Below are 72089 nucleotides of genomic sequence, written 5' to 3'. Positions count from 1 at the left end.
GATATGTAAAGAAAAATGGGGGGTGAGGATTAAAAGCTAAATTTGTATAAGAACCTATGAATAGTATAATTAAGGCCCCTTGATCTCTCCTGTCCCTCCAATTCTCAGGATGTTTAGAGGTTATAGGAGATGGATAAGTCTCTCTCTCCAATATCATGGCTTCACAGTCACACGTGGCAGTGAGACATATTTTTCTTTTTTATTTTTTCTAAAACTTATTTTCTTTACTCTTTAAATTAATTAAATTAATTTTAAATAAATGTACATAAAAAATCATATAAACTATGATAAAAGACTTACCTTCAGCACCGAGAAATATCATATATGGGCCGCAAGATCCTTTCATATCTAAGCTTTATGGAAATCAATGAAGTTAATTTTTTTAAAATAATAAATAAGCTAAAGAATTTAAACTTACAATCTTACTTAATTTAAAAATATACATATATTGTAAGATTAACCATCTTGATGCATCAAATGGTATCAACTTGGTAAACAACCAACTTACTTTTTGTATTGTTAAATTGTAGTTAGCTAGGTTTCCAAGCTGAACTAAGTGCATCCTATTGTATTAGAATTTTCTAGCTCAAGTATGTATTATTGTATTAAAACTACATCGTTTTCACATTAGAAAACATGAATTTACTATGATATGTCCCCTTAGCAAAAGTTATTCGAAATTTTTTTATCTAGACTTAATATATAGACTACAATAAATAGGAGAGTCAGGAGTATTATAAATATTATTAATATTTTACGTTTTAATATTTTATTATTTAAAATTAATAAATAATAATCAATTATGATTTATAAATTTAATATTTGGAGATATATTAAATATTTACAAGAATTTTCATATTTTTAAAATAATCTCATAATTACTGGGCTAATAGCTGAGGTGTCATTTAAATTTAGATGTGGAAAACAATATATATATATATATATAGGCTATTCTTGTTGCCTTGCTTATCTTAAGCCAAATGTTTCATTTACACCAATAGTTTTGTGAAAATAAAGTGTAGGCACAGTGAAACTAGAAAATCCTCCAAATAACTAAAAGAAAAAAAAAAACAAAGAAAGTACAGGGCACAGATTTGACTAAGACACATGAACGTTTGTTCTGGTAGGAGAAGAAAAAGGCACTCTTTGGATCAATCGCTCTTTTCGCTCCCTTCACAGTAAAAAAGAAAAAAAAAAGAAAGAGAGAGAAAAACAATTTGATAATATTTTTTTGGGGTTTCTTAAACACATTTTAATTTGTTCATGAATGATCTCAGAAAAACTTTCCAAATCCAATTATAAACCAAAAAAATAAAATAAATTTAACCTATAGAAGCATGTGAATGAGAAAGAAACGGTGAAAGGAAAGATTAAGGGTGTGGCAGTGCACGAGACTTATTAGCGAGGAAGAAAAAGAAGATGAGCAAAGAACAAAGTGGAGTTATAAAGGCATGGGAAGCCACAATAAGGAAGACTCAGGCAGCCAAGAAACGCGCAAATAGCATCTTTGGCACGATCTCTGTAGCACATGCAGATGATGAAAATGAAGATGATCATGACAACAATGGAAGTGTTCAGCTGGAACCTTACCATGCAGAAAAAATCTTGCCAAATGGGGATTATTATACAGGCCAGTGGTACGATAATTTCCCTTGCGGACAAGGGAAATATCTATGGACAGACGGGTGCATGTATGTAGGAGAATGGAATAGAGGGAAAACTATGGGAAGGGGAAAATTTAGCTGGCCTTCTGGTGCCACTTATGAAGGAGAATTCAAAAGTGGATATATGGATGGGACTGGCGTGTATACAGGACCGAGCGGTGATACGTATAAAGGACATTGGGTTATGAACTTGAAGCACGGTCATGGAACCAAGAGCTTTGCTAATGGAGATCTGTATGATGGCGAATGGCGCCGCGGTTTGCAGGAAGGACACGGAAGATATCAATGGACAAATGGGAACCATTACATTGGTGAATGGAAGAATGGAATGATGTGCGGTAAAGGAACATTTGTGTGGGGCAGTGGAAATAGGTATGATGGAAATTGGGAAGATTGTGTACCCAAAGGGAATGGAACATTCAAATGGCCTGATGGGAGTTTTTATGTAGGGAATTGGAGCAGAGATCCCAGTGAACAAAATGGGACTTATTATCCTTCAGGATCATCTCTTGAAGGAAACTTTGAATGGGATCCTCAAGATGTGTATAAGGTTGATTTATGTGAATGTCATATTTGTCCTGGTGAGAAGGTCACAATCCTACCATCACAGAAGAGGCTTGCTGTTTGGAATTCATCGAAAGGCGCAGGCGCTGAGAAGCCTAGAAGGATGTCTGTTGATGGAAGGGTAAGTGTTGGGATTGAGAGGGCATTTGACAGGATGCACATATGGGATAGTGGAGATGATGATGGTGCTGATGGGAAACCTTTGGAAGCTGATTTGTTAGGTCTAAATGGTGAGGATGGGTTTCCAAGATGTCTTCCAATGAAAGTACCAAAAATTGTTAAGAGACAAGGAGATACAATATGCAGAGAGCATAAGAATTATGAACTCATGCTCAATCTGCAGCTAGGAATCAGGTATTTTATGCCTTCTATTTTTTGTTTTCCCTTCTGTTCTACTTTGGCTGTATCCTTCTTATTCTAATATTTTCTTGGATGAATTCTCCTTGATTCAATTATGGACATTTTGTTGGCATTTTTTAAGATATATTTTGGAATGCTTATTACTTAATTTTGAGAAAACACTATATAAATAATTTGCCAGTCTTGTGCCATATGAAATTTTACTAGGAAAAATAACTCTTTAACTGGAAAACTGCTAACTCCAAATGTTCTTTAACATTTTCTTTTTCTCTAATTAATTACTGGTATATGGCATAATTTATCAGGCATTCTGTTGGAAGACCAGCTCCAACTGCATCCCTTGATTTGAAGGCTTCAGCTTTTGATCCAAAGGAGAAAGTATGGACAAGATTTCCTCCAGAAGGCACTAAGTATACTCCTCCTCATCAATCTTCTGAATTTAAATGGAAGGATTACTGCCCATTGGTTTTCAGGTCAGACATTTGACTATACAACTATGCATGAATATTGCCATTGACTATTCTAATTCGTCATATGTACTTCTGGACTTTTTTGGTAAAAAAAGCTCTGACATCATGTTAACAAAGAAAATCATGCACCTAAATATTTAAGCTTTACGAGGAACCCAAGAATTATTTTAAGGAAAACTTTTAGCTAGTATACCGTGCAACTATATACTTAACCGATATATTGATATGTAGTTATTAATTTTAAATAATTTTATGTCTTTCGTCTAATTTTAAAATATAAAATGCTTATATATACGTGTCACTCTCATATTTGTATATTCAATGTAGGTAATAATTATCCTAGTTTTAATATCACTAAAAATATCATTGCAAGACTTGACTATCAGTTTTCGGTCTCAAGTCTTTTAATGTGTAAACGCAACTATGCACAAAAACTAAGGCGGAAGCACAAATCATAATCTTCAGGACTCTGAGGAAGCTATTCAAGGTGGATCCAGCTGATTACATGTTATCTATATGTGGGAATGATGCACTTCGCGAACTTTCCTCTCCTGGAAAAAGTGGTAGCTTTTTTTACTTGACAAATGATGATCGATATATGATCAAGACAATGAAGAAAGCAGAAGTAAAAGTAAGTTATATATTTCTCTGCTTGTAGACAAAAAAAAAATTCAATCCTGCCTATTTCCTGTCATGTTCATCCTGTAATTTTTTCATGGTTCAGGTGCTTATAAGGATGCTCGCTGCCTATTACAACCATGTTAGGGCCTTTGAGAACACTCTAGTTACCAAATTTTTCGGTCTGCATTGTGTGAAGTTAACTGGGCCTGCCCAGAAGAAGGTGTATTCATTAGCATTGCCATTTGAATGCTGTCCAATATATAGCTAAAACTTTCTTATTATATTGAGACATTTCTTAAATTTCCCAAGCAATATAGTCAGGATCATTTTGTTCAATCTAGATCTTCACGTCCAATTATCATTCATAAGCATATATTAAATTACAGGTACGATTCATCATTATGGGAAATCTTTTCTGTTCTGAATACACCATCCATAGGCGTTTCGACTTGAAAGGTTCTTCCCTTGGCCGCACAACAGAAAAACCAGAATCAGAGATCGAATCAACAACCATCCTTAAAGACTTGGATTTAAATTTCATATTCAGATTGCAAAAAGCATGGTTCCAAGAGTTCTGCAGGTGCATATAGTTTCACCTGATTCGTTGGAAACCAAGCATGGATTCAGTTATAATTTTCCCTTAGTTTCTTTCTTCATTATACCTGTTGGTTGTACTTAATTATTTCTTACAGGCAAGTAGATAGGGATTGCGAGTTTCTGGAGCAGGAAAGGATTATGGACTACAGTTTGCTGGTGGGTCTTCACTTTAGAGAAGTATCACCTAGTGGAGATCTGATTCCCTCTGCATCTCGAATTACTTCTGGAGGTTATTATCTTGCATTTATTTTTCTATCAGAGCTCTGTATTTTTCTCTACAAGCAAGAAACATTTATGTTTTCTCTCTGTAGGTGAACCTGAGAGTGATTCAGGTCCTCGCCTGTCTAGAGCAGATATGGATCAACTTCTTCTTGACCCTGCCAGGTAAAACTTACCCTGCCATTAAATGGAAAAAAAAAAAAAAGAAATCTCCAGCAAAGGAACAGTTTGAAAGCTCATACACTGAGGATAGATGTCTGGTTTTTTTGATATTAACTCTGCATATTGAGAAATGCAGGTGGGCTCGGATCAGATTGGGAGTAAACATGCCAGCAAGAGTAGAAAGAACTTTGAGAAGAAACCATTTCGAGTTTCAGCTTGTAGGGGAGCCAACAGGAGAGTATTATGATGTGATAATGTTTTTTGGTATCATAGACATTCTTCAAGACTATGATATAAGCAAGAAGTTGGAGCATGCTTACAAGTCCATTCAGTATGATCCAACTTCAATTTCAGCTGTTGATCCTAAGCAATATTCAAGGCGCTTTCGCGATTTCATATTCAAGATTTTTGCAGAAGAACCTTGAATTTCCATCTGATACCTCATCTCCAGATTGGTATAAATTTCTGCCAACCAGTGCCTTGCCTAATATGTTTGTTGAGGCTGTTAAATTGTCAGTGTATATGATCAGACACTCAAGACCAGGAGAGTTGGGATGTCCAGGTTCTTCTAGCAGATTTTGATTTCTTTCAATTCATTTTTCTTTTGATATCAATGATATAAAGATATATTAACATATCATGGTAAAGGGATAGCATAACCCAGGAGAAGTGCAACCAACTGTGTAATTACTACATATATGTAACTGTGTTAGAATGTATTCTTTTTCTCAATCAATATTCTTTTGAAGAACTTTCCTTGAGGTTTTGGTTTGTCTGAGTTCTATTGCATATAAGGAAATTCATGTAATTGATATTACAAGGATATAATGGGATGTCTTGGATATAGATTAATTAATATTCTTTTCCCTGCTTTCCTTTTTTTTAGTTTCAGTATAATTTACTAAAATTTAAGCATATTTATTTTTTTAGAGCAATATAATGAAATTTTATGATAATAATTTAAAATAATATTATTATAAATATAAGTATCTTTAAAATATTTAGATTTTGATCAAAATGACCCCATCTCTCTCTCTTTTCTCATTGAGCGACACATTCAATTTGAAGCTCTAGGCTCAATTATCACTTTATATTTCAATATGTAAATGCCTATGATAATTACAATCAACGTACGTTTATTATCTCATAAAAATTTACTCTTATAATATCAACTCAATAAATGTATTTTTCTATTTTATCCTATTTAAATATGTGTTCATTGTAAAGCATGTCAGTGACTTTTTAAGCAAAATTTAGTATGCACATCTCTTGACTTTTGACCGATTTGCACCAAAAGAAAATGAAATATAACTTTATTTTCATATAGTTGTCAACTAAATGACTAATTTCTTTTAGCCAACAAACATATAAATCTACTGTATGCATCTGTTCTTGTCTTTATATGTACTCATTGAACATGCCTAAGTTAAAATGAAATGTAAACCAAAATGACCTTGCAAAATTATAATTAATCATTTGGTTTGCTATTTCTTACTTTATTTATTGGCATAGTTAAAACATTCAATATTTATAAAACTGGGGATGAACATGTGCACTTGCTGACTTGCTCTATTGGTGTCAGATGTTAGTATGGGCCTATAGGAACCTCCAACTCTTCTCTACTCTCACACACTAACTTTATTTTAGATTGTGTGATGTAGTTTTGATATACTATATTTAGCTATTATTTTATTTTTGTATATATTTAGATTTAATACTGGTTGACTTTGAATGATTAAATTAGATGAAGCTATAATGCCAATACGTAACATACCATTTTATAATATCACATTGATGCACCATAACTATATTATAATTCATACAGCTTTGTGTTGCATACATACAGTCATTCCACTCAATATTTTGTACATTATATACTTTAATGATTTTATTAGCCCCAGGAAGGTAATAATCTAAGTTTTGATGATAATAAAACATTGTGTGTTTTCGTACTATTTATACAAACATCTAATAATGTAGGTATAAAAAGGATATTGATCAAATGATCAACAGAGTAGAATGGCCAAGCACACATCTACCTTACACAAAGCAATACACAAACATCAAGAATAGAAGTCTATGAGTCAGTAATCTCTATTTAGGAATACATATCTCTTAGATATCTTGTTAAATGGATTAATTGCCTTGCTAAAATCATTTTCATATACATCACAAGATTTCAAGCCTTCATATGACTTCAAGTCATACAAAGATACATCATTTATCTTCTTAAAATATTTTTAGTGTATAAAATCCTATTCCTTTAAAATCACGATTTTTGAGATATATGTCTTTGACCAGACATCTATTCGATACTTTTAAGGTATCTACTTATTATCTAGTCCGACATATCATTTTTCTACATATTTGCACATTTCACACATGTATCCAAATGGCTAGTTTATATTGGATGAAGTAAAAACAACCTCATACTATCGGCCTTAGCTGTCTGCCAAAGTGATAACTTTTTCCTGATAGCTTTCTGTAGACTTTCATGACATAAAGCTAAAAAGTATGTTAGATGTCTAAATCAACGACTGTAAAGATTTAAAGTGAATTTTGAAAAGATCTCTTTTATGCGTATCCAAAATATTTTAGAAAATGTCTTTAACAACTAACTAGTTTTTTTGTTGTCATATAAATATAAGCTTCACCTACCAAATTTAATAAGGAAGAATAACTTTTACTTTTCAAAACCTCAAGACCTAAAAGTGCATTAGTCACTCTTTGTCTTCTTCATCTTTCATCTTGAGTGTTTACATTTATAATATTCCAAAAATCAATTTTCCTTGAATTCAATTTGCTCTTGATCCATATATGAATTCTATCCCTAAGCACCATTATGAAAAGCTTGTTATCAGTTGGGTGACACAACCTCCTTTTGAAAAGTCCAAGAGAGGTCCATTTGCACCTAATGAAGCAAGTGAGAAGTTGACAGAAGCCAAATAACTTTTATGGGATAGTTAGAGAGAAGATATCTCAAACTGTATAAGGTGTCTTAGTATCATAAGCTTGTAAGGCTTGATCTTCAGCCATTAATAGAGTCAATTAGTGGAAAAAGCTTAAGGTATAATCCTTAAGAACTAGATGTAAGTCTTAATACCGAACCAGAATAAATCTTTGCATTAATATCTTTTAGCTCGTGCATTGATTAGACATCTGATACTGCTATCTACTTTGTTAGTTGTCCATTGCATATTATACATAAGAATTATCTAATTAGACATCTAATTGTTTTCAAATGTGCATAAGACATCTATCACCTTATATCCTCATACTTGTCCAATCTAAAAAAGTTTATAACAATAAGAAAGTTACAACAGTTGAGGTATCTATTGAAAAAGCTAGCTTACTGTTATAGGTATCTAACAGAGATCTTACTAAACTTTTTTACATACATGTGCAGTTTGCAACAGGTATCTAATAGAACTCTTACAAAATTGTTCCACAAGCATTTGACGAACAAGTAAGATATCTAGTGAGAAAGTTTTAAGAAGTCGAATTCACCCAACCCCCGCCCCCCTCTTGGATGTTTATTTCGCACTATCATTTGGTATCAAAGTGGATCTCTATAATATAAGGCTTAACATCCATGAGTAAAGATCTAAGATGGCTAGTAAATCTCAAACTAATGCACTATTATTACCCGAAAGGCAATCTATTATAAGTTCGCGATTCAATGGAACACACTACTACTGAAAAAATAGAATGACTAATTTCATTTAGGCTACTGACATAGTCGTTTGGACTAAAGATACGGATCAAAAGAGTTGATACCGAATGGGTTCCTAAAGAGAAATTTGAACATACTGAATTTGATTGGCAACATATAGCTTGTAATGAAAAACTATAAACATCTTATATTGTGCTCTAACTCCCACTGAATATAATCAGTTGTTTGGTTGTAAGATAACTAAAAAAATATAGGATAAGTTAAAAGTGATTTATGAAGGAACAAACCAAGTAAAGGAATTAAAAACCAACCTTCTAAGAAGAGATTATGAAATGTTTCAAATGACTGCTACAAAGAGCATTGCAGAAATGAACACAAGATTTATTGATATAGTAAATCAACTAAAGTGTTTTGAGAAAGATATCTTAAAGTCCGAGCAAGTGAAAAGGCTATTGAGATCTCTGCCTAATTCTTGGGATCCCAAAGTGATCATGTTAATAGAGTCTAAAAATTCAAACGTCTATACCTATGATAAGTTGATCGGATCCCTGATGACTCATGAGATGCTCATGAGCAAGTAGGATGGTGACATCCACATAAGACATAAAGAAGAAAGGAATAGCTCTTGCAACAAACTTGAAAGATGTTAGTTCTAATTTATCAGATGAGGGAATAACTGCTTTCACTAGAAAAATGAAGAGGTTCTTTAAGAAAGGTGCTCTAAGAAACATAAAAGCATTTTAGAAATCTAATCCTACTAAGCCAGAAGTAGGAAAGAAGGAGAAATATGACATCATTTGCTATAAATGCAATAAGCCTAGACATACAAAGCCTAATTGTCCTAAACTCAAGAAGAAATTCAAGAAGGACAATTCAGACTCGGACAATTTTGAAAATATGTTCAAGGAATTGTTTAGAGAATATAGAAACCTAAAAAAGAAGTACAACTCTTTATTAAAAAAATTCAATGAGTTACATGTTTAGAATTCCATTACTCTTAAATTAAATAACTCTTTACATATTTGTTGAACCTTGAGGGTTATTAATCTTATTTTGATGATTACAAATAATTAACAATGATTAATTTTATGTTTGAGCATTTATGTGCAAAGAAAGAAAATTGGTTCTTCTAAGACAGGAAAGATTCACGCCCGTGAACTTTTATTCACGGCCATGAAACTTAAGTTTTCTAAACATGAAGAATTTTTGCCTTAAATAGTAAAAAGAACATTGGCATTCAATATAATTCTTTATTAAAAAAATTCAATGAGTTACATGTTTAGAATTCCATTACTCTTAAATAAATAACTCTTTACATATTTGTTGAACCTTGAGGGTTATTAATCTTATTTTGATGATTAAAAATAATTAACAATGACTAATTTTATGTTTGAGCATTTATGTGCAAAGAAAGAAAATTGGTTCTTTTAAGACAGGAAAGATTCACGCCCGTGAACTTTTATTCACGGCCATGAAACTTAAGTTTTCTAAGCATGAAGAATTTTCACCTTAAATAGTAAAAAGAACATTGGCATTCACGACATATTTACTAGGCTTGAAAATGAGAATTCACGGCCGTGAAGAAATATTCACGCCCGTGAAAATGATCTCTTCCTAAAAAATAAAAGATACCACAGAAGGATTCACGGGGAGAGTTCTCAACCTATGAAGGAGATCTTCCCAGTAGTGAAGAATAATTCACGCCCGTGAAAAATGAGCTCCTCCTTAAAACCTGAAGAAACCACATAAGGGTTCACGAGGAAAGTTTCCAAGCCGTGAATACGGATTCCCAACAATGAACAAATCTTCCCATCCGTGAAGAAGTTGTTCATGCCCATGAAGAAAATGTTCATGCTCATGAATTATAAAGACTCTCCAAATTTTTAAAAAATTACAAAAGAGCTCACGGCTAAAGTTCCCGAGCCGTGAAATCAGAGTTTCTAACTGTGAAAGCAACTTTCACGGTCGTGAAGAATTATTCATGGCTATATTGGGTTCTAACTTTTCGAATCTATTTTTCATGCTGATGATTCACGACCGTGAAGAATTGTTCACGCTCGTGAAACTGCATTTATGACAGTTGCAAAAATTGATATTTTTACATTTAATGAGCGTGCACCGGCTCTATTTCACTTAGAGGTATTTAAACATCATTTCTAAGTGTTCTAGATAAAAAAAGCATTTATTTTGAGCCCCATTGTGCATTTATTCTCAACAATATCTTCATCTTTTTGTATTATATTAAAGGTTCAAGCTTGTGATTGAATCTTTGGGTGGTTGAGTATTTAATTCTTGTATTCAAAACTAAAAAGTGAGATTGAGTGTTTGGGTAAGGGATTAAAAACTCTTGTAACTAAGATTAAAAATCTTAGAATGGGTTAGAGTGTGAGCCTTTGGGTAAACACTTAGTTTTGTTCTTAGCCTTATAAAAGAACACAAATTGAGTTAGATTTGTAATTCTATTTGATAGTGGAAATCTCAAGAGGATTCTTGAGAAGTAGATGTAGGCAAGAGTTGGTCGAACCACTATAAATTCTTAATGTTGTGAGTTATGGTTGACTTTCCATTTCTTGGTTTTTGTTTTCAACCAATTCAACCCCTCCTCTTGGTTGCCTCTAGAATTACATTTGGTATCAGAGCTTTGGTCTTCTTTATCATAGATTTAATCATCTTGAAGTAAAAGTACTTTCTTTGTTTCCTCCAAATGTCTCAGACCTAAAAAAGTATCTTTAATTCGAACCTAAAAAATGTAAGTCAAAGCTTTTTCTGTTGTGAGATCCCACACATTTTGTAGTTAGTGTAGTTGCAACGATTTTGCAACATAGCTCCAAGGGAGATAGACATTGTGGTCCCATTTGGAGTGGTCCCAAGTGGAACCTTTTGCTGCAAAAATGGCAAACAAGTAAGTCTATTTATTAATCTTTAATAAGCTTATGGTCTCTCACATTGTTGCTTTTCAGGTGATGTATATAAAAATAGTGTTGTGACTTCTGTGTTTAGTTTCTTTATATAATTGTTGTCTATTTTAGAGTTTTAGTCAAACTTTTTAGTATAATAACATGAGTACAAGTGACTAAGAAAGCTAATTAGGATTTATTTGTCTGTTTTATGTAGTATTGAAACCTTCTCCATATATTTCTACCATGGTGGTAGATTAGTTAATACTAGTAGGGATGAGGTGTATATTGATGGTGAAATCATGCCCAAACATGGTCTTGATGTTGATAGGTTTGGGTAACTAGACTTAGAAGATGAAGTTCAAAATCTTGGTTACAACTGTTGGGATAGATTATCCTTTACTATACCAGGTGTTACAGAGTCTGATTGTTATACGATTATGCAAGATAATAAAGGAGTTGCAGAAATGCTTGATTTTGTTTCCAAAGTGCATGGTATGGTAAATATTTTTATAGAGGGAGGAAAGGTGATAGAGAAAAATGTGGTTAATAATGTGAATGATAGTGATAGGGTAGAGAAGGTGGTGTTTGAAAACATATTGAATAGCAATGAGAATGAACTAGACAGTAACTACACAAAAGAAATTGAGGGAGGGAAGGTTACAGATGTTGTAGGATATAAAAATGTTAATAATGAAGAAGATGAAGATTCTGAGACCTTAATTATAATCCAGTGGAAGAGAGTGATACTGATGATGGTCTTAGTGACCATGAGTTAGCTTCTGATGAGGAATATATTAAAACCAAGAAAAATAAGACCAAGTATAGAAGATATATTCCTATGGATGAAGTGGCAGAGCAATTTAACATAATTAATAGCTTCCAAACAAGAACTACATAAGTTAATAGAGAATCTAAGACTAATGTAGATTTTGACACAGAGATGCATTATAAATATGAAGACTCTAAAGGTGATATTAATTATGACTCCGTAAGTGATGAAAATGATGATTTGAAAGTGGATTGCAGTATAGACAAGTTGTCCAAAGGTAAGCAATATTTGGACATAATATCCAGGTCTGCAGAGGTAATAAAGACAAGTTTGAAGCGAAGTGCATACTAGGCTGCCTTTGGAGGCTATATGTTAGTGTGGTGAAGAAAGAAAAAACATGTGTAATCAAAACTTATTTTGGTGATCATAGATGCCATAGAAAAATAAGGAATAGACAAGCTACTTCTACATGGATTGTTAGAGAACATATGCATAGGTTTAGAAGAAATCCAAATTGGTTTGTTAAAGACTTAGCTGATGATGTACTAGAGAAATATGTTGCAGAATTGTCCCAATGGAAGCAGTACAAAGTTAAGTGGGAGGCATTAGAGATCTTAAGATGGTTTATTGATGACCATTATGCAAGCCTAAGATCATACAAGGCTGAATTGATGAGAGTTGACCCTCAAGAAAGGTTTGATTTTTTACTTAAAGAAGATAGTGTGTTTAGGGGAATTTTTATAGGGTTCAGTGCATTAAGAAAGGGTTATCTAAAGGGGTGCAGACCCATTATTGGGTTTAATGGAGGTTTTTCGAAGACTTTTCTTAATGGGACCATTCTATGTGCAACTGCCAAGGATTGGAATAACCGTATGCTTCCCATCGCTTAGGCAGTAGTGGAATCTAAGAATGAGTTTTTTTGAGAGTGGTTTTTGAGAATATTATTTGAAGAGTTGAATATCACTGATGGTTTGGGTTGGATATTTGTAAGTGACCAATAAAATGCTTGCCTTATTGTCTTTAATGTTTATTTATACTATTCATTTTGTGCATTTTTATTGTTGTTGTCTTTACCACCCTTTGTTGAGCACAGAAACTGTGCTAGACATGTGTACTGCAACTGGAAAAAAGAGTACAAAGGACAAGCATTAAAGAATATATTTTGGAGAGCTGCAAGGAGGACAAATGAGGCATATCTAAATGCTGCACTAGATGAGTTGAAAATGAAAATGAAGCTGCATATAAGAATTTCTTAGATAGAGATCCCTCCAAGTTTTGTAAGGCTTATATCTCTCTTTTACTTAAGTGTGACATGGTAGATAACAACGTTTCATAAACATTTAATGGCTATATTGTTAAAGCTAGATGTAGGCCTGTTATAGATATGCTTGAGGATATTAGAGTTGCACTTATAGAGAGGCATCATACTAAGTTGCTAGAAATGAGTGGTGTGATTGGCATTATATGTCCAAGAATAAGAGCTAAACTAGAATTGAATAGGTACAACAACAGACTTTGTATAAGTAAACCAGTAGTAGGTGAAAAATTTCAAGTGGCAATAGAAGATGATGGGTTTATGGTGGAGTTGAAAAAAATGCACTTATACATGTAGGTCATTGGATACTACTAGGATCCCATGCATACATGCAGGTTCAGTTATTCATTTCATGAAAAAAGATCCTGCAGACTTAGTTGATCAAAACATGGAAACATATCAGTATATGCCCTAGAGCCACTTAATAGGAAGAAGATGTAGCCTGAAGCAGCTGACAATCCTATCAAACCACTATCTTATCAAAAAATACATGGAAGGCCAAAGAAGAAGAGGAAGAGAGCACTTGAAGAAGAACCTAGAAATGCTAACAAGCTGAGGAGGACAAGAATTGAAATGACTTGTCAAAAATATTTACAAGTGGGGCATAATAAAAGAACTTGTGTCAATGAAGCAGTGGGGAGACTACCAAAGCTAAATGTATATTTCTATCTTTATTACTAGCTATTACTTAGATAAATTGGTGTACGCTAACACAATGAACTTATATGTACTAATAGGTTAGGAGATGGAGACCACCAAAAGTAAGAGTGAGTGCTATACTAAATGCAACTTCATCTAGTCAAGGACCAGCTATGAATGCCAAACAATCTAATGTTAGACATAGAATAAAAATAAAAAATAACATCCATAAACCAACTTCTGGTAGCCAAACATGAGGACAAACAACAGTGACTGATCCACATGGTAAAGCAGTCCAGCAAAGAGAGAGAGCAATGGTAATTGTACTATATAGTTGAAGTTTCCTATACTGGTATTTTTGTGTAAATGATGTTCATGCATTCACTGTGATGTGTTTTTTATAGGTAAGAAAAAGATATGGAGTAAGGGTATCTGAGGATACGGGGAATATATAAATAATGATTAGAATTAATAAACCCTTACCATTTTTGCTATCAAGCTAGATGTGTGGCACAAATTGAGGAGCTAAATTTCTTTATTTGTAGATACCAGACCAAAATAGGCTTAATGTTATAAGCTCAACTAGTTTGCCATAGAATAATGCCCCATCTTATACAAGCCATATGGTGTCTTCATGGGCATTAGCAGTAAGGATGGTAGAATTGGAAGAGGAGGTAGGATTGGAAGAGGTAGCAGGAGTAGCTCAACTTTGTCACAATCGCATTCAACTAGCTCAACTACAAATGAAAGAGATATAGGGACTCGAGAGAGCAATGCAAATTAAATTAGGCCATGTTTATTTATGCTTTTTAGTTTAACTCTTTTCTGGATGACTCTTTTGAACATGGTGCAATATAATTTTTTTTTTATCCACTAAACTGTACAAGTGGAGCATGCTTTACAGGCATTAAGTTAGATGCCTTTTTTTGTCCACTAAACTGTTGAATGGAGCATACTTTATATATTGAATTTCTTTTGGAATGAGATAGTTAGTTATATTATTTAATTTCCATTACTCAGTTACATAGTTATATTCTTAAGACTAATTTGATTGCAAATAAGTTCAAATTACAAACATCAACTACACGACGCCACTAACAGACCTATACTACATCAATTACAAAAAAAAATTCAAATATTAACTAGCTCAACATGATCTTCTAACCATCACCACTAGCAGATCTACTAAAGGAACATGACAATACAACTGCCATTACACGAATAACTAAATATAACATCATATTTGAATTGAACTTAATTGTTCTCAATTTGTCCTTCAAAATTTTATTCTTATCCCTTAACTACTTCTTATAACGAAGCTTTTCAATCTTTCTTTCCATTACAGCATTCTTCAAGCTCCGCTCATCATTCCTATTAACAGCTTTACAATGTACTTCATTCTTCTTTTTCAGCTCAACATCCTTCAATGTTAATTTCTCTCCCAATAAGTCCTCCATTACAGTTTTGCACCTCAGTTGTTCCTGTAATGCATCCCTTTGAGCTTTCAACCTTAAAAAATATCATTCTTGGAAAGGTGGAAGCTTAAGATCAAGCCATTAAAGAATTTACAGTCATCATACTGAACAAGCACTAAACCAAGGCCTTGAGTTACATAACACTGATCCACAAAATGAGAAAAAAAAACTAGCAATAAGAACAAACATAAGTAAGGTTTATACCTTTCCAATATAGCATCAAAAGAATCTTCCAGTTGCATTATCATCAGTCATCGAGGTTAATAGATCTGCATCGATATCATGGCCTGTACACAACATTATTGGGTCCAAGCTCGTGTATGCAGCATGTGTGCCTGACAATAGTGAGTTTGGTGTTTTTCACTTGTTGATGACATCATTGCAGTTTAATGAGGTGCTACTCTTCAGCTTGTCAATAACTATAGCAGTTAGGCTTTCTAATCGCTGAAAATGAGGGAGAAATACATGTTTGGGAATTTAGTTGTTAGGGATTCAAATTGTGAAATTAGAAATCTTAGTGAAAACGCAACATTTTGGAGTATTGTTATATGGCAATGACGCGACATATTATTTGAATACACGTAGCATGTTTGTCGGACACGTAAGCACTAATAAACCATAAAAAGCATCGATGATTCAGGTTGCAAAAAAAAAGAAATTCCTGTGTCTCATCTGCCAAATTTTAAAATTCGTACTAGAAACCAAAGAAACACTAAAGTTTAGGATTAAAATTGCAAGTAGGCCATAAATGAATGAATTATAACTATTGAATTAACATTGTTAGTGAATTCAGATGTAAATTGTTAACGTCTTAATTCTTAAAGTACTAAAATATCACAAAAGAACTACTTCAAATTAAATTAAAAATAATTGATTATATAATGTGTTTGTTATTATCTTATGTAAAAAAAATTCTACTACCAAACAAAGTAATGAAACATATAATATAATGGTGATTTCATTACAAGCTTCATTTACATCCTACCAAACATAACCTAAATGCATCTGTGAAGGTTGAAATAAGAGCAACTAATTGGAATATGACATAATTAATTAGTTTAAATAAAGTTATTAAGATAATGTGTCATATATTTTTAATATTTTCAAATTATATTATATTAATTTTCATCGAGTTTAGTCTTCTATATTGAAATCTCAAACCACTAACATTAATGTATAAAGTAATTTAAACTTAGTAAATAAATTCTATAATATATCTAATATATTATTTAGTGCATGAATAAATTTTTGATAAATAGACTTGGTTATAGAATAGAATTGAGTCATTTCATAAAATAAAACTTCAATAGACTTTTTATGCTTTAAGATAAAGTAGATAGTTAATTTGACTCTTTATATATAGAGAGTCAAACTTTACTTTTTATGTTATATTTAATAAGAGCATATATAATGCACTCTTTAAATATGTCAAACTTTTTATTTTAAAGAGTCATATCATAAAATAACACTCTAATGTACTATTTATTCTTTAAATATAAAATAGAGAGTTGAGTTGGCTTGCTACATATGGAAAGCCAAACTTCACTCTCTATTTTATATTTAATAAATGCATTATGAGTTTTTATCCACTTGATTAATTGATATTTGTAATTCTTATTTTTGTATTGGTAAAAAAATTAAATCCATTAAAGTTTATGAAGACAAAAGTAAAATATAAAATGTCTATTGAACTTTTTACTCTTTATTTTTAAATATTTCTTAAGATGCACTTTATTATAGAAATTATATTCTTTAAAATAAAGAGCAACATTGAAAATACTTTAAATGTACTACAAAATTTTATGTACTTAATTAATTGATATTTATAATTCTTATTTTCTTATTGATAAAAACCTAATATGTATATATATATATATATATGCTGAAACAAAGAGAATAAACTAACAATAGCTTGCACCTATTATTTTTTATTAAACCAATGAATGCTAATTGTCGCTTATTACCTGGTCTTATATTAATTATAATTAATAAATATTTATAACTTGTCACCCTATCTGATTTAAAGCATCTCAATTTCATTCTCTTATCTAAATTCAATCGTGCATCACTTAAGTTGAAAAAATTAAAAAATTAAAAATAAATCTTGATAAATTCATCAAAAGCACCACCATCACATGATCTTACGACAAAGCTATGATCCACTCTCAAGCTCCATCATGCTATCAAAATTCTCAAAACATATCAACACATCTCCTATCTTGTCCACCCCAAGAATCACCAAAAGCCTTATAAACACTTGCTATACTATAAATTTTTAAGAATACGAGTCAGGTAGCATTGAATTATTATTTAAATGTACCCTTTTAATAGCAATGCATTGATGTAGATTTAAGAGATTCATTGCCTAAATAATGAACTTTTCTAAATATAAAAAATAGATTTAATATAACTATTTGATATATTTTTTAAAATAAAATCTAATTGCATAAAGCATGGGGATAGATGCTAATTAATAGAAAAATAAAAGATAAATTAAAATCATTAATGCTTATCAAAATAAAAATAAAATAAAGAGTAAAATATAAAAATTCCATGGGACTTAAATAAATTTTATTTACTCTTTATATTGAAATATTCTTTAAGATGTTATTTAATATATAAGTTTTGCTCTTTAAAGTAAAGAGCACAATTAGAGATGCTATGAGGAGGCTATAACTTAATGGCGTTTTGAGTACTCATTTTTTTTTACTTTATACTTAATCCTGTTGGTGAAATGATATTTATAGAACTTTGTATTTCTAATATTATAATTGAAAATAGAGATAAGTACAAAAAATACTACCTTGTGGTATCACTCATTTGCAAAAACGGGTGTGTGATTTATTTTGATAAACTACTACCATATGGTTTATTCCGTTAACAAATTATTAGCAAACATACTGTAATACCCGGAATTTTTATATATTTAATGAGTTTCTATTTAAGTTAATTTTAGCTTTATTTTTATTTGGTTTAATTTGAAAAGATTTAATGGAAATTTTAATATTAGTCAATTGAATGAATTACTTTTTCTATACCCAATTAGTTGAAATTTTAAGAATTAATTAAGTAAATTATTTGAAGGGTAGAATATATTTTTGGTTATTCTAATTTTCCCCCAATGTATATGTATATGTATAAATAAAATTATATATTGGAAAAATTATGGTAGAAATTGTAAGGGATGTTTTTATAAAAGAATTTTAAAAAATTGGTATTTTAATTGATTAGTGGTATTAAATTTTAAATTGGAAATTTATTTTGGAATAAGGATTGAAAGTATAATTTTATTTTTATGGGGTTTTAATGGAAATTTGTGAGTTTGGTATTTTTGTAAATAAATATGTCGGTCAGGGGTATTTATGTAATTATGTATTTACAATAATTCGGATTTGGCCCAAATTAATTAGTTAAGGGTTTAATTGAAAGGCTAAGGAAAAGTTTAGGGGTTAAATTGGAATTCTGCTAGATGAAATTGTAAGTAATTAATAAAGTTGAGGGACCAAATTGTAATAAAGAAAAGTTCGGGGTCCTAATGTCGATATTGAAAAGAATGGGATCGGGCAGAGAGAAAGTAGATCGGGAGAGAGAGAGAGAGGGTGATGGCCGAAGAAGAAGAAGAGGAAGGCGGTGGCGTCGCGTGGCGCTTGGTGGCCGGAGATGGCGGGTGCGGCGGCGGTGGAGAACCAGCTTCAGCAGCAGGAATCACGTGGGAGGAGTCCGGTCCCCGCTTCCCGGTGTTGGCGGCCGAGTCGAGTGGCGACGGCCTCCTCCTGGCTCTTCGGCGGCGGTGGCGACGCCTGGGGTGGTCGGAGTTGCAAGATCCGTAAAGTGAAATTTAGAGTGGCGGTAGAGCGTTTTTCGACTTTTTCTGACGAGCTCCGACGGAGGATGGACGATCGGAGGACGTATCCCGACTCTCTCAGCTCAAGCTTCGCATTGGCACCGGTTTCGTGGCGATCGGGCTTCGTTTGCAAATCGACGGCCGAGATTGTCCGTAAATCTCTCCGGATGATCGGGTGTCAGATCGAAAAATTAAAAGCGGGGATCGCCGTCAGTACGTCGTTTCGAGTCCGATGGTGAGTTCGGATCGTCGATCGGACTCCGGCGGCTGGAGGTGAGTCGACCGAGCGACCGAGCGTCTCGGTAATTTTCTCTGGCCCGTTAATTTTGTAATTTTTGGTTTAATTGTGTGTCTATTGGATTATATTGAGTATTTGATGATATTTGTGAGTCAAAAATAATTGTCTGTTAGTTTGCCTGCCTCGTGTTTTGTATTGTGTGACGGAGTCGGGAAAAATAGTGAAGTTGGGGACCCGATTCCCGTTGTTTAAATTGTTGGTTATTTGAAGTATTTTTCTGACAGGTCATGGACCCATTTTTACGGGGGGTAAATGTCCATGTTGTAGGGGAGGTTCTGCCGGATTTTCGGTAGAATTCTCCCGAGTCGAGATTCTTAGACAGTCAGTTCTAAGAGTCTAGACCTAGGATTAATGATCGATTGTTTCAGTATAATTGATAAATTATTTTTCCGTGATTAGATGATCTGTCTGTTCGGCTCGCTCCAACCGAGGCATCGGAGCAGAGCTAGAAGGTTGCCCAAAACCTGTGAGTTAAAGTCACTTAATCGTTGCACTATTGTTAAGTCTGAATTTAATATGTTATTTTGAAAGTTTATGCTTAATATGGTTATTAGTATCGCAACGTAAATAATTTCACTGGATCATTAATTATTGAAGATAATATAAGTATTATTATAGTAATGTTATGATAATACCAAATATTATCAGTTTTTCACATGAGTTGCATGATGTCTTACTCTAATTTGTTAATCGTTATTTTGATATGGTTGAATGACTTCTTTAGACAATAATATTTATTAAATGTGGCGATTGCGATTTGGAAAATGTGGCTTGTAGAATATAATGATCATGGACGGGTAATAAGATTTTATGGGTTCGCCCTCGGTCGAGCATGGCTCTACCGATTTGAGTAAATTCGCGAGTAATAAGATTATTATGAGTTTTGCCTTGGTCGAGCATGGCTCTCTGGGCTGATTTGAGTAAATTGCGGTAATAAGATTATTATGAGTTTTGCCCTGGTCGAGCATGGCTCTCTAGGCCGATTTGAGTGAGATGTCGGAGTAAAGGACCACAGTCGGTTCGCCTCCTCAGGCCGGCTTATTTGAATATTAAGTGACCGGACTGGAGTTAAGGACCTGGTTAAGCATTGCTCTCCGGGCGCCCGATCCTATTGGAATGAGATCTGGAGTAAGGTCCCAGTCGAGCATTGCTTCCGGGCGTAGGCTTATTTGGATACTTAAGTGACCAGACTGGAGGTAAGGTCCCCGGTCGAGCATTGCTCTCTGGGTTAGGGTTCTACTGAGCCACTCGTCCTGTAAAAATAAAAATATATTTTATTTATTTATTTATTTGGTATGATTATAATATGAGTTGTATTTACGTGCATGGTTTCATATCGATTCGAACGATTAATATTTTCCCGTGAAGACCGCAATAGTCTCTAGATTATTTGATTTTAACTCACTCGAGAGGTCCCATTTCTTGATTCTTAGTCTTCCGCGACTCTTACTCAGTAACCCTACTTCTTCTTCATCGGGTGGTGTTTGATTTGGTATGTCAAATTGTAAAAATCTTAGATTCTCCGCAGTTGCAATAGTAGAGGTATCAGTTGTAAATTTTATGAGTTTCGGGTCTCGCCTAATTTTTCTGGCAGACCGAATTAATTATGTAAAATGTAATTATTAAGATAATTTGTGGCTTTAATAATATAAATTTGAGATGAGATTTGTTTAAGTCAGTGAGTGTTAGGCTTACTACGAGTTTCGGTGGCCTTACGCCTACCCATTCCCTAGTGCCGGTCACGGGCCCTCGGGTGGGGTCGTGACACATGCTAACACTGTTTATTGGCTCTGGTTTCATGTTTTTGTAATTACATACCTTATGGTTTTTCTTTATAACACTTTTATACTTTGTGTGTTATCTTTTTATACTTTAGTACTAAATCAAATTAATATGATATATATTTTATAAGGTATTTCTTAAATTTAATTTGATTTTAATACAATAGTTATTTTCAAGTAATTTGATAGCTAAGTGATTGTTTGGGGCTTGAATTAAATGATAATAATATATATTTTTATAATTTCTAATTAAATTAAAAGATAATATTTTGAATATATTTTAAGTATATTTATAAATTTTTTAGACATATAATTATGTAGTATTATTATAAAATAATTTATTATTAATGGTTCATATTATATTAGTATCAAATCATAAATATTAATTCTATAAGTTGATTGGGATATGTAAGAGGCAAACGAAATAAAGTATAGGATATAAGAATATTACAAAGAAAAAATATAGGGTATGAAATTGTAAAAATACACTAGAGCTAATAAAGAGCGTTAGAATGTTTGACACTAATTTGTTAATGAAGTAAACTATAGGCTAGTCTTTTGTCACAAAATAAATCACATGCCGCATTTTGCCAAAGAGTGAAATCACATGATAGTTTTTTGTACTTATCCCTTAAATATAGTAGTAGACTTTTGTAATCAATGTTTATATCTTTTTTTATTGTTTGTGTAATTAACGCTAAATGAATATAAATGCTCATGAACTTTGATCATTTAATCAGTTTGATACTTTAGCTTTCGATTTAACTTAATAAACACTTAAATTTACTTTTTTAATAATCTTTTAATATTTTTTACATGTGTCTTCAATCAATACATCCACATGCATTACACAAAAATATTTAAGTACTTCAAAAAATAAAATTCAGGTGTATATTAAGTTAACTTGAAATTTAAAGTTGTTTCAATATTAAAAAGAATAAATTCAAGTGTCTGTTCGGTTAAATTAAAAGTTAAAGTGTTAAACTGATTAATCCATACAAGTTCAGAGGTATAAATACATATTTGCCCTATAATTAATTATATTAAATACATTGAAATAAAGAAATATGGGGCTGTAATCGAACCAAGCCGAATATCAATAAGTTCAGGTTTAGTTTATTTATTTTTAGTAGAGGCTCGAGCTCGATTCAAGCTTTTATAATGGAGCTCAAGCTCGACTCATTTGCAAATAATTAGGCTCACGAATAGCTTGAGCTCGATTTGTAACTAGCTCGGTTCGATGAACAGCTTGAACTTTGTCCGAATTTGATTCGTTAAGTAGTTGTATAATGAGAAAAGCTTGAGTTAGAGCTCGTTAAGCACAATTCAAGCTCGAGCTCAGGCTCGTTAAGCATTCTTCAATCATTAAATTAATCAATAGCAACATCTAAAAATATAGTAATGAATGATGAAAGTATCAAATTTAGTAAAAAATACAATAAAAATAACCAATATTAGCGTCTAAAGATATAGCAAAACATGCAAAAAAAGTATTACTAAAATAACATGAATGATGAAAGTAAAGACCAACAATGTATAAAAATTGCAAGAAGATATTAAACATATCACAAGTCTGTGTTAACTTAAAAGAACATATAAACTAGTTCCATAAATTTTTTTTTAGTGGCACTCACTTTTAATGAATAATATTTATAAAATTTAAATATAAAATAGCCGAAGTGTGATATAGTGAAATAGCTAAAAGTTTTTCATAATAATATATTAACTTATATAAATTATAGCCTTGATTTAATTTAACTTAGTTTACAATTTAATTACCATATATAAATATAAATAAGAATTCAATCCAAACTTTTAATTAAATTAAAATTTTCTCAAAGAAACTATATGATCCAACATTGATACTTTGCTCTATTGACTATAATATTCGAGTTGGACAAATATGAGAAATCTAAGAACTCAAGAGCATGAGACTGAAAAGAAAAGAATGTTTGCATTATATCTATATTGTGTGATTTACTTTATCCGGTATCAAACGAGAGCTACGAGTAAATATTTATAAAAAAATTATTTAATGCTCTATACTCTTATTTCTTTATTCTAAATTGAGAGTTATTTATTTTGATTATTTTTCTGCCCGTAATAGGTTTATGCGACACTTTTAATACTATCATATTTCTATTAATATGATTAATAAATTTTTAATATATGTGATTCAAGCCTATGGATAATATCATAGTTTTTTCTGTTAATTTATTGATTCATAAATTGTATTTCTAATTAAACACTCACTTTAATTTTAACAAATAATATATTAATTAATAAATAATTTAAAATAATTTTTATATTAATATACTAATAAAATTTTAAAGTTTTATAGAAATTAAAAGATTAAAAATAGATAAATTATTATTATATATTAAAATTTTATAAATTAATATTAAATACTAAAATTTTATAAATTAATATTAAATATTAAAATTTTATTAGATTATATCTATTATGCACGGATAACTATTAAAGTTTGAAAGTTTTCCCATACTCTTCATGCCTACTTAATTTGATATTATGTTTTTAAAGTAAACGAGAGTCCTTTCATGCTTGCATTTGCTCAACAACTTATGGGAATGGCAGGAAAAAAACACACATTAAATATAAATAAATAAATAAATAAATAAATGAAAAAAAGAACTAGAAAAGGGGCAAATGGCCTTTACAACACCCGAAAGCGAAAGTAGTAGTTGACTGTGACACGGTGGACCACACGCGCCCACAGCTCCGTCCAAGTTCCTCATAACAGCACACTATACTAACTAATAGACAGACTGAGAAACACACAACACAATTTTTAAACGACCAAATGAAATATAACACATTAAAATCATAGAAGAGAAGAAAAAAAGGGAATTAAAAAAAGATGAAATAAAGTCCAGAGAAGAGGCGGGTGGCTGCAGTACTTTCTCCTCTTTATCCACTCACCAATCCCCAAATCCTTTTTATTTCCTTTCTTCTCCACACGATCATTCCACACTACACTCTGACTCTCTCTCTTTAAAAAAAAAAAAGACGTTTCTTATTGTTCTGTTTCTCTGCACTCGCGCGTTCACTCAGTCATGGCTCTGCAAACGACGGCGTCTTCGTCGGCGTCGTCCTCTCAGCTTCTTCTAAACTCAGCTAGTAGTAGTTCCATTGCAAAGGCACCGTGTTCGGTTCTTGCTTATACTAATAAATTTAACAGTAACAATCACTTCTTTGTTGATTTCGTTGGATTATACTGTCAATCCAAACGAAGAAGTAGGAGAATTGGAGTCTCATCCTCGTCTTGTGATTCTAATTCATCGATTCAGCGGAACAGTTTCTCTCGATTTGTTAACTCCACTGTTCGTTCTCAGTCGCTTCCTCTACCTGATCTCAAACCAAAGGTATACTCATTGGAGTCGATTTGTTAACAGAACCAAACACGCCCTCAACACGTGTTTATCTGATTAGTTGCTTTCTCTTTTTTATTGTATGTATACTCATTTTTTTTTTTAATTTTTTTTTTCAAATCATTCCTTTTCATTTAGATAGATAAGCTAAAAACTTTGTTTGGCTTTGGCATCAACTTCTACATTCTTACTTTAGAAAATGTTGACTAATCAGTATCTTAGAACTTTAAATTAATCTACATATTTCTAATGATTTAGTTACTTTTGAGTTTCTGTTTGTCTTTGAATTTTAAGTTTTCTTAGAGTGATTTAGGATTGCTATTGTATTAATTTCTATCTCAAACATAATTAGATTCTTTCTTTAATACCTTATGGTATGTTCCTTATGTACTTTCTTGGGAGATAGAGTAGGTTATTTTAGTCAAATTCAGTTCATTTTGTTCTTTGGATGATCCGATTCCGATTATCTAATTTCCTTTGTGCACAGACGTTGTATAGCCTGTTTGTCATCATCCCAGATTAGGTGGTATTAGAACTAGGTTTCACTTGGCGCTTTTTTGTGGCATACTATAGAGGGGTTACTTGGCGAGTTTGGAGAAATACTTTTCCAATCTCAATTTTTATTTTAGTTTATTTTTTGAATTTTGAAAATTGCTTTTGCAAAAAGTAGGTAATTTAATGCATTTTTCAGAAACAGGTTTGAGAAAAACAATTTATAATTTTTTTTTAAAAATATACTAAATAAAAAAAACTCTAAATCTGCTTTTTTAACACCCAACAACAATCCCAAACACACTTAGAGTCTGAAGCAATCTCCTTGATGATGATAATTGTGATGGGACAAGTCTTACTAGAATTATTACTTTTGGATTGTGTGTATAATGGAAATAGCATTGGGGATTCCTTTTTGCAGCCAATTTATTCGTAGACAATATTCTAATTTGAGGGATTGTAAAGTCTTTGTTGGTAAGTTTACAAGAAGGATTTCATAAACTGGTCCTTTAGTTCAATTATTAGGTGGAAAGTAATAGGTTAACACGGCTACTTTAAATGTCAAATATGAGGCAGCTGATGGGTGGAATGTGCTTCAAAGGTGAAGAAACTGGATCATTTAAGTTGGAAATTGGATAGGTGCTACAAGAGATTGAAGAATTTTTATGCTGGCAGTTTAATTTTCAGTGTGCATTTAAAGCATGAAAATCTAGATTCTGTTTAACCATCAATAACTTGACATTGAAAGTTGCAATTAACAAAACCAAGAGGGTAAGATCCAAATGCAATTTCTTGAAGTTGAAGAAAATCAAATCGGTGAAGCTGAAAAGTAGCAAATTGATGATAATTCAAAGAAGATTTGGAGACTACCAAAGGAATTAAATTTTGGTGAAACTAAATCTAGATCTAGTAATCTTGCAAAAGAGGTTAATGAAGCTGGTGAAAACGAAAATGTAATAAAGATATTGAAGCATTGCTAGAAAAGATTGCGTTGAGATTCACGAAGTTGCTGAAGTAAATTTATTTGGAAAATTAAGTGTTAATGAAGAGAGCAAGGATGGATTTTTGGTAGCTCAAATTGTTGAATTTTAAGATGAGCTTATAACCCATAGGTCTTATGGTTCTATTTTCTGGCGAGCTGCAACTTTTCATTCTATTGGATTTAATGAATTGATATGCTTTATTGCTTCTTTATTGGTGAATATGTGAACCACTTGAAGATAAGAACGAATTGAGAGCTATTTAGTAATAATAGGAACTTTATTGTTTAAGGGTCATCATTGCTATATTTAGAATTCATTATTTTTAATTGTATTGTAGCTATTCAGGGCTTTTTTTTGTTATTGTTTAAGTTCTTTTGTTTTTTGTATAATTTCGTTTTTTAAAAATAGTACGAGTTTGCTTCAAAGTGTTTCAATTTTTTTCCATACTTTTCCTTAAATTAATAGAGAATGTATGATAAACCATAAACTTATTGGTTTCAGGAATCTTACTGTACAATCGTTAATACACACCTTTTCCTCTTTATCCTCTATCTTATCCTATAATTTTGCAAATCATGCTGAATGGATTTTAAATTTTGCATTCTTTTCCATTCCTTTAACATAATCTCATATACTCTTCCTACCAAAGCTTGCTATATAGTCATCATTGGAATTGTCCAAAATCAATTCCAATCGTAACTTAATAACTCTGTTAGAACTCCAAATTTATTAATATTTTTTGGTGGTGAATTTCTTTTAAAAAGAAACAGTACAACATTAATGTGGAAAAGATTAATAGATAAATATACTCTTACTTGAAATAGCATCATTAAATCTAGAAGGGACTATTGGTGAAAATAACGCCTCTCCCTCAACATATTGGTCTTTCACAAATACAGCTTTTCTTTGTTTTCTTTAAAGGGATTTTTGTATGTGATTTTCCTTTATTGGTGAATTTGAATTTTCCCCTTGACGTACAATAAGTTAATTCTTTTTTCTGATTAATGAGGGTATTGAGGAATAGAAAGTATAAACCCTTTTCACAAACACAAACATAGTAAATTATAGATAGTTTTTAGTTGTTTAACTTAGGGTTTTTCTCCTCGTAGTTTTAGTATTCATATGGTATTTTCTATCTGGTAATTTCTATTCCTTGTTTATTCAGTTTTTTATTAATTTTCTTCTACTTTATGAATATGTGTCACATGTATTTATTAGGGTATACAGCAGCTGACCTCTATGAAACTCAGTTCTGTTTCCCTTTTTGGTGGTCTCTACAGTAGATTCAAGGATGTTTAAGGTGTAGATGTAATGTAATCTAGCATTGAATCGTGTGTTAGTGTCAATGCTAGATCAATTTGGCACCAGCTTTATATGGTTTAGGAGCTAACTTAGTAGTGCCATATCTAATTAGATGTATTAATGCAAATTGAGGATGTCTGAATTTTGCTTGACAAGAAGGGAGAGTTAGATTGATAATGTGGATTGAAGTGGTAAATCATGATTTTAATCCAAAAGATGACAGAGAACAGAATAGAAAAAAATGATAGGGGTTTTATATGGTGGAGAATGGATTTGGGATGTGAATAGTTGCTAAGTTCTGCATTTGGTTTCAGAAATACTGTGGGAAGAAATAGTAAAAGAATGGTAAGATTTAGATAAATCTAGACAGTTATGACTAGGAACAAATCATACCCTTTAGAAAGAACATAATGCTGCTTAAATACTCTCCAATAATTTTAATTAAGGTTTAAAATTATGCAGCCTGCTCATTCATGTCTCCTTGATTATCCATCCTAATGTGGATAGGAATATCGCTTCTGAATAGGAAGCACAACCCTAACAACTTTCGATTCTTAATTTATATATGAAGACCACAAATGAAACTAATAAAGGAACCAAACTACAAATAAGAGACTTGCAATCCTGTTTTTATATTACCCCTTCTCTTAAATGTAGCGGCTCCTTTGAAACCTATTCTTATAAGTGTATTTTATGTAGTATTATTATATTTTAGTTTGTTCTAGAATTAAGTTTGAATATTTTGTAATCAAATGCATATGTTTGGAGTAAATTTTGATGTGAGTAAATGTTGTTGACTTATATTACTTGGAATAAATTAATAGTGAACTGATTGGATCTAGTTCTTATAGTACCCATAAGGGAATAGCAAAACTTGAAAGTGTTCTTTAGATTTTAACAGTGGACCTCCATCTTTTTCATTGTAATTGGATGCGAATTCCAGAAAAATGCCCTTCTACTATATTTATAATTTTCTTAACTGACCTATATGCATTGGTTGGAAAAGTTCTTTATATAAAAATAGGATTAAGACTGAACTCAGGCCATACTTTGAAATGCCTTTGCTCTGTACTTCTATTTTCAAACTTTTTCTCGCTTGCCTTACAAAGAGCTTAACTTTTGAGTAGTTTAATATGTTTTGTTACTGATTAGCGACTTAATATTTAAGGGTCGGAATTCACTGGAGTTTTAATATGCTATATTGAATTATTTTTACTCATGTGGATCATGGGAAAGGAAGTCTAAAACGTCATCCCTTTGGCTAATTTATGGACTATGGGAAGGTAGGAAGTTTAGTATTAAAAATTGAATTAATTTGATTAAGATAAGAGTTCAATGAATGAGTGAATGTAGAGCCCAACTAATATAATTAGACTCGAGTCCAACCAATACCAAAATGACTAGAACTACCCACTTGGTTGGTTGGATCTTAACCCTTATAAATTGTTTATATTTCTTATTCCTTAGTGATGTGGGATCTCTAACACTCTTGCCAAGTGCAACTTGGATTTGACTTTGATGCCCAGTTGTCACTTGAAACTGGACTGGATATTTAGACGGGAAGTCGGGAAATTAAGAAATCGGTCTAGACCTGCTCTAATACCATATTAGAAATTGAATTAATTTGATTAAGGCGAGAGTTAAATGAATGAGTGTGGAGCCCAACTAATAGAATTGAGCTTGGATCCAACCAATACCAAAATGACTAGAACTAGCCACTTGGTTGGTCGGACCTTAACCCCTATAGATTGTTTATATTTCTTGTTCTTTAGTGATATGGGATCTCTAACAGTATCCTTGTTGGACATAAAGAAATTACTTGTTATCTTGCAATGTTCAAATTGTATTCTTTTTATTTTTTGGAATATTCCCTTTTACGGATAAGTAAATTTTTTTTGCTCGTTTATTTTCCAGTGCTTCATTAGAAACTAAAAGCATGCATGCTTTGGAAACTAAGATGATATTCCTCAATGATGTCATGAATTGTTTTTGCTAGTTGACTGTATTGATGTTTATATTTATGAAATGAATGATCCATCTACTTCTGTTCACTCGATTTCCACATTCTTCAGGTTGCTAACTTGGATGACATAATATCAGAAAGAGGTGCTTGTGGAGTTGGATTTATTGCTAATTTGGAAAACAAAGCATCACACGAGGTTGTGAAGGATGCCCTTACAGCTCTTGGCTGCATGGAACATCGTGGTGGTTGTGGAGCAGACAATGATTCTGGTGATGGATCAGGACTGATGACTTCAATTCCATGGGATCTATTTAATAATTGGGCTGACAAGCAAGGGATTGCTTCCTTTGATAAGTTGCATACCGGTGTTGGGATGGTTTTCCTTCCGAAGGATGATAATCTTATGAAAGAAGCTAAGCAAGGTGATTACATAGAGGAGTTTAAGTCCAATCAATTCTATGCTTTAGTGGATTGTTATTGCTATTTTAACTTCTTACTTACAAGGGCACTGCATTTTACTTTTCTTATCATCCGCTTTAAGTCTGGATTTGATATAGATCTACATTGGTTTTCTTGTTTTATTTGATTTAAATGAATATTGTATATCTAATTTCTGTTGTTTGCATGTCATATTCACCTTTGGCTTTGTTGGGAAGATTTATTTCTTTTATTCTTCATGTCTGAGGCCTAATGCTTGGTGGAATTGAAACAATTTTGTCTTCTCCATATTACCATATCTCTAGAGTCAATAATTTTCTATGAGGACAAACCTTATCCCCGAGGAACCAATATTTTTGTTTTATGACAAGTGTCTCAGGCAACCAAAGTGTTGTAGACATTTGTTACTGGCCTATGTATGTAGTTTCAGAAAGTGTTTTGCATCTGCATTCCTCAAAATGCATGATATTGAAGTAAAGATTGTATTTCTCATTATGCCATGAGTTATGTTTTGCCAGTGCAAGTTAATGTGTTCAACTGATGCTATCCATATTATCTACTTTTTGATTATAAAATTTAATTCTTTATGTAGTTGTTGAAAATGTTTTTAAACAAGAGGGCCTTGAGGTGCTTGGATGGAGGCCTGTTCCTGTAAATAAATCGATAGTAGGTTTTTATGCAAAAGAGACAATGCCCAACATACAGCAGGTCTTTGTTAGAATTGTGAAGGACGAAAGTGTTGATGACATTGAACGGGAATTCTACATATGTCGGAAGCTGATTGAAAGGGCAGCAACTTCGGAAAGATGGGGCAATGAGCTTTACATATGTTCTTTGTCTAATCAAACAATTGTTTATAAGGGAATGCTTCGCTCAGAAGTTCTTGGTTTATTTTATTCTGACCTTCAGAGTGATCTTTATAAATCACCTTTTGCCATTTATCATCGAAGATATAGTACAAATACTAGTCCAAGGTGGCCTCTCGCTCAGCCAATGCGGCTTCTTGGTCATAATGGAGAAATCAATACCATACAGGTAATAAAGTTCTCTACAACAGTGATCTGTGAATTAGAAATTATGTGCAAATCTCCTTATTTTAATTCTAAAATGTGAATGCAGGGTAACTTGAACTGGATGCAATCTCGAGAAAGCTCATTAAAATCTCCTGTCTGGCGTGGCCGTGAAAATGAAATTCGTCCTTTTGGTAACCCAAAAGCATCAGATTCTGCAAATCTTGATAGTGCAGCAGAAGTACGAGCTACCACTGTTATACTGATGGTGTTATTTTCATATTTAGCTTGAATGAACTGTTACTTGTTTGTTACTAGAACTACTTAACTACTTTATTCTTTCAATGTTATTACAATCTGGAAAAGAACTAGAACAATTGGCAAGAATTAGGATAGAGAAGCTAGCCTGTCAGACTTAAGTTGTTTCAACTGTTTTCTGAAACTCCATGCTTGCTTTTAATAATCCAGGGAACTTAGTTTGATTGAACCTGTATTTGCATATTTACTTGTAGATACGCTAGATGAGTAGTTGTTCGATGAGAATCGTTTTTTCCATTTCCTATCAGAGTATGCATAATAGATGGAGTCAATAGGATTATTGACTAATAACATTACATGTGGTGGGTTGCTAGTCAGAACAAAGGGAGAAAGCTTGCTTGCTGTCTTCTTTAGTACAGTAGGATTGGTAAGTATGTGAATTTTATTTTTCATTAGTTTTTATGTGGCTCTTCTAACTTTGCCTTCTGTCTGCTTTTTGTTCATTATAGTTGTTAATAAGAAGTGGTCGCAATCCTGAGGAGGCTCTGATGATTCTTGTCCCAGAGGCATACAAGAATCATCCAACCCTAACAATAAAATATCCTGAGGTACTTATTTTTTAAAATTCATATTTCTATTTAACGTGCATCAGTGAGCGCGCTATTGTAATGAAGATTGTCTTTATAGGAACTCTTTGTGTTGCTTCTAATCAGATGAGTCATTTTGTATACTTTTCTTTCCTAAAGTTTTGAATTTAATAGTTTTTTTTTTCTGGATGCTACACCATCTAAATGAAGCCGACAGAGCTATGTATTTAGCTTCAATCATGGATCTTTTCTCATTCACCTCATCTCTATCAAATAGTAGATATTTGATCGTCATTCCTTTTCTTGTTTTTTAATCTATAGTCTGTTAACTCTTTATCTTTTTTTTTTTTCCTTAAGCTGAATCTGATTGCCACTTATTGAGTTTTTCTTTTCTTTTCCTTTTTTTTCTTCTATGCAGTAACTACAATTTTTTAGGTAAAAGATGGCTTTTAAAACATTTTACAGCAATTACACTTGACTAAAACATAATTGGTTTATTTTCTCCAGGTTGTTGACTTTTACGACTATTACAAAGGTCAAATGGAAACTTGGGATGGGCCTGCTTTACTCTTATTCAGGTAAGACTTTCAAGGACCCACTTGGACTTCGAAAGTGTTAGTTGATTATGAAATAATAATCATTTAAAGTAGTGGTCTGTTTTTGGTTTGTAAGTCAGCCCTAACAAGTTGTTCCTGTCACCAGCATTATTGAGTACAAGAATTTTGACCACAAACAATAATAAAACCAAATGATCGCAAAGAATAATAAATTCAAATGACCACAAAGAATAATAAATTCAAATGAGCCTATATTTTTATAATTAACTATTTCTGAGCCGCCTAAACACTATTTGGATCTATCCAATGTTGTTAAAAGTGACCGCATATTTAATTTTCAATATCCCCTAAAGTTCAGGTGCTAGGCATAGAGCGTACAATCCCACATAGGCTAAGTTCGATGCTTATCATTGAAATATAGTATATAAACTTTTATTTTGGAAATTGTCTCTCTACAAAATACCAGAATTGGGAGTCTGCCTAAGGTAGATAATTCTTCCCAGACCCTTGCAAAATGTGAAGCACCTTCAATGCTCCTTTTTGAGAAACGTGTATAACAACTAATAAGAAAAAAGACTATATAGACTCTGACGTTAATTTGTTTTTCTTATAAGTTACTTCTTAAAGGTTTAAACTGTGCAAGACTTGTTTTTGATACATGCGAAGAACTAAGTTAGACATCTATCAAATCATGTAAACTTAAAAGATAATATTGTATCCACAGGGTATTTCCAATCATGTAGGACTATCAGAACTTGAGCAGATCTTGCTTTTCTTGGTTGATGTTGTTGCTGTGGTTCGTTCTTTTAGACTTTTGAGCTTTACATCAATGCCAATTATAGAACTAAAAAGTTCAACAAATAGCAGAAATCTATTGGCTTATACAAAACCCTAGAGCAATGTTGTATGTGAGGCTTGCTTCAAGGCTAGGTGCTAGGTGCTAGGTGCTAGGTGCATGCCTAGAGTGCCCCAAGTGTGCTTAGGAGAATGAGATTTATGTAGTGGCTAAAAACTGCAACTACACCTGCTAACAACCTGGGAACATCATGCTAAATGTACTGCAGTCACTTAATTGATGTTAGGTTATATGTGTTTGTCCCATATGCATGTTCATGCTTGACTAGAGCTATTATGCATTCACTTTTGAGGTACAATGAAGCTTTTATACATTTTGTATTTGCAGGACAGTGAAAAATAGGAATACCATTATAAGTGTGCTGAAATCAGTGATAATATGCATTGATGCGTTGTCTTATTCTTGAAAGTCTCATTTTTTCTTAATTGTATACATACGCAGTTATATATACCAATTTGCATGCCTACATGCATATGTACAAGTGCTATATATGTGCACAGATTTATGGATATTGGCCTAGAAGATTAATCTATTTTGAAGAGTTATGTTTTTTAGTTATATATTTGTTTTCCCCAGGTGTCATTCTCCTTTCTGATTGTTGATATTCTATCTGAATGGCACAGTGATGGGAAGACAGTTGGCGCTTGTCTTGATCGTAATGGACTTCGTCCGGCTAGGTATTGGCGGACAGTAGACAATTTTGTCTATGTTGCATCTGAGGTGTGTTCTACATCTCATTTTAACTTGAAATTACTTTATAATTTGTGATTTGTAGGAAACTGGTTTCGTTGTGTAGTGGATGTTGGAGCTCAATTAGCTCCCCATGATGCTTATGATTCATGTTAACTTGTGTCTTGTTGTTCTGACTCCTGCAAGGTCTCACTTTGTTTTTTTTTCTAAAGTTGCTTAATAGTTGTTATCTATCATTTTTAAGATAGTTGCTTTTCTCTTGCCTATATTTATCTTATTGGTAATGTTTCAATAAAACTAATGTGTATGCCTGATCTGTTATCAAAATCGCATCTGTATATACATGTCATTATGAAACTGATTCATTCATTTGATCTTTTCTATAATTATCAAATGATTGATTAACACGCTGTCCTTCATATTCTGAGCAGACATCTGACTAGGCATTTGGCTCTGCTGCTGCATTTGGAAATTGCTATTTTGTATTGCACACTTGGTTAGCACTTCAGATGGTCTGGGTTAATGTAACTAAAGTATGATTCAACGAGTAAACATTTTGTGGAAATGGATGGACTCTGTTCCATTGCAATTCACGTTGAGCTGATTGGTTCTTTCTTACTCAAGTTCCTAAATCAGTGGTTTTCATTTAAAGTTATCCTAAAGAAAGTTACACGTGCATGAAATAATTCTGGAGTGGTCCATTTGGCTTTGTGGTCTTTCCATAATACTGTGGAAGAAATGTCTTATGTTGCACTGTTGTATACTTGATATGTATCTCACAAACTTTCTATCACCATGCTTTCTCCATTTTTTCTTAAAGATGCATCATTTATGTTGTGGTCCTTGTATTAAAGGTATTGTGTACCTTTTCTTATCTAGGTTGGTGTTTTACCAATGGATGAATCCAAAGTAACGATGAAAGGCCGCCTAGGCCCAGGAATGATGATAGCTGTGGATTTGCTTGGTGGTCAGGTTCGTATGACATTTTGTACTGGTGTTATTTGATACTTCATGAGGTAGATTACATTGCTGGTAGTCGCAGTAGTTTTTGTTGGTCTTTAAGATTAGTTGCCTGTTTATTATGCTTTCTTTAACATGACTTTACAAGCGTTTTTTGCTGCACTTGTCTTCTCCTATATCAAAATGAAATTAATTTAAGTTGACGTCATTAATTCAAAAGCACATGCTGTCCTGTCATTGCCTGCAGTTTTCCTATGTGTTGATATTTGTTACTTTTGATTCTGGAAGAGTGTAATCATGCTATTATAAATGATTCACTATTATCAAAATGCAGAAAATACGCTTTTGGGAAGATAACTATCAAAGAAAATCAAACTACATTTGATGTGTTGATTAGTCTATTTGTTAAGTTGCTCACCTGTGTACCTGTACCTGTTGACCCCTGCAATGTGGACAACACATGGGGTGTTTCTGGGAAGATTTGAATAGTATTGTGGAACAATAAATAGTTGGGCTCTAGAATCCCTTGATAAAAACGTGTTCCCAAATGGGTTCTCTCTAATTTATGCCTACAGATATGGGTGATATTTGAGATAGATTAAACTTCAACCATTTGTTTTGGGGCACATGTGAGTGGATTCTAAATAGTTTAATGTTAATCTTCGACATTGCAAATAAATATTCACAAGGTTTAAGTTATAGTTGGATATTTAACTTAAGGATATAAGGGGTTTCGATATTTATTTTAATTTTCTAAAGATTTCTACTTTCAGGTTTATGAGAATACTGAAGTTAAAAAGCGAGTAGCTTTATCAAATCCATACGGGAAATGGGTCAGTGAAAATCTACGATCCTTAAAGCCTGCAAACTTCCTCTCGACTACAGATTTGGACAATGAAGCAATTTTACGGCGCCAGCAGTAAGTGTGTTGGTTTCACTTGCGATTCTGAGATGTCTCAATTCATCCTATTTCATCTGATTTCAAGATGTGCTATGGTTCTGAAGGATGAATTGCGCCCAAACATTCCAATAAGATTTCCTCCTTGAATAAAAATTCCATTTTTCTTAATTTTTTTTTATCTATTCCATGATAGAAGAGAAAGAAGGGAAGGGGAGATGGGGGTTCAGAAGAGAGATCTATGAATTTGGAAAAAAATTGCATTTGTTGGAAATCATATTGATTTGAGATTTAAGAATAGGCCTAACTGAGAATTGTAAGTTATTTGGTTTCATGTCATTCTTATGGGTTAGAATATACTACCAGGAGGCAATTTGCAAATATTCGGCAGAAATTCTGTTCAAAAACTAAGTTCCAAACTTTTTTCTTTAATCTACAAAGTGCCATATATTATGTGTGTGTTTTTAATTGTAATGTTCAACATATTGGTTAATGCTCCTTATTATGTACTTCTGTAACAGGTCTTTTGGCTACTCCAGCGAGGATGTCCAAATGGTTATTGAATCTATGGCTGCACAAGGAAAGGAGCCTACATTTTGCATGGGAGATGACATTCCATTGGCAATATTGTCTCAAAGGCCGCATATGCTTTATGATTATTTTAAACAACGATTCGCACAGGTATCTTAGAAGTTTCTTTTCTTTTCTTTTTTCTTTTATTCCACAACGACATTTAAAAAAGTAATATTGTCCATGAATTCGAGATGTGGTTTAATAATTTTTTTAAACAACATTATGCATAGATACTGTAGAAGCTCCTTTTTTCCTTTTCTCCTCAATGACCTCGTCAAGTATGCTAGTTACAGAATTAATTCATTCATTTTGGAGTTTTTATATTATGTGTGTTAATTTCTTATTTCATTAATTTTTTAATGGTACCATATACAAATACTCACTTCTCTGTTCAAAACATTGCTAAGATGCTCTGTGTTTCTATCTAAATCTGTTTGTGCATATTACCAGCACCAACCAATTCCATGTATGTTGCGATTAGACATCCTTTTATGAGAGAATGTGAGAGTGAATGTCAGAAAGAAACATCAATGTAAGATCTGCAGATCTGGGTACTGGTTTGCGTCTAGGCAACATTGTCTGTTTCTAATTTGTAGCGTCATTATTATTGGTATAAAACAAGGCCTGTCTATCCTTTAGTTTGCAGTGAGATGGAGCAGAGTAAGGGACATGGCCTTCTCTTATATCTTCTAGTTCCTTCCTCCCCTCAATGCTCTTTTTGTAGCTGTCTGATCATGTGCTCATCTTTTGTGCAAGTCTTATGTCCAGGGGTTTTGTCACCCTTATATATATATATATATATATATATATATATATTTTTTTTCCTGTGCCATAAGACAATGGATGGTTGTGGTTGGTGTAGCATTATAGCATGGCCATTCATTGACTATTCTTGTTTATCATGACCCTAACAATCCGTTTGATTCATGGGATTGTTTAACTAAAGCCATATTTCTAATAAATATTACTATGTTAAGGTACATATAATAGAGGTTGACTTAATATTCCCAAGGGCTTAGCTAACCCATGAGAAACCCCTATGTAATGAAATTTTAATCCCTTAAATAGCCCTACTTTTTTACTTTATTTACTCAAAATAACTTTTGTAAAGTCCACTTTCTTTTTTTTTTTTTTGTTTTTTAGCTGAAAAGTTAAATTAAATTAATTATTTTCATTAAAATTTATATAGAATCTTTTACAACTAATATGACTATAGTGGCTTAATTTTGAAATTTATTTTCTTGCACTTATATTATAATCTTTCTTAAAATAGTTCGTAATAATTTTATTTTTTTGCACAATAAATTTGAATTATGATTATTTGTAAGCTAATAAAAAAATCACTAAAATTTATCCAATAAAACATGCAAGAATAATTAACATAAAAAGTATTACAAAAACTAATTAATACTATAGATGATTTAAAGACTTTTTGAAAAAATAAAAAGAAGAAATTAGGGAGATATAATTTCATATATGTAGCAAAGGGTATTTAGGTAATATAATCATTTTAGTAATTTATCTCATAGGTTAAACTATCCTACCAAATATGGGACTACAAAAATAGAATTAATAATACTATGGATTAGAATGTTTGTATCAAATAAAATTTAACATAAGTAATCCTATAGTTTAACTAAACCTAGAATTAAGCCTAATTATAAGGATTGAGAATTTGTGAACTATAAAAGATTTAGGTATAGAAACGCTCTTCAGAACATTTGACTTGGGGTATGTTTCGGATTGCTGTTGGTAATATATTAATTTATTTGACTTCTTATAAACTGTTTTTTCCAAACCTGCTTTTAGGAAAAGCATCCATTCAGTTGCGTTTAGCAAAACCAATTTTCAAAACTTAAAAAATCATTCAAAATAAAAAATGAAGTTGGAAAAGCACTTTTCCAACCTCAATGCTAAACTCACCCTTAACTGTGTGGATGGGAACTGCTCTTAATCATTCACTGAAAGATAACTGATATTCTCTGATTTTCTGAAAGAGTTTGGGACAATTAATCTCTGCCATTAGTTTCTTCTCTTCATATTAGGATTTTTCTTTTGTGAATATTTTATATAAGTCTCACGGAATTCTGCTCTTGAGGATCAAATGACTTTTTTTGATGGCTTTTTTGTATGTAATTAGCCATTTGATATGAGTCCAAGTTAATGTCAAAAAGATTCTTCCTTTTCATGCTTTCAACTGTATGTGCGCAGGTTACAAATCCAGCTATAGACCCTCTTAGGGAAGGATTAGTCATGTCTCTTGAAGTCAACATTGGGAAGCGAGGAAACATATTGGAAGTTGGACCTGAAAATGCTATGCAGGTGCACTTTTATTTCTACATAATCATGATTTTCATGGTGCATGTAATGCTTTTATTGAAATGAATTCCTTTTCTAGGTATTTATGCTGGGAATGAATTGACATTTTAATATGTTGGACCAGGTTAACTTATCTAGTCCTGTATTGAATGAAGGAGAGCTGGAGTCATTGCTTAAGGATCCTCATTTAAAACCTCAAGTTCTGCCAACCTTTTTTGATATACGTAAAGGGGTTGAGGGTACTTTAGAGAAAACACTACTCAGGCTTTGTGAAAAGGCTGATGAAGCTGTTCGAAATGGCTCCCAACTGCTTGTTCTTTCTGATCGGTCTGATGATCTGGTAAGTTCATTTTTTAGTTTTGACAATATTTTCTATGAAAAGAACTTGCAGTTATATGATTGTTGAAGGATTCTGTTTCTTGATGCATGTTTTTGCTTCATCAGTTGCTTTATGCTGAATATTTATTTTTTGTCAACTTAATTTGTAGGTGTAGACTACTGATAATTCATTGTTGTTTTGAAAAATGATCGAGAGAGAGAGAGGGGGGAGGTTTCGGTAGGGGTATTGGTGTTGGGGGGGAAGGGGGAGAAGAGGGGTGCGAGGGTCCAATTGTTATACAAATGGGGAGCGGGTTGCACATGTGTGCATATGCATGTTACTCTTTTAATTGCTCTACTAGGTTTACTACCACATACGAATAATGGCTTTGAAGTGATTTGTAGAGACCATTAATAATTTAGTTATCCTATAAATGACCAATTGCATCTCCCCTTTCTATTATATGCCTAACAGGTTTTTACGTTTGTGTGCATATAAACCTATGAGGTTATGGTGTTTTATTAAGTGGCTTGTAACTACTCTTATAGCAATCTCTTTGAGGATTTTTATGCGCTTTATATATGCTTATTTCTTTCATTTTCTCATGCTATCCTAGTCATACAAGTGAGTTTGCTTGAGTATTGGTACTGCTGATAATCCCCTTTTTTTCTTCTTCTCTCAGGAGCCCACTCGGCCTGCAATTCCAATACTTCTTGCGGTTGGTGCTGTTCATCAGCATCTTATTCAGAATGGCTTGAGAATGTCTACTTCAATCATAGCAGACACTGCTCAGTGCTTCAGCACTCATCACTTTGCCTGTTTAATTGGATATGGTGCAAGGTTAGATTTCCTTTTCAATGTAAAACACTTTTCAGAGATAGTTTTGCATTACTGTCATTCAATCTTTTTAATGCTAAAAGATGGTGATTACAGTTAGTATTTAAAGTATGTAGAATTTGTGGATTATGATACTTGTGCCACTTTCTTGCAATGCTCTCTTTCATTTAGGGTTAAGAAATTTCTTTGGTCTTTTAATGAGAAGAACTAATTATGTTGACCAAAACTGAACCGAAACTTAAAAAACAATATGACCAATTTGGTTCGCTTCGGTCTTAAAGAGAATTTCAGCTGAACCAAATCAACTGAGATTTCATTAGCTTTGAAATGTTTTTTAACTGACCTTTGAAAAACCTAACCTAAAAGTTAAAACACTCTCACCCTCACCCTAAAACACTAACAGTCGCCTCTTTCCTTCCATTCCTTATCTCACACTAACACTAGCTAGCTCTTATCTTTCTTTCTCTGATTCTCACTATTCTTATTCTCTTCTTCACGTTTTTCTCCTTTTTTCTTGATCTTCATTACCATTGCTTGTAGGGCTGAGTGGGATTGGTCCAATTAGGTTATTGGAAAATTACCAAAATTGTACTAAACTTCGGTCTCCTTAAATTGGAAGGGACTGGAACAGTATCAAACATAATGATACAGTAGCGGATTGAACCAATTTTTTCATTCCAGAACAACACGGTTGTAACATTGAAAGGAGATGTTAAATTACATATCATCATCTTTGAGTCTTGATCGCGACAATTTTCATATCCACATTTGAAGTTTTTTGTAATAAGCAATATTTATTATTTACTGTTAGTTTGAGGGGGAAAAGCCAACTTGTTCTAATTTTAACAAGTTGATGAAAAAACCCCTCCCTAGAACTAAGCAATGGATGGGCTTGAGCTTGAACAAAGAACTCAAGCTTCAATAGATGCTCTTTCGACATCATACACCGTAAAGAAAGGACTCATGAATGACCTTTTCCCTAGCCCTAGTACTCTGATTCAACCGCTTATGTTCTTCGCCAATGTTCCAAGGTGATCAGGCTTCACCTGATCACATATACTCAAAGTAGGAAAATATAACCAAAACTGAGTAAAAGAAATTACAGTAACTATTGTGTTCAAAAAACCAACAAAAAAAGCAACCATAGGGAATTATCAAAAGACACCAGAAAACATAAGTCCAAAAGCTTAACCAAAAAAGCAGCAGCCCGAAAGAACCAGGTTAGTAGCAGCAACCAAAGATATATACCATATATATTTTGATAAGCAAAGAGGGTTAGTTTATTTTTTTCTTCAATCTATTTAGGTAATCATTATATATGTATATTCTTTGATAGGTATTATACGCATATTATGTTATTAATAGAAATACACATAAAAATGGGTTTATGGTTAAGTCCTGGATCAGTACAAAACGATTATCACTAAAGAAAAAATACTGTACCATTATAGTAAAATATTTTTGGTTCAGATCATTTTGGTTCTAAACTTTTTTTTGTTATTTCAGTTATGCTATTTTTCAATACGATTTTTTAGTTCGGATGGGAGTCACCCGAGATCCATGATCAATGCTAATTGCTGATTGTGTTAGAGTTGGTTCCTGATTGTGTTTGACATCCTCAATTAACACAAATTTTGATTTTTTAAATTATTTTTTCAGTGCTGTATGTCCATACTTGGCATTGGAAACTTGTCGGCAGTGGCGTCTGAGCAATAAAACTGTGAATTTGATGCGGAATGGAAAGATGCCCACTGTAACAATTGAACAAGCTCAGAAGAACTTCTGTAAGGTTAGTGATTTGTAGAAACATGATTTTGTTTTCCTGAGATATAGATTTCTGTGCTTTTTGATGTTTTTTCTTATTTATGTATTAGGTGTGCTCTGTAGAGTGAATATTTATCTCCTGTATTAACCTTCATGATGGAGAAAAATGAGGATGTTTTCTCAGTATTAAATCTGTTACTTTGATTGAAAGTGACTAGCTATTGGCTTACATAGTAATTGTGATTGCCGTTAACTATTTAGTAAGTTCTTATGTATAATGGATGTTTGTTAAGATGGTGTATGATTAGAAAGCTTTTATTTGTCATTATGGAAAGAAGTAGTATTAAAGTTAATGGAAAAAGAAATTTGGAATACCTTGGAAACTGGTTAAACTTGAGAGAGAGTAATTTGCAGAAAATGACATTTTGATTGCAGCATACTGATTATTCTTTATCTTCTAGGCAGTTAAAGCCGGTCTCCTAAAAATCCTTTCAAAGATGGGCATCTCATTGCTTTCAAGGTATGAATTAAAACTGTTGTTTTTTAGAATCTCATTCACTTTTTCTTTAGATATATCCCATTTTCTATTGATTGATTTGTATGTATCCTGTATTTAGTTATTGTGGTGCCCAGATCTTTGAGATTTATGGATTGGGAAAGGAGGTTGTTGATCTAGCATTCTGTGGGAGCAAGTCAACTATTGGTGGAGCAACTCTTGATGAGGTACAAAAAGCAAGGACCCGTGCTCGAGTTTAACTATATTTGACTACGAAGAATATAAATATTTTCATTTTAATAAATGATGTGAAAAATTTGTTTTTACTCTTAAGTCATCAAGGAGGGCCTCCTTTAATATTGCACCTAATTTCTGCTTTTAATTTCTTTTTCTTTTATGGCTGTTTCCAGTTAGGTATCTGGTTGTAAACTGATGCTTTGAGTACTCAAAACTGTGCTGCATTTGCAGTAATGGTTGTGAAACATCTACACTATTTTGGTGGATAATATATTTTCATCATAGAGTAGTCAAATGGAAAAACAAAAAGGTTTTATTCAACTTCTAAGTGCAGTGGTTAGGCCATAAAATACCTTAAGTATTTATTATAATTTAGAGGTTAGATAAGTGAACTGTCATATCAGGCCTATGAGATTGGTTTCACTTGTCAGAAGTAACTTATTGCTGATACAATGATATCATATCGGTAGCACATATCTATTTTTCACGTAATGCTTTTCTTTAAGTTTCTTATATCATAGAGGTAATAATGTCATGTCTTGTAGTTTAATTTAGAGAAGAATTACTCAGCAGCAATACTATCTTTTCAGAATGGTAATGCAGCTTATAGGTGAGGGATATGTCGCTAAAATATACAAATCATGGGGTTTGAACTTGAATTTTGGGACCATGAGGTTGGTTATTTGTGCAAATTTGGTCATTCACACAGTTGATGTCTTCAGTTTTAAATCCTTTAATTAATATCTGATACCAAGGTGCTATCCCATTGATCCCACCCACAAATAATTGTAAATTATCTTATTCTTTTTCTTTTATTAATGTCTTTGGATTATTACTTTCTCATAGTTGGCAAGGGAGACTCTGTCTTTCTGGGTGAAAGCTTTCTCTGAGGATACAGCTAAAAGACTTGAAAATTTTGGGTTTATACAATTCCGACCTGGAGGTATGCATGTTGACATATGTGTTTTCCATTTTACAGGTTACTTTGGTTATAATCATAGTTTGAAATTAAGGTTTCCTTGAATTGGTTCGTCATTCAATTTTGGTTTTGAAATCTGGATGAAATTGTTGGTGAACTTTTATGGCAATTAGATTTGTCCTAGTGATAAGCAGCAGTAATCCTAAAATGATATTAGTAAAAACAGAATCTGAATTTCATGGTTGAAGTTGACATCAATAACATTGTACATTTCTTTAATAGTTACCCCACACTAAGTATCTGAAACTTACATTCCTTTTTTGTCACCTAATATGTATCAGGGGAGTATCATGGAAATAACCCAGAGATGTCAAAACTGCTTCACAAGGCTGTTCGGCAAAAGAATGAAAGTGCATTTTCTATTTATCAGCAACATTTAGCTAACCGGCCTGTGAATGTGAGCGCTAAAGTTGATCAGATTATTCTCGTGTTTGGCTTATCTGATATTTTTTTTTCTTTCTTTTACTGCATTTTGTAGTTTTAGAGAACATTGTTTTAATATCTTTAAGCGTGCCAACTGTAGGTTCTGCGTGATCTTGTTGAATTCAAGAGTGATCGTGCTCCAATTTCTGTGGGAAAGGTTGAACCTGCATCATCTATTGTTGAACGATTTTGTACTGGTGGAATGTCACTTGGGGCTATTTCAAGAGAAACTCATGAGGCAATTGCCATTGCAATGAACAGATTAGGTGGAAAATCTAATTCAGGAGAAGGTGGCGAGGTAGGCTTCTATATCTGTCTGTCTGCTGCTGGTGGGGGATTTGGCTGGAGGGGGCAGATGTATCCCCCCCAAGGTTACCTAATCTTTAATCTCTGCCACTGCTACCCATGCGTTACCCATGCAGGCATGGATAGCAATAATGGAGAATAAAGCTTGGGCAACCTTAATGTTGAACAACTAATCCAAATTGAAATAAAATGTTCTTCTTTTATGGTGTGTTGATCATGAAAATTTTTGTACATGTTTTGATGTTTACATTATTACCATCATGCAGGATCCAATTCGTTGGAGCCCACTTTCAGATGTCACTGATGGGTATTCTCCTACATTACCACATCTCAAAGGCCTTCAAAATGGTGATACTGCTACCAGTGCTATTAAGCAGGTATTGAACATGAATTTGTGCTTCTTAATGAGTTCTATAACTCCATAAGCAAGGCATAGGAACTTGATATTGGTCACCTGATATCAAGTGCATCACTAAAAAATTGATCAACATTTTGATAGGAAAAGTGGTCAGTCTTTTGATAGAAAAGTGTTCTTTTTGAGCTGGCTAACTAGTACCCTGGCTTTTTCACTTGGTAAGGTTTTATTAAATGTTACCTTTTGAAAGTGCTTGCATCTTCTTCAGGTTGCTTCAGGACGTTTTGGTGTCACCCCAACGTTCTTGGTCAATGCAGATCAGTTAGAAATTAAGATTGCGCAAGGTGCCAAGCCTGGCGAAGGTGGCCAATTGCCTGGGAAGAAAGTTAGTGCATATATTGCTAGGTTGAGAAACTCTAAACCTGGGGTTCCACTTATATCTCCACCCCCACACCATGACATTTACTCCATTGAAGATCTTGCACAACTAATATATGACCTTCATCAGGTGATATTTGCTATCCTGAATTTGCTTTCTCTTGATTGAGTGATATATGTTCTGAATTCTTAATAACTCCAGTCTCTTCTGAACAAATAGGTCAACCCTAAGGCTAAGGTATCTGTAAAGCTAGTGGCAGAAGCTGGTATTGGGACAGTTGCTTCTGGGGTTGCAAAGGGTAATGCTGATATCATACAGGTATCAACTCAAGATATGCTGTCTGTTTCTTTGAGTTCTAAGTTTTGATATCTCTCGCTTATTCTCCATGCGGTTTCAGTTATCCTGCAATCTATGGAAGTTTACTTGAAGCCTAAAATATTTTCTTTTTACTGAAGAAACTTGCGCTTCATTATTCTTAAGATATCCTTAAAAAGTTGATTAAACATTGTCTTTTGATGATCATTATATTTTTAGTGCAGATTAACCAACTGGAATATATTAAAAACTAGGTGAACTTAATTTTCTGTTTAGCACATTAAAGACTGTTAGCTGAGGCATCATTTTCTTCATAGTATGAAATCCAGGTTTTAGATTGTATGTTGGTTGTTTTATTCTGTTCTTACCCTCCTCTTCTTTCTTTTGTTCTAGAGGTGTTCCATATTGATACTTCCTGCATATTTGAAGCACACACCTCTATTATTAGTATTGCTACTACTATGTCTCTACCTCTTCTTTGTCTTTCTTGCTTTTCTTTCCCAAAACAATTTTCTTCTGTAGATACTAGTTGCTGAAACTTCTATCCACAACCCACCAACCCCCCTCCCCCCTCTCCTTTTTCTTGCCATTCTTCCCAAATTTTATTTTGTTCCTAGCATATATATCATTTTAAATGCTCATCTCTGCCTTTTGGCATATGCCTATGAATTTCAACTACAAACTAGTTGCTGAAATCTCTAGTCCCTCTTACTATCTTACTTGTATTCTTCCTGATTTGATTTTGCTCTACTACTGTTGCTAATTGCTGAAACATCAACAAAAATAACTTTGTATTTCCATGTGCACACAAAACAATACAGAAGCCTGTACTGACATCTGTTGGCCTTGCAGATATCAGGGCATGATGGTGGAACAGGTGCAAGCCCTATAAGCTCCATTAAGCATGCTGGTGGTCCTTGGGAACTTGGACTTACAGAATCTCATCAGGTTATTATATCGTTAGACCTTTTGGATCCACTTGCGTGCATTCAATTTGCTGATTTGATTGATAAAAATCTCTTACAGACTCTTATCGAAAATGGACTCAGAGAGAGGGTAATTCTTAGAGTTGATGGTGGCTTCAAAAGTGGGGTTGATGTCATGATGGCTGCAGCAATGGGTGCTGATGAATATGGGTTTGGTTCTGTTGCGATGATTGCTACTGGATGCGTTATGGCTCGCATTTGTCACACAAACAATTGTCCTGTTGGTGTTGCCAGTCAGGTATAATTTAAATCTTATTGGTTGTTTTTTGATGATATCTGTGCAATTTTACTGATTTCTGCTTCTGAATGTAATTCACTTCAGAGAGAAGAACTACGCGCACGGTTTCCTGGTGTGCCTGGAGATCTTGTGAATTACTTTCTGTATGTTGCCGAGGAGGTAATCTGTCTGCTTATATTTATAATGGTTAATGAAATGTTTTGCATTTATTGTTTGAACGGCAGTTTGGCTTTTATTGAAATTCTAGAATTTGCTTCTGATCTCATTGCATCTGCTCTCTTGCAATTATTATTTCTCCTTCTGTTGGCTAGGTAAGAGGCATGCTTGCACAATTGGGTTACCAGAAGTTGGATGATATTATTGGAAGAACAGATTTGTTGAGAGCACGAGATATTTCTCTAATGAAAACTCAGCACCTTGATCTCAGTTATATTCTTTCAGTATGTATTTGAACTATCATTTTCTTGACATGATGGGTCTTTTAGTGGTGGATTTGGGTATTTATCTTGCAATTATACTGCTTCTATGTCCAGAATGTTGGGTTACCAAAATGGAGCAGCACTGAGATCAGGAATCAAGATGTACATAGCAACGGTCCTGTTTTGGATGATGTTATACTAGCAGATCCACAGGTAACAGTTGTTTTTTTATGTTAGGCTTCAACTAGTTGTTTGTGGATACTAAACAAGATGTTTTAATTAGAGATTCATGAACATAGCTGTTAAGGTATCCAGAGGATGAATTTTGGTTATAGCTTCTGCTCTTTCTGGAATTTTTCATGCTATGGGATCATACTCATGTTAAAAAGAGAGTGAATATGTTACATAATTCTGTAGTACCATGATCATGGCTATGCGAGGTTGGAGTTCTGCGGTTTTGCTTCTGATCATTCAATTTGTGATGGTAGCAAGGAGAAGTTATTAAATTCATATTTTCATTCATTGATTCTCTATAAATTTTTTCAACATGTTAATTTTTTTCTAGTTTTATGCCATTTGTGGCTGTTTGCGTAGTAGGCCATTTCCCATGAATATATGAACTGAAATTTCATTTTTTTTTTGTCAGGTCATTTATTGTTTTCCTCCGGAAAAGTACAAAATATTTTATCAGTGGCTACAAAATATTTTATCAGTGGCATTCTAATTTTTTTCTTTTATTCATTTGTCTCCTGCAATAAAAAGAATCATGATTGATAGTAAAGAAATTCACTTTCCTAACCCAGTCGAGTGGTATTTCTTGTATAATATTTGCAATTATTGTTGTTTGTCATTTGAAGTTTCTTCTCAAAACTATAGGATGTATTAGAGAAGTGGTTAGCTTCCAGGCCCTTGAATTATTGGATGTTCCATCATTTATAATTAATGTCTGATGTTTTCATGTTCTGTATTTTCCTATTCTTTTGGTTGTTAAGAATTAATAGTGTCTTTCTACCACTGAGATGGCTTGAAATTAAGAGGATTATAGCTTCCACAGAACACCTTAGGATTGAATCAGGTTTTCAAATGGAGAAGGAACATTATAGCGAAAGGTCACTTGAGTATAGTTTTTCTTATTGCAACATCCTGTACCTGCAACTTATATTAATTTGTCATTAACTTAGATTTGTATCTAACAGATCTTGCCTAACAAGCAATGTGCACTATTAGAATATGGTAAAGGAAGGAATCAAAGCAGCATAATACCACGGCCTTTTGGGTTGCTTGTACATCTTAGTTATTGAATCAGCCACTTATCAGTTATACATATTTGAGTTTTGCTAGTTTTAGTGCAAATATCTATCCAGAGTTCTTTGGTTTCCTGTAGCTGAACCTTACTATGCATCTTTTATCTTCCAGATCTTGGATGCCATTGAGAATGAAAAAATTGTCAATAAAACTATAAAGATATACAATGTGGACCGTGCTGTTTGTGGGCGTATAGCAGGTGTGGTTGCTAAAAAATATGGGTACACTGGTTTTGCCGGACAGCTGAACATAACGTAAGTCCTGGGTTCTTGGTAGAAAGCCTTATTATTTAAAGAATGCAAACCAGGAATCCGGTTAATTTAAATGCAAACTGAATGAGTTCTTTTCACGTCAACAGATTTACTGGAAGTGCAGGGCAGTCTTTTGCATGCTTTTTGACACCTGGAATGAACATTCGGCTGGTCGGAGAGGCTAATGATTATGTGGGAAAGGTTTGTTGATCAATTTTAGTTATATGAACTGTATCCAAAGCTGGAATCTAAATTTAGAACTCAAATCAGTCATTTTGTTCAGTCAGTGAGGCCTTGGGAGTTCCTTAATGAAGTCAATTGCAAGCTAGATTATTTCATGGCAATATCATTGGATTAGTGGATGAATTGCCATTATAACTCTAGCTGGTCTTTACTATTACTGATGAACTTGATAATGAATAACAGATTATAAAACATATTTAATGGAGTTTGACATTATAAAGAATGATATTAATTCATGTTATAACATTTAAGTTGGCTTTATATTCTATCAGCGAACTATCGAGTTATTGCTTAAACATTGTTCTCAACTAGAAATGTAAATGATGCAAGGGTATGGCTGGAGGTGAGGTGGTTGTAATGCCGGTGGAGAACCCTGGGTTTTGCCCTGAGGATGCAACTATAGTTGGCAATACTTGCTTGTATGGTGCAACAGGTGGCCAAGTATTTGTTAGAGGGAAAGCTGGGGAGCGCTTTGCCGTCAGAAACTCACTTGCGGAAGCTGTAGTTGAAGGCACTGGGGACCATTGTTGTGAATATATGACTGGTGGTTGTGTGGTTGTGCTTGGAAAGTGAGTGTTCTCTTTACGTTGCTTTTTAGTTGTAATCAAGGAAAATGTGGGAACAGTTGCAAATGCTGAGCCTGTGTTAATTTTTTACAGAGTTGGTAGAAATGTTGCTGCTGGAATGACTGGAGGCTTGGCTTACATTCTTGATGAGGATGATACTCTGATGCCCAAGGTTTGTACTTTACTGAATGAAGCCCATTATTTAGCGTTCACTCTATTGGAGATTTAACGCTTATTAATGTTAGCTGTGAAATAGTTCTACATCCTCCACTCATCACTTAGGAATGCCATACACTTAATCATGTTTTAGCTTTTTCTGTTAGTGTGTGTTTGAAGTCTTTTAATGATCATTAGTTTGTGTTAATTATCTTATCTACCCCAAACGGGGAATCAAACTGCCATTTCTATTATTGAGAAACACACGAGGCTTTACTTGCTCTGGCCATGTAACAGGTAGGGTAGGTCATTGCATGATATCTTTCAATGCTTTAATTTAGATCTTTTCTTATATATTCTCTGAGGTGGGATAAATTTGCTGTCCGATTAGCAGCATGTTTCTCTTTTTGCAACAATCAGTTGGATGATATTTCAAATGGGAAATTCATCTGCCATGTTCCCTGTTGTTTTTGTCCCTTTGTTCTTTTAACATCTGGATAATTTTGAGTCTTTAGGTTTAGTAAAAGATCCTAAGTAGGTTTCTCCATTTGCAATTCCAACTATTTTCTTTATTCATTTTTCAATTTTGGTTATAATTCATAAATGTTGCTTCTTATGTGGTTTGAATCTTGCTTCTTATTGCCATTTCATATCCTTTTTTTCTAATTTTAAAACTTGTATTATTGCTTAAAGCATTCAGTAGGACATCAAGTTTTCTTTCTAAAATAGATAGGTTTCTAATAATTGGGAATTCTTATTCTGTTTTGCAAAATCAAGAGCTTAATATCAGTCAACAGAGAATCATGGGAACATATTGAGCAGGCAGGCTGACAGATGCAATATGCATATGTTTGGTTTTGTAGCCTGAAGCCGAATCTGAATATTATAAAGTAGCAATGGAAGTAACTTGGGAAGTTTAGCTAATCCAAGGTATACATAGGCATCTGGTTTATCAGATGACTTGTAGTCTAATATATGAAACATATGTATGAGCAGAACTTTTTTCAAAAAAGACAGTGACTGCTCCGATGTACCAAAAAAACTCTGCATCTACTATTCCCTAGGTGTCTGGAACTCTTAAACTGTTGATCTGCCTGCATCGGAAATATAGTCTGTGAGATGACATGGATGACCAAGGTTACTTGGGACTTGGATTAATTGGGAACTGGCTGTTAGTCTGGTTTGATTTTCCTTTTATGGCTATAAATGTCCTAGAATGGGTTAAACAGAGGGTTCTGATATTGAATCTAGTTCAACCAATTTTTTTAAATGGAGATTTGGAACTGACAAAGTGCGGAATAGACATAGCATGGTAAGGCATGCCATCTAGCCACTTAGCCAGTTTTCCTGTGGTTTACATTGGAGGAAAGGGAGAGCGCCCAAATTGACATTATGTTATTGTGGCTTCATTTAAAATGAAAAAAAAAGTTACATTTTATGATATTAATTAGTTTTCAGATATTCTTATAATTTAATTACTTTGAGGAGTATATTTAACTTGGATAATCGTAATCATGTTAGTCATATTATTATTTTAAAGACTCTTTACAGTCCCTTTAAATCTGGAAAGCTAAAAAGAAGGAATGAAGTTTGAAAAAGTAGGTGGAGATTGAAAAGCAAAAGGAAACTGAGCTGTTTCCAAATCCTTTATAGTGTATCCCTAAACAACGTATAGGGAAAGCCAAAATCCCATTATGGATAAGGCGATTCATTGCATCCATTATTTAAAACCATGATATTTATTTGTTTTGATTCTGGTTTGACTCAGTCAATCAAGACTTGGTTGAACCGCATTTCTCTAGCCCTCCTCTTGGTTAGGATTTGAAAGTATTTGAATATATCTAATCTAGATTCGATTCCTAGACTAGTCAAAAAACTGTTATATGTTTGCTTCTCATTTTCTTCATATTCAAGCAAGAGGTTTGAACTGTGGAGAATGTCTCGTACTCTTAGGAAATAAAATACTATTCAAAGGATTTGAAATGAAGGTATGACACCCTGGATTGTGTATTGGCAGTTTTACTACTCCTTCACAGTAAAAATACAGGTTACAAATTAAATGTAGACGCAATGCCAAACCTTGTACAATTTCGTGTCCGATTGTATTTTCTTTTGTTTAATCTTATCCATGCATATGATTATATCTAACAAAGAAATATTTGTTGGTCTTGGCACGTGAGTATACAACTGCAGTCAATTTTGATTTTTGTTTAATAAAGAATTATTACTGACTGTGAACTCATAGGTATATATGTGCATCATTATACCTTTTTGATGTTATTCCTGATTTTCATTTTCTTCCCTTTCTCAAGTCCGTGGAAGCCAACACCATTAAAATCTTAAATTGTTCAATGTGAATAGGTGAATAAAGAAATAGTGAGGGCCCAACGAGTAACTGCCCCTGTTGGTCAGATGCAGCTAAAGAGTCTCATTCAAGCTCATGTTGTAAGTCTACTAGACAAAACTGCATTAGTCGTTTATGAGGTTAAACTAATTTCAAAATCCTGAATCTCTCTTAGCTGCACAGTTTTGCTTTATTTCACTAGAAGTTAATTTTAACTGCCCCCCTGCTGAAGGAAAAAACTGGGAGCGGTAAAGGTGCTGCTATTCTGAAGGAGTGGGACAACTATCTGCCGCGCTTCTGGCAGTTGGTTCCACCTAGTGAAGAAGACACCCCAGAGGCTTGTGCAGATTATCAGGCCACGGTTGCTGGGGAAGTACTGCAGTCTGCTTAGCATAGCAATGCAAGGCTCCCCCACAGCCAGGTGCGATTGGCTACCACAACCTGTACATGTCAAATAGATGATGATGGATTCTTAAACGGGAATACATCGGTAGTTGATCGGAATCCAGAATGCTTTAATCTCCAGTTCAAGGGTCTCGAAATTAAAAGATCAGCATCCACCCCCCTCCAGAGTCGGACACCCAGATCCATCATTCCACAAGGATCCAACTTCCCAGGTGTTGCATGAATTTGTATAGTGATTTGTGGCGGAAAATGTGAAGTCAATTTCGTTCCAGATTTTTCCATCGTATGAAATTTTAAACATCGCTGTTTAATTAAAATAAAAAACCCCTTCTGTGGCTGGTTAAGTTTTTCTAATCTAATTTATTTTAATGGTAATCTCTTTAGGTTCATAACTAAAAGTGGTCCATGAAATTAACTTGTTCTCAATATATTTGTTTCTTCAAGATGACACTAGTTGTTCTTGAAGTTGCAATGAGCTATGACCATGAATATTTTGTTTTGTTTTGTTACCAGAAATAAGGTTAGTGTTAATAAGGATGAGAGATCTTCAGTCGATTTATTTGACTAAGGCAAAATATGAGAGTTGCTGTTGGGGGAGTAAAACGAAGGATGCTGGAAATGCAGGTCTTTGGTCAAAGCACGGGTAATTTGAAGATAAATGACTGGTGATTCTAAGTAACATGATTCACGAATAAGTTTAAGAAACTAAAATTGATTATAATTTGTAACAGGAATCTACTGATAATGTATTTGATAAGTTAAACTAACTAAAAAAGATTATAATTTATAACAAAAGAATCTGCTGATAATGTATTTTATAAAATGCCAATTTGAATATTTCGAAAATATTAAATTTCATGTTTAGTGATATCTGCTGAGTTTTTATTATATTTAAATTTCTATTAGTTAATGTTGGTTTATGTTTCGTTTCTATATGGTTTTTGTATTATTTTCTGTTTGGCTTTTGTTGATAAAAATTTATTTATATTTGATTTATTATTGATTTTTTGAGTTTCTATTTGGTTTCTCTTAAATTTATTTTTTAATTTATATTAGAATTTATATTCTAATTATATAAAAATTCTAACATATCATATATATATATATATATATATATATATATATATATATATATATATATATATATATAGTTTTGGAACATCATAATAGAGAAGGGGGATGAAACTTTAAATTATATCAACTATAAGTACTTGGGATAGTGCTTACAAAAGGCAACTTTTCAGCTCCATTTTATATTTTGTCTAAACATCTCAAAATAAAGCCAAGAAAGTTTGGAGAGCAAATTTAAAGTAAAAAATGATTAGCCAATGTTAAAAATTGAAGATGATGTTAGTATTCTATTTTATTTGGAGCTAAAGAATAATAAAAGATATATTTCACAAAGAATCTAATTTGTATATCCGTTCAAACAAAACAGAAATCTAGTTCAATCATTGTAACGGCCTTAGCAACAAATCAAAGAAAAGAAATAATGTAACCAAATAAACACATATCATTTGAACATTTGATAACAAGAACACATAATGAAGCTTTAGATATAATGCAATATGCAAATCAATTGAGCAAAGCTATGGTGGAAGAAATAGATAATGAAGAATAAGAAGAAGTGCACCATGAACATAATACACAAAATGATAACAAATACAAGGCAACCAAAAATCTAAGAACAACATGTATATAAAGACCAGGAAACTTTGGTAGTAGTTTTGAGCTTCTTGCAATAAAAAAACCATTTTTACAAGATAATTAAAATCATGCCTAAGGCAGTATGCATTGAAATGTTTAGATAAGAAAACATGAGTGGAATTTAAAAGCATCAAGGGAAGAAAAAAATAAGAATGTTCATCAAGCGTGGACTGGACAGAAATCATACCTACTCTTTAGAAATAAGAATGAGTGATGAAAGGAAAGCAACTATAAAAATCATTGGACTTTTCATGAATTCCAAATATTTGGACATCGAGATAGTACACATGCCAGCATATATAATGAGGGACATGCAAATAATTATGGCATCAACCTGAAATATTCAAAAGCATGAAAATATAAGGAGAAAGTATTGAAGCTCATAAGGGAGAAATTGGAAGAATCATATGTATGACTGCTTAGTTACTTGTACATGTCGAAAATAATATATCTAGGATCAGTTGTAGACCTAAAGATAAATAAAGACTTAACATTCCTTTATGTATTTATGGCACTTGATGCATCAATAAGAGGTTGGAATCATTATATACTAATTATAGTAGTTGTTGGAACTTCCCTAATAAGGAGGTATATTGTTCTCGGCAACCACACATGGTGCAACTAGTAAGTTTTTCCCTCTTGCATTTGTTGTTACTGATTCTAAAAATGATGCTTCTTCAATATGGTTTTTCTAAAAATATGAAGAAAGCATTTAACAGGAGGAAAAACATGTGGATAATATCAGATAGGCATGAAAGCATCCAAAAAAAAAATACAAGAGGTATATCAAGAGGAGGTTAAACATGGTGTACGCATATTTCATTTGTTGAAAAATTTGAAAACAAACTTTAAAAAGAACAAAAGAAGATTGAAGAGTCATTTTTAGCAGCTGTTAAAGCCTACATAGATGAAGACTTTAATTATCACATATTGGAGTTGTCAACAAAGTTATAATCTTATTTCCTTATTTGGCATTTTTGTATAGTTGAATATTTAGGGTTGTGTGTTGAATATCCCTTGATTACCTCTTTAAGATATTCATTATTGTTGTATATATTATGATTGTATTTTTTATATTAGGCCTAGGTTTAAGGAATCAGAATATTCTTGCTATGTTAGGCCCTAGGTTTAAGGATCTGATTCTATATATTGTAAATCTTTTAGTGAAATGATACTGAAGGAATTTAAAAATTCTCTCTGACTTTGTCATGGTATTAGAGCCATAAACTCTAAAATCATTCATGTTGTCTTTGGTTACTATCTTTAATCTTTGCAGAACGATCAATAGAACAAACAATAGAGTTTTATTTCTCAACTCTATTGCCTTGCTTTGAGATCTTAATGATATGTCCTTAGTTATTCATGTTATTCTATTCTATTTTTCTTGATCTAATCTCTTAGTTCTTGTTTATGGTTGAATCGTGTTCTTAGAATAACCTGAACATTTTCTTGCTTGGACATTTCAATTTTAAATCTTTATAAAGGGAAAGAAATCGTAGGGTCATTTTGGTGGGACGAGTACTTCACCTGACATTGAGAAGGAGAAGAGGAAATATATGAAATGGCAAGTGAATGATGTTTAGATTATATCTTGGATTCTTGGCAGTGCAAAGCCCACCATACTTGTAAAGAGTAAAGGAGTTTAACCTAATAGTCTTTTTCTCTTTATTATTGAAATGAAGAACCAATATATAAAATACATGAGGTACGTGACTCCTTTATTATAGGAGCAGTTTTATAAGAAAATAACAACTTATAGATAGTGGAACGGAAGCTAATGACTAAATCAAAACAGTAACTGAATAAGCTAAAAAGACTAAGTTAAAACAGTAATTGAGCAAGCTAAATATCTGCTATTATGCCCCCCTCAAGTTAGACGTATTGGAACGACTAACTTGCTAAGATGCCTATCAAAAGCTGACTTTGGTAATGCTTTAGTAAGTATGCCAGCAAGTTGATCAGCAGCATGGATGTGATCAACAGTAAGAAGTTTGCGTTGAACCTGATTTCTGACATAATGAAAATCAACAACAAGGTATTTCATTCTACTATGAAAGACTGTATTTTCACATAGATACGTGACTCCAATGTTATCACAGTAAATGAGTGGTGAACAATTCAATGGAATGCAAAGCTCGGAAAGTAGATTTTTATCCCAAGTTGTTTATGCTACAGCACTTGCTACGGCTCGATACTCTGCTTTAATGGAGGATCGGGCTATCGTAGTTTGCTTTTTCGAGGACCAGCTGATCGGATTGTTCGCAAGAAATTGAAGATAACCAGTAGTAGAGATACTATCATTGACATCACCTGCCCAATCTGCATCAGAATACATAACCAAATTGAAGTTGTCACTCTGCCTTAAACGAAGACCATAATTTAGAGCACCTTTGAGATATCGAAGTACTCGTTTAACAGCTTTCCAGTGTTGCTCAGATGGGGCATGCATAAATTGAGATAGTTTATTGACAGCATATGATATATCTAGTCTTGTGAAGCTGAGATATTGAAGTTTACTAAGAACTTGTCTGTACTTGGTAGTATTAGTAGGTGAAGAGTCATCAGAGATTCGAAAAATTTCAGTTGAACTCATAGGCATCTAGGCTGGAGTACAATTGTGTATATTTTCGACTTTAAGTAAATCAGAAATGTAGCGAGTTTGAGACAAGAAGAGATAGCTCAACTGATGAAAGACTTCAACTCCAAGAAAATAATGAATGTCACCCAAGTCCTTGATTGAAAACTGATTGGCAAGAGATGAAATCACTTGTTAAACCATCGTGTTATTGCTGCCTGTAACAATAATGTCGTCTACATAAACTAAAATATAGACAACTATATCAGGAGCTTGCTTGATGAACAAAGAACTATCATATTCGGACTTGAAAGATCCCATAGTAAGAAAATGAGCTTTGAGTTCATTGTACCAAGCACGCGGAGTTTGTTTGAGGCCGTAAATAGCCTTCTTAAATAGACAAAGATGTGTAGGATACAGAGGATTTTCAAAGCCCGGAGGTTGATGCATGTAGACTTCTTCTTCAAGACGGGCATGAAGAAATGCGTTGTTGACATCAAGTTGTTTGATGGGCCAATTGTGTTGAACAACAAGAGTTAGAACCACCCTAATTATTGTTAGTTTAACAACAGGGCTGAATGTAGAATGGTAGTCTACTCCATGCCTTTGAGTGAATCCCTTAGCAACAAGGCGAGCTTTGTAGCGGTCAATGGTGCCGTCTGACTTCCTTTTAATCATGTACAACCATTTACAAGCAACAACATTGTTAGATGATTTAGGTGGTACTAATACTCACATTTGGTTCTTTAATAAGGCATCATATTTTGTTTTCATAGCGTCCCTCCACTGTGGCTGTTTGTTGGCTTGATGAAAAGTTTGAGGGGTTAGATCAATGTGAATTTGGGCCATATAATAAAAAATGACCTTGGGTTTGTGAATATTGTTTTGAGAACGAATAACTATGCATTGAGTTGATGGGTTGGAGGTGGTGTGGGTCGAGTTATTTGTGTCAGAGACAAGTTCTAGAATTGACGTAGCCGCTGGTGGTGCACAAGTGTAAGGAGTGGCTGAGCTAGTGTGTGAAGGTGATGATAAATAAGAGGGTGAAGAAGTGGAATATCGCAGTACAGTGGTAGATACGCGAATGGAAGAGAGTAAATCAAGTTGTGGTGTATTCATGTATGTTGATTGGTGATCGGTGGGTTGATGGGGCTATTGTAGGTTGTCATTAGACAAGTCATCCCATGTTAGATTTTTGCAATTTGAAATATTTGAAAACATGGTTTTAAATGGAAATACATTTTCGACAAAAATAATATCACGAGAGAAATAAATTTTATTTTTGAAAGGGTCAAAACACTGATGACAATAATGAGTAATAGAGAAGCCCAAGTAGACACAAGGTGTTGATCTTGGTTGAAGTTTGTGTTGGGTATATGGCTTGAGCCATGGGTAGCAAAGACATCCAAAGATTTTCAGGAAATGGTAATCTAGTTTAGACTAGAACAATCTTTGAAAAGGGGATTGGTTATTCAAGGTGGGTGTTGGTAAGCGATTTATTAAGTAGATAGCATGGTGGCAAGAAAATGACCATAAAGCAGATGGAAAAGAGGCTTCATATAGTAATGTTCTTGCTGTATCAAGGATGTGTCGGTGGCGCCGTTCAGCAAGAGCAACTCTTTATGGTGTGTATGGAGGAGAAATTAAGTGTTCTACGCCATGGAGGCTAAGGTACGAACTAAGACTTTATTACTCACCACCCCCATCAGTGTAGAGTGACAATATTTTTGAATTGAGATGCTTTTCCATTAAAGGATGAAATTATTGAAAAATGGATGTGAATTCACTCTTGCGTTGAATGGTGTAGATCCAAGTGTATTTAGTGTACTGATCAACAAAGATACAATATTGCAATTTTTTATCAATAAAAAGAATAGGGGAAGGTCCCCATAAATCATTAAAAATAATTTGAAGAGGTTTTGAACTTGACAACGTAAGACGGGCAAATGGTAGCCTGTGATATTTATTTGATAAATAGGAATTACAAAAAGGAAGTTTTTCTCTTACATTAAGAGGAATAGAGAAATTATTTAAAATAAACTTAAAAACTCTAGTATGAGAATGTCCGAGTTTACGGATGCCATTTTCAATGGTGGTGTTGTGAGAGGCCATGTGTACTTGAGGATGGGTTAGTGAAGCAACAGTAGGCCACTTGTACAACTCTTGTTTACTCCAGTCGTGCACCAGCGATTTCCCTGTGACTAGGTCCTTAACAAAGAAATCAGAAGGAAAAAATTCCACAGATGTTGAGTTATCTTTACAGAAATTGGAGACAGAAATTAAATTGTGTTTGATTTGTTGAGCGCATAAAGTACTGGGTAAATGAAAAATAGTGTTAGATAATTGAGTTGAACCAGTGTGAATAATTGGGATTTTGTTACCATCTCCCATCATTACTTCCTCAATGTCGTTGTACTAAGGCATGTTGTGCGGCTCTGTTGTAATGTGATGTGTTGCGCCAATGTCGAGAATCCATGGATTTGTTGATGTATGGTACCCATCAATAAACTTTACTTTGGTCTCAAGGTGATTATGAGACTTAGAGCGGCAAACTGAGGCGAGATGACCTGGTCTGTTGCATAGCTGACATTGAACTCCATTATTCATGCTATTTATATTTTTTTGTCGCTATTGTGGTTGTTGAGTGTATTTGTTGTTGGGACGCTAGCCAGGAGATGTGCTGGTGGTGTTGTTGTTAGGAGATCAATGTGAAGTTCGATTGTAGCGAGGAGTCATCATATGTTGGTGTTGCTTTTGGTTGCAAATGCAGCTGTGATTGAGGTAGTATTTTGTTGTCCTTGTTGTCGCAAGAAGATTTCATGATCGAGGAGCTTTTCATAAAGCTCAGGATATTCAATTGGAATACTTTGATTGGGAATTGCTGCGGATACTTCTCGAAATTCAGAACCTAGTCCATTGAGAATTTTGACAGTTAGTTCAGGTTCAATAACTGGAGAGCCTACAGCAGCGAGCTCGTCGGCAATGGTACAAATTTGATGTAAATATTCAGAAACACTCTTGTTATCTTTGTTGATTCTACTGAGTTGATCACGTAAGCTATAGATCCGTGTATGACTTTTGTTGGCATAAGTGGTGTGTAGAAGAGCCTGTGCTTTTTCGGCATTAGATGCACCAGCAACAATGGAAGCAATAGTGCTGTCAACAGAAGCCCATTATTACTTAGTGAATGAGGCGGTCTTGACGAACCGAAAGGAGATACGCTGGGTTAATTTCAGTTCTGTTAGCACGAGTGATTGTCTTCTTAGGGCAAGGTGTGGAACTATCAAGATGCCCAGCCAACTCATGACCTTCAAGAAGTAGTGTTAATTGAGTCTTCCACGTAGTGAAATTGGAGCTGCCTTGAAGTTTGATGGGCAATTATGAGGATGGGTTAAATTGTACAATATAATTGTTATTATTTAGATTATCAGCATTGATAAGAGTAGGCCAGCTTGTGGAAGCCATTGAAGGTGATGATGGCAGTTTGAATGTGAGAAGAAAGAGAAGGATCAGACTCGTTAGAGCTCATAAGCTCTAATACCATAAAGAGTAAATGAGTTTAACCTAATAGTCTTTTTCTCTTCGTTATTGAAATGAAGAACCAATAAATAAAATACATCAGGTACGTGACTCCTTTATTATATGAGCAATTTTATAAGAAAATAACAACTCACAAATAGTGGAACAGAAGCTGATGACTAAATTAAAACAGTAACTGAATGAGTTAAAAAGATGAAGTTAAAACAGTAATTGAGCAAACTTAATTCTGCTATTAACTTGACTTTATGAAATCTATTGAGAAATGTGGAGTTACCTTAAAAAAGTTTACAACCAAATTAACACAATACTCTCTCACTCTCTCCTATCCTGAGCTCCCTCCCTTTGCGGGCTAACTTCCCTTCCTCGTGCTGCCCTCGCCTATTGTTTGTAAGTGGTTATATTTTTATTATGATAATTTTATTGATTAACTTTTTCTATATTTCGATCTCACTGTCGTCGCCATCTATCACCTCGCCTGCCATCAAAGAATCGTCTGTGAGGTACTTATATTTTTTAACTTTTAATTTTTGTTTAAACTTTATATTTGTTATTTTTTTGCTATATTTTATTATTTTGTTGATTTTGTGTGTTTATTTTATATTTTATTAATTACTGTTATATGTGTTTTCTTATTATTCTTGTTATTTTCATTTTCTATTTCAGTAATTAGTGTATATTTGTTTATTTTTTCTTATTTTTTATTTTAATAATTACTGTATATCTTTTGTTACTTTTTGTTATTTTGTATTTTAGTAATTGTTTGTATATCTGTTTTTTTTTGTTAAATTTTTTAAATCTCTATTTTATGAATTTGTGATTTTTTTGTGTGTTTTTAACATTTTTATTATACTTTATTAAATTCTATTTTCTTATTGGTTGACAATAGTTTAAATGAAGTTAATTATATTGAATTTTATTTTATTTAAATTTATTTAATACTAAAATATTATGCATTTTTTGGTATTTTTATATTTTTACGGACTCGTGCCCCTTTCTATTGTCGAGGCCATCATCGTCGAGCTCACTTCCTTTCAATAAGTTATTTATTTTTAATATAATTTATTTTAATATTATTTAGTATAGAAATTAAAATAAATTTAAAATATTTACTGTGTTTCTTTTATAGATATTTGTATATTAAATTTACAAAATTTTACATAATTATATTAAATTTAAGAATGTGGAATAATAAATTTTAGTATGTTTTATACATTAAATTTTATATAATTATATATTTTTTATAATATAAACTAATAAAGTTTTATTATTGTATACAAATTGCTATGATTTTATATGTGTTTTGCGAGGATTTTCAAGATTTTCAAGAATGCTATAGACTACGAGGGCTATGTGTGAAAGTTTGTGTCTAAAGAGACAAAAGACACATACTTTAGTGAGATTAAGGTAATAATTACTATATAATTACAAATATGTAATAATATTTAAATAAAATAAATATGTTTTTGTTAATTTGTGTTGATATTGAGGTGCTTTAATACATATGAGTTGTGTAAACTATTATTCAGTAGGAAATGAGCCCATTTTACTAGGATATGCTTATATTTTAGGAGGAAACGCTGCTGAAATAAAATTATAGATTGATTATTATTGACAGTTTTTTAATTTTTTTGTGTAAAATTTTCAATTAAGACCCTACCTATGAGGTGGGTCGCCGTAGGGCTTGGGATAGGAAGGCAACCGAGAGATACAAGGATATGGTCTTGAGTTGGAAGAGGAGCAAGAAAAGACCTCGTTATATGATGGAGGATACCTGAGCCTATTGGACAGAGTACTAGAAGAGGTTTAAGGTGAAATCAGCCTTATAGACCCATTATAAGAACCGTCCCAATTGGTCACACTACTAGATCTAGATCAGCCATCAAGTACAAATGGACACTGTAATAATTGCACGCTTTTAATTATTTAATTATAAAATTTGTATTTCATTTATGAGTTAAAAATAATTTAATCTTTGATCCTTTTGACTGAGTTGGGTCAAGATCTTACCATTTTTCAGTTATTCAAGCGGTTGCACAACAACCCCGAAGTCCAGTTCATCGACTGCAAGTCCCAACAAATCGTCGTAAGTGAATCTTATACTTACAAAAATAATATTTACAATTTTTTAATATTCAAATGATTCCATATATTGTCACTTTCTTTCAAATTTTATGATCTCGTTGAGGCACGGGCAGCTAGCGCATCTCAGCTTAGTGAGGGTTCCTCCAACAATTGATATGTCACAGTTGTTCTTCGATTCGATATGGATCAGTCTCCAATCGATCCTGCCACTTTGTTGCACCTGAACCGGTCGTAGGACCGATTGACAACAAAAGCTTGACTCCTTTCTTCAATGCACAATCGACCTTGGTTCAATCCCAGCCTCAGAATTGGTTGGTGAACCAGTTGAGCAGAAAAGGTTCTTTCCTTGCCTATATCCAACTAGGCCGCTACTCTAATTCCTTTAGAACCGATCCAAGAGCTGGTTCACCTTCCAAAAAGCTTCAAAATCACTCAGTACTGCCACAACAATCCTAATATTAAACAAATAACAATTATAAGTAATTAAAATGCACTTAAACGTTTTACAATATAAGCATATTATTTAATAAACACATGATAAAATAATAATTAAACGCTTATAAGAAGTTTCCATACTTGAATTCTTACTTGCCTTCAAATAATATCAACGACCTACAAAACTAGAAACAACTTTATATATTACTTAGAAATTTTACCCAACCAATTCCCAACAATAACAATTATGTAATCATTAATCTTGACAAGAAACCGAAGACAATTATCTAATTCATAGCAATTTAGTTGAGCTCAAAGTTTCTATGAGACCTTAAAGCATATCCAACACAAATACTTGATTCAACTACTAATGAAATCATTCCATATAATTGCCTAGGTCCTCAATGTCATCATTTACTCATGCTTATAAATTTTTACCAAGAGATTTTTCGCTTTATACAATTTATCTTTTTTCCTTTCCTTTATCTTTTTTTTTTTCCATATTTTTGAATATTTCTTTCTTTCACTTTGGATGAACACACTTCTTTTTAATTAGTCGTTCATAGCTTTTTGACACGAATACTAACACTTGGAGTGAAGGACCTAGTTACTCAGCACATAACATATTAATAAAGCTTTGCTAACTCATAATGCTCAATCACTGTTTAACATGAAAATCAATATTTATAATGAAGACTCCCAATTACTAAACAACTAAACACTATCGAAGTATAAACTTAACCCAAAATCTCATCTAATCACTAGCAATTATTAAAAACATAAGCACAAAATAATAATCAATTTCTCAAAATAAATGATAAAATAATAAATTATAGTTTCCTCAACTTTCTATGTTAATCATACCAATGTTTTATGTGCAATAGTTATAAAACTTAAGTGCTACACAATAATGAAAAAACTATTTCAACACTCTAGATCAAAAGTGGCTATAATATATTCATCGTAGATTTTCAAGGGAATTTATCAAGAAAGAAGGCGAGTAAAAGACATGATACTTAAAAACAAAAGAAAATGTCTGCATGAGTTGTATATTAGCTGTAAATTGATCTTCTTCTGTAATTACTCCTAGAAATCAGCTAATTAATTGATTGACATTGTATCTAGTTATAAGAGCACTTAGTTTCCTTAAATAGGCTTTGTTTCCATGTATATATAGCCTCCATCTTTGAGGATGATATATAATAGAACATCTTTTATAAAATTCATTGTGTCATCATGGTATCAAAGCAAGTCTAATTCTAAAAAGAAGAAGACTTGTGATAACCAATTGAATTCTAAAATCCACCATATCACAAAAATTACCCTATAAATTTGTTGTGAGAAAGGCCATCACTACAGGTGAATCAACCGAATCAGTCCAAACACCAACAACAATTATTGGCCAATAAGGCAATTCTACTTTTCCTACAAATATCACTTTGGATGAGACTAACTACTCACTATGGCACAAACTCATGGAGATGCGGACTGACACTTGTAACAAAGCTAGATATCTCATAGGAGAAGCGAAAAAATCAACACCTGAAGATCCTCTTCTCGAAACATGGATTACCGAAAATCATAAAGTGAAAAGTTGGCTGATTGACTCTATGAGTCCATCTCTGATGCAATGGTTCATTCTTCTACAACAAAGGATATATGGGAGGCTGTATTGAGAACTTTCTATAATGGATTATATGAAACTTGTATCTTTAAATTAAATTAGAGATTTTTTTCGACCAAGCAAAATGGTCGACCATTATCAGCATATTATAATGAACTTGTTATTTTCTATAAGATTAATCACAATATTATTACAAAAAGAACAGTTAAAGGAGTAGTTCATTTGCACACTATAGTGGCTAGGCTCCGAGTTCATATATTTCTAAGTGGACTCAATCCTGAATTTGATCAAGTTTGTGGAGGAATCCTAAGAAAAGACCAAAAACTTGATTTGGAGAGTACATACATATATGTTAGAAGAAAGTACTAATAAAGACAAACAATGGGAGCCTCCCATCCAATTTCTAAAAGTTCAACTATGTTAGCTAACCAAACTCGATAAGGACAATCATATAGCTTATCTGGCTCTTCAAACAATCACAATAATAAATCAACTAGGAAGTCTCGTAATCTGGTATGCTCTCGTTATAGCAAAATAGGCCATTCAAAATAATAGTGTTATGAAATTATTGACTATCCTGAGTGGTGGGAGTTCATAAAGAAATATCGAAAGAAAATTACAAGTAAAGCTATGATAACCTCTAAGGAAAAAGACCAATCATAGCTTATAACGAATATTGCTAATAAGGAACAAATGGTAAGGTCTCTGTATTTTGTGCAACTTATAATTGATACAGGTGCATCTAACCACGTGATTAGGGACTCAACTTAATTACAGTTTATTTTTCCATGTTCACAATTCTTTATTTCACAACTGATGACAATACATGTCCAATAATAGGAGAAAGATCTATCATTATTTTAAAAAATCTTACATTAAAAACCATTCTTGTTGTTCCATCTCTTGAATATAGTCTTCTTTATGTCAGCCAAATAACTTATACTCTTGCTTACACTGTAACTTTTTTGGCTTTCGTTTTGTATTTTTCAAGACATTCTAACATAAAAGAATCTTAGTTATGGTGTTAGGTGGGACAAACTCTACTACTTAGAACTGATAGAAAGTAAAAAATTGAAACTTAGTCAAGCGAATCAAACTAGTAGTGAAGACAAACATCGATGGGATATATGGCTCTAGCAATAAAGATTAGGACATCTTTCTGTTGGTTATCTTAGGAAATTAAAACCACATCTTTTCTTGATCATAGATGAATTAGATTTTCATTTTGATATTTGTGAACTTGCTAAAAGTCATTGTGTTTCTTATTTGCCAAGTTTGAATAAAAGTCCAGAACCTTTTACAATCATTCACTCGGATGTTTGGGATCCTACAAAAAGTGCATTCTCTTTCTAATTCTCATTTCTTTATTACATTTATTGATGAATGTACCAGAATGACTTGGGTATCTCCGCTTAATAGAGAAAGTGATGTATTTGCAACTTTTCTTAAGGAATTTCATAAGATGGTGGAAACACAATACCAAAATGAAGATTCGTGTGTTACAATCTGACAATGCTACTAGATTTATGGATGCATCATTTGGTCGTTTTCTAAATTATGAGATTCGCCATCAGTCTTCTTGCACTTACACACTGTAACAAAATGGATTAGCCGAAAGAACGAACAAACAACTATTGGAGGTGGTACATGCCTCTTTGTTTGATATGAATATGCCTCATTTTTTTAGGGAGAACATATGAGTTGTATATTAGTTGTAGATTGATTTTCTTCTGTAATTACTCCTAGAAATCAACTAATTAGTTGATTGACAATGTATTTAGTTGTAAAAATATTTAGCTTCCTTAGGCTTTTTTTCGTTGTCTTATAGGATGTATTTTGTATATATAGCCTTCAACTTTGAGAATAATATATAATAGAATATCTTTTACAAATTCATTTTGTTGTCAGAAAACAATACAAAATTAAAATTTATCAAAAGTTTAGCTTTGTTTCCATGATTTTCTCAATGTGTCATAGGAAGCAATCTTAGTGGTTTTTCTTTTTGAGTTCCTTGAAGGCAAATTTCTTTTGGAATCTCGGATCAAAGGGAACTAGATTGCTATCAAAGCTTTTAAATCTTCACATGTACAAAGATAAGTACCTAAAATCAACAAAAGGCATTAGATTATTAGTAACTAATTTAGTATGGATATCAAAACAAACAATCTCCAACAATAATGCCAAAGACTTATTGGGGCACAACCATTAGTAATAAAGAGTGAGTTGAATATGAGATTATTGTTCCATAGAGGATGAGATTTAAGTTCTGAAATTGATTAGCTAACTGATATCTAACAATTGAAATAAGGTCTAAGAAATATTAATGCATAAGTGTTGAATTAGGAGAAATCAAACTAATGCTATAACAATTACAGTGAAAAGAAAGATTTTAAGTATGGATCTAACACTAGGGCAATGATTTCATTAAGTTCCTATCGAATTTGAAACGGTCAATTACACCACCCAAATTCTCTTCAATTTGCTCTTATCTCTAATGTTTGGTTGATAATCTTTGATTATAATAAGAATCACTTATACCCTCGCATATCCCTTTCATTAATACTCACATTCCTATTAATCCTAAGATTTCAAATAAAGTTATGTTGGATAATAAAGGTGATACTAAGGTATCATTACTTTTAAACTCCTAAAGTAAGCATTCTCAAATACCTTATGTGCAAGCCTCTTAATTAAACACACATGTGTAAGAAATATACATAATGCAAGGAAGCTCGAACATAATCATCAATGAATTTTCAATTAATTTAGATCCGAAGCAAAACTAATATTTATAAAACCATATTATAGCTTAGTAATTAGTTTAAATACTCACCATTAAAAAAGCAAAACAAGCAAGAGAAAAGAAAAAACTAAAAGTTATTACAAGCTTAAGAAATGGAAAAAGGAGAGATTAAAAAGGAAAATGAAAAACTAATTGATTGGTTAATGTTCTTCCACTTTCCAAATTGTCAATGGATTGAATCCTTCAAAATCTCAAAGGAACATCTTCTTTTATCTTTTAGAGCAATGATAAGGTTGACAAGAGTTATTTTTCTTGCATCAGAATTCATATTGCAAGATGGCTTTTTGAGATTGAAAATGACTAATTGTGTTTTACAAACATGAAAATAAATCTTTGATATACTCTATAGTATACAGCCTTTCATGTTATACTTCCATACTGCTTTTGTCTTTGATTTGGAACAATTTTAAAAATTCCATGTCAGAAACATTGTGTCTCCTAATTGAACTATTACTTGGTCTTGATCAAAGTAATTGCGATCCTTCTTCTGGTGTGTCAATGTTGCTGCATTAATCATATAGCATTATTAGCTAGGCTCTATTTACCATGATGGGAAATCTTCATTTCATATGCCAAAGCGCTATTTGTGGCAGACCATTTGTGCATAATGTACTTGGTTTATGCATTCAGTATGGACCAAAACCTAACTACTCTTGTGTTTATTCATTGATAATGCTATATATTTTTGTATGTAGTTCTTTACTATTATTTTGTCTTTACTTTCCTTTTCTCCATGTACAAAATATAGGGAAAAAAAGAAACCTTCTATAGCTTTAATTCAGTTTTCAATTGGTGGAACTGTTTCTTAAGTTAAATTGAACTGCAGAAAAAGCTAAGGGCCAAAAATTTTGATTATTAAGGATAAAGAAGATTGCATATATGGAGGTTATATTTCTCAGGCTTGGGATAGACATGGTGATTTCTATGGAGATATAAAGTCTTTTCTCTTTCAGGTATATCATAGGGCTTCAATTTTCAAGTATACTGGAGCAAACAACAATGTACAATGGGTACGCTCGTGTTTTTCCCTTCTTAAATAAGTTCAATAGTGAAATCTCATTATTAGATTAACTTTGGATGTGGCTTTTTATATAAGTTTACAAGTGCAGATAAGAAATTAAGGAAAAGAGAGAGAAAAAAAGAAAACCTTCTTGTTTAGGATGGAGAACTGATGGATGTTAATGGATTCTCCTCATCTTCATGGATTAGTGCTTAGTAACATTGCATTTACCCGGAAAGTTTTGGTAATGAAAACTTACTGATTACAGAAGGCTTTATGTAAAGAAGTTCAATACCTAAGGCTTTTTAATGCATATAAAAGGTACAACGATGTGATACTAGAACTTGTGCTTTTGCGTTCCTTGCTATAGTAGGATATTGGATATTGAACTTATTTAAGATATTGCGTTCATTTGCATTTGCAATCAAATACAATACTCACATGGACCAAAAGAAAGAAAGAAAGAAATATGATTGTGTTGGTACCATAATTATTTCTTAGGCTCAAGTTATTGGAAAGCAGAATTTTGAGTGTAATTTAATTAATTAATTAAGTGTTATAGTGGATCAATGATTTATAAACTGAATATAAAATTAGAGCACAAATTTATAGTTAGTACACGAAGATAGGAGTTACTTGGCACTCTCTAGAAAATAACTCCCCAAGTAGTTGAGATAATGGAGCTTCAATTGCTGAGAAACAAGACACGAGACTCCAATATTTATTTTCTCAAGATGCAGTTAACTTGGAACACTTTGTAAATAGAAGAAAAGAGCATCAACAAGGGAACTGGACAACAACAACAAATAAATCCATGACAAGTTCTTCAATTATTCAATGTTTTTTAATTACTCAAGCTTTGTTTATTTCAATTCTAATACTTTTCAAATATAAGTCTTGTTTCAATTTAAACTTCTCAATTTCAAGCTGTTATTTCAATTTTTAACAATATCAATATTATCATTAATGTAATTTAACTTTATTTCAATCAAAATCTTTAGTTTTTACTCTCAATTTAATTTCTTGCATTAAACACATTATTTTTAACGGTATTCAGTTATGCTCTAAGCAAATTGTAGTAAAGGAGCTTAGAAATTCACAGTTAGTCTGATTATAAAAGTCAAAATGCAATTTCAATGTTTCTTGTACCTCACACGTGGCACGCTCATCAAGTTTTCACCAAACAGATTGCTTCCTTGACATTCCTTGACATTTTGGCTGTGAGCTCTCATTTTTCTTCCTTCCCATTAAAAAATCATCTTAAAGATGTAAATGTTTATGCTAGCAGGTCAGCTTATCTGCCACATAATGAAATTATATGTTTAATTTTGATTCCTACTTTGGCTGAAAGGTTGTTAAGTCATGCTAAAGTTGAGAGTTGAAACCCTGATCTCCATCACATAACAATGCAGTGCAAGCATGACAATAACAAATGTGATGCTTTTGGAAATTTAACAATGCATTTGTCCATAGTTTGGCAGTGTGCAGTGAATCTTAGTTCAGAAAGCATCCCGAACGGGATTGGCTTTGGAGGGCGCGTAAATCACTTCGGCCTCTTCCTCTCAGCAAGCTTTGATCTAGGGCACACATTCACCTGCACAACATTTGGCAGCGCTTCCCTCTCTAAGACCAACACTATATTCCCGGAAGTCATGGAGTGCTGGGGAATTACTCATAGAGGAGCACAGCAAGAAAAGCAGGACGCCGTAAAAGGTACAGTTTTGGAAAGATCCAAGGAAGACCGTCACATGCTCAACATGGTTGGGCTTGCAAATTTTGACTGCCACAGGAGGCACTTTTGACTAACAATTTTATGTCATTTGATTTAGGAGTTAATTATTGGCTTGAAAAGGCTCAAGAAACTTTTACAGTTTGCCTGTATCTTTATGCAACCAAAGTTGTCTCTTACCAATCCAAATACAATGTTAAGAATTGATTTAGTTATGCTGTGAAATCTGTTTTTTACAGTTGGCCTAGTATGATTCGCCATGGTCTTTTTTTTTTACTTAGATTATATTTCCCGGGCATTAATTTTCTCTTGAATGGTTATCTTTTTATGTTGGAATTAATGTTTGCCCGGTAACAATTTATTCAATAATGAATTATGCAATACTGATACTAAATATCATTTACATTTACATCAAGTCAACCAGATTAATTTTTAAATATTTGCATCTTTAATTTTAAGCTCTCAATTTAGTTTAATTAATTTAGAACGGCACTCAGTTCCTTAGATTTATTACCAGTAGCAATTGTTCAATTTGAGAATTAAAACTAACTAAAAAGAAGGTGTTTTACACAAACATAAAGACATGGAATTTTCCAAAAGAACCTGCAAGTGGAGGATGTCCTTTCTCCTGGATAAGAGGATTTTTCACCAACTGCAAGAGACAGGGCCAAATTGCGAGTAACCAAATTTGAACATCAGAAATCACACAAATGAACTTGCATTGCAGCACAATCATCAAAACATCATACTCATAAGCAAAAATAAAACTGCAGTTGTGTGAATAATCTTCAGAAACCAAAAAAAGATTCATTGTCGAATAATCTTCAACATTCTAATTCATGACCATCTTTCAACTAAATATTCAATTTGGCCGTTGGAATCCAAATCTAAGACAACAGAAAATAAACCAATTTTTTGCACAACCACAAAGTTTAGACCTTCCAAAATGTACATATGGGACAGTCAGAACTAATCCAAATTAGCACCATCATATGAACAAACGAAAGACAATTTATTGAGACTTTACAAACATTAAAGATCCAATCCAACCTGTAACAAAAAATGGTATAGCTAAGTTTAACACACCATTGCTAAGTTTATCACACCATTGCTTCAGCACACGATCAAAAGACTATTTTTGCCACCAAAATCAAAAATCACCTAAAACACCACTGCATAAACCCAAAACGTTGCAGGCATCATATGCCCATTGCCAAGAAAATCAACAAATCACCAAAAACTAGTCAAAGTTGGCAATTAGTATAAAAATAGCATTGCAACCAACAAAGAAGTAAGCAAGCTTATTATTGGCATCATCAGAAATTCTGAAAAGTAACCGTTTAATTTTCCACTTAAACATCAGCTCTCAAACATTAACTGCCAGTTAAACCACATGATTTATTCCAAACACGGCCAATATGAATCAGTCACTACCAATCTAATATAATATAACTAAACTAATCACTTGAGTTAATAAACACACTTACAGCACAAATCAAAACAATATTTTCCACCAGAAAATATCAAACACCATAGAAAAAAATAGATTTATAATGTACCCATTAACAAGAAAATCAGCAAATCATCAAAAATTTTAATACTCAATAACCATAATATTCAAAATTTATAAATTGCATATCATCAAAAACAGTTTCCATCATGCTTCAACAGCTATAGCAAGTTCCCAAAATACTTGAAGAAACTAAAATTTAAGACATTAGCAGTGTCACCATACTCAGAATAGAAGTCCTAAACTCATTCAAAACCTCCTGCCAAGTCCACCGGCACCTCTACCAAACCCAAACTGGGCGACGGGCACAGCAGCAACAGGGTCCACCTGAACGAGGCCAGGCATATCACCCATACCAAGAGCAGCAAGCATGTCAATAGTCTCCTTATCAACCTCGATCTGATCAGTTTTGATGGCTGAAACTTCAGGCACAAAGTCCATGCGGCGCTCTCTCTCTTCCTCTTGAAGTTTCAGCGAAATACCTCTGACCGGACCCTTCTGGATCCGTTTCATCAAATGGGTGGAAAACCCAGCAATCTTGTTACGAAGACGCTTTGATGGGATTATTGCTACTTCTTCCAAGATTTTCTTGTTTGTGTGAAAATCGAGTGTCATCTTTGAATAGTACCGTTCTATCACTTGTCGTGATGATTTCTTCACTGTTTTTGTACGGACACGACCCATTTTTTCTTATTGAACAAGGTAAGAGAGGAAATCTCTGTGCAAGTATGTGTGTGCTTGTGTGTGGAAGGAGAGGCGGCCACAAAGATGGAGAAGAAGATGGGAGATTTTAGGGTTAGGTTTTATATTGGTCTACATCAGGTAAATGTTTGATTTTCCTACGGGCTTCAATATCACTTTGTTTTCGGTTACTTCTAGTTTCGAGCCCAACATCAATTGGGCAAAATAATGTGATCCAGCTCATGTTAAAATATAGTATTTTTCCTTCCTCACAAAAAAAAAATTTATTTTTTTAAAATCAAGACCTAACCTAGTTATTTGGCCTATAATTAATTCTTCGATCCAATATACTGCAAAAGGTAATAAAAGCACAAAATTCTAAGCCCATAACAATTAATTAGTTTAATTGATTGATTGATTAATTAACTAATTAGTTAATTAATAATTATAGATA

At 33.0% G+C, this 72089-nt stretch overlaps 4 protein-coding genes across 4 annotated transcripts; 3 read left to right on the top strand and 1 right to left on the bottom strand.

Annotated features, from left to right (window-relative positions):
• Positions 1 to 912: 912 nt before the first annotated feature.
• Positions 913 to 5500, top strand: LOC8270491 (phosphatidylinositol 4-phosphate 5-kinase 4). Its single transcript, XM_002526870.4, has 8 exons — positions 913 to 2582; positions 2894 to 3061; positions 3524 to 3689; positions 3783 to 3899; positions 4066 to 4259; positions 4372 to 4505; positions 4588 to 4660; positions 4794 to 5500. Exons 1-8 carry the CDS (start codon positions 1420 to 1422, stop codon positions 5080 to 5082), a joined length of 2304 nt encoding a protein of 767 aa, XP_002526916.1. The 5' UTR covers positions 913 to 1419; the 3' UTR covers positions 5083 to 5500.
• Positions 5501 to 24191: 18691 nt separating this feature from the next.
• LOC8270489 (ferredoxin-dependent glutamate synthase, chloroplastic) lies at positions 24192 to 52324 on the top strand. Its single transcript, XM_002526868.4, has 33 exons — positions 24192 to 24734; positions 29590 to 29902; positions 30511 to 30953; positions 31038 to 31169; positions 31696 to 31794; positions 32281 to 32351; positions 33810 to 33906; positions 34756 to 34848; positions 35610 to 35755; positions 36256 to 36415; positions 38519 to 38629; positions 38751 to 38966; positions 39628 to 39785; positions 41442 to 41571; positions 42008 to 42066; positions 42164 to 42269; positions 43126 to 43222; positions 43540 to 43655; positions 43782 to 43979; positions 44254 to 44364; positions 44611 to 44850; positions 44941 to 45039; positions 45889 to 45984; positions 46063 to 46260; positions 46345 to 46419; positions 46572 to 46700; positions 46794 to 46892; positions 48096 to 48238; positions 48343 to 48436; positions 48809 to 49047; positions 49138 to 49216; positions 51562 to 51645; positions 51777 to 52324. The coding sequence occupies exons 1-33, from the start codon at positions 24426 to 24428 to the stop codon at positions 51933 to 51935; spliced, it is 4899 nt and encodes a 1632-aa protein (XP_002526914.1). The 5' UTR covers positions 24192 to 24425; the 3' UTR covers positions 51936 to 52324.
• Positions 52325 to 67132: 14808 nt separating this feature from the next.
• LOC8270488 (MTOR-associated protein MEAK7) lies at positions 67133 to 69733 on the top strand. Its single transcript, XM_002526867.4, has 3 exons — positions 67133 to 67205; positions 67553 to 67725; positions 69197 to 69733. The coding sequence occupies exons 1-3, from the start codon at positions 67133 to 67135 to the stop codon at positions 69515 to 69517; spliced, it is 567 nt and encodes a 188-aa protein (XP_002526913.3). The 3' UTR covers positions 69518 to 69733.
• A 187-nt stretch (positions 69734 to 69920) lies between these two features.
• LOC8270486 (40S ribosomal protein S17) lies at positions 69921 to 71781 on the bottom strand. The gene is made up of 2 exons (XM_002526866.4): positions 71180 to 71781; positions 69921 to 70096 (listed from the first exon to the last, which is right to left on the bottom strand). Exon 1 carries the CDS (start codon positions 71636 to 71638, stop codon positions 71204 to 71206), a length of 435 nt encoding a protein of 144 aa, XP_002526912.2. The 5' UTR covers positions 71639 to 71781; the 3' UTR covers positions 69921 to 70096; positions 71180 to 71203.
• Positions 71782 to 72089: the final 308 nt, after the last annotated feature.

This window comes from Ricinus communis, chromosome 10 (assembly GCF_019578655.1).
Source record: "Ricinus communis isolate WT05 ecotype wild-type chromosome 10, ASM1957865v1, whole genome shotgun sequence".
Taxonomy (NCBI): Eukaryota; Viridiplantae; Streptophyta; class Magnoliopsida; order Malpighiales; family Euphorbiaceae; genus Ricinus; species Ricinus communis.
This window is presented reverse-complemented; position numbering and strand designations above follow the sequence as displayed.

Excerpts from the sequence above, each read along its gene's own strand:
- LOC8270488 (XM_002526867.4), top strand. The coding sequence starts at position 67,133 with ATGTCAGAAACATTGTGTCTCCTAATTGAACTATTACTTGGTCTTGAT. Across the intron at positions 67,206-67,552 it reads TAATTGCGATCCTTCTTCTG|GGCCAAAAATTTTGATTATT; the intron begins GTGTGTCAATGT and ends GAAAAAGCTAAG. Across the intron at positions 67,726-69,196 it reads CAAACAACAATGTACAATGG|TGTGCAGTGAATCTTAGTTC; the intron begins GTACGCTCGTGT and ends ATAGTTTGGCAG.
- LOC8270486 (XM_002526866.4), bottom strand. The coding sequence starts at position 71,638 with ATGGGTCGTGTCCGTACAAAAACAGTGAAGAAATCATCACGACAAGTG.
- LOC8270491 (XM_002526870.4), top strand. The coding sequence starts at position 1,420 with ATGAGCAAAGAACAAAGTGGAGTTATAAAGGCATGGGAAGCCACAATA. Across the intron at positions 2,583-2,893 it reads AATCTGCAGCTAGGAATCAG|GCATTCTGTTGGAAGACCAG; the intron begins GTATTTTATGCC and ends ATAATTTATCAG. Across the intron at positions 4,661-4,793 it reads CTTCTTCTTGACCCTGCCAG|GTGGGCTCGGATCAGATTGG; the intron begins GTAAAACTTACC and ends TGAGAAATGCAG.
- LOC8270489 (XM_002526868.4), top strand. The coding sequence starts at position 24,426 with ATGGCTCTGCAAACGACGGCGTCTTCGTCGGCGTCGTCCTCTCAGCTT. Across the intron at positions 38,967-39,627 it reads CTGATCGGTCTGATGATCTG|GAGCCCACTCGGCCTGCAAT; the intron begins GTAAGTTCATTT and ends TTCTTCTCTCAG. Across the intron at positions 41,572-42,007 it reads CTCAGAAGAACTTCTGTAAG|GCAGTTAAAGCCGGTCTCCT; the intron begins GTTAGTGATTTG and ends TTTATCTTCTAG.